This window comes from Carcharodon carcharias, chromosome 9 (genome assembly GCF_017639515.1).
Source record: "Carcharodon carcharias isolate sCarCar2 chromosome 9, sCarCar2.pri, whole genome shotgun sequence".
Taxonomy (NCBI): Eukaryota; Metazoa; Chordata; class Chondrichthyes; order Lamniformes; family Lamnidae; genus Carcharodon; species Carcharodon carcharias.
The window spans coordinates 102,936,004-103,007,508 of NC_054475.1; the positions used below are offsets into that span (position 1 = coordinate 102,936,004).

The window sequence follows — 71,505 nt, forward strand, 5'->3', positions numbered from 1 at the left end:
CTCATTGCACCCTTACACTATCACTGCTCCAACTGTTAACATGCGCTCACACTACCTAAGCACCCTCTGCTAGTGTCATTGCACTGAGACCCTTTCACTACACCCTTACATATAGTCATTATATTACTACAGCCTCATAGACATTCATACAATTGCAGCCTGAAACATAAACCTTTTTGCTGTACCCGCATCATTTTTTTTCCACTACTACAAATGTGTGCTATGTCACTGCACGATTACATTATTGCACTCTTTTACATTGTTGCTATATAATTACATTACTATATGCGCCTATACCATATGACTGCACTATTAGATTAGTATTGCGATATTATAGCCTATTACATTATCATACCATAATTGTACTGTGCTACTATTACAATGGACACACCAGTACTGCATTATGGAACAGTCCCTGCTACAGCTTATTCTCATTTTATTCTGTCCAGCTAGGAAAGTGTTAAAGCTAATAAGCTCTAAATATTCCCTTGAGTTTTTATTACATCAATGTGGAAGTCAGTAATAATGCACCAAGGGTTTAATAATCTGTAGCAATAGATGTAGTACTATGCAATGAGAAAGGGTTAATTAATGATGTTTTGGTAAAGAAGTCCCGAGGGAAGAGTGATTACATGATAGAATTTTACACTGAGTTTGAGTGATTTAGTTATGTTTGAAACTAGTCTTAAATCTGAATAAGGCAAGCTACATAGTTATGATGGATGAGTTGGCTAAGGTAAGCTGAAAAACTAGGTTAAAAGCTATGAGAATAGGTAAGCAACAGCAAACATTTAAAGAATTTATTCATAATTTGTTACAAATATATGTTCCATTGGGGAATAAATATCCCAACATGAAAAGCAGACCAATTGTGGCTAACAAGCAGTTAAGTGTAGTATTAGATTAAAGGGAAAGGCTTATAATGTTGCCAACAAAAGCAGGAAGCCTGAGGATTGGGATGATTTCAGAATTCAGCAAAAGATGTCCAAGAAATGGATAAAGAATGAGAAAAGAGAATATGAGAGTAAACTAGCTTCTCCAAAACCCATGTCGGGATATGTTCAATGGGTACTTCTAGATTTCCATAGGGCTTTCAGTCCTCTATTAGGGACTTCCAGTGAAAGCAGAGTTTTGACCTCCAGCAAAAAGGGAAAATAATTAAAAAATAATTTAAGATTGAAGCTGTCACTTATTAATGAACTGCAAAGCCATTTGTCTGCAAGATGCATGCAGGTTTTATGATCTATAGCAGAATTGGCTTGTCACAACTGTACAGGATGTTGGTGAGACCACACCTGGAATATTGCTTACAGTTTTGGTCTCCCTATTTAAGGAAGGATATACTTGCATTAGAGGCAATTCAGGGAAGGCTCACTAGATTGATTCCTGGAATTAAGGGGTTTGTACTGAGGAAAAGTTGAGCAGTTTGGGCCTGTACTCATTGTAGTTTAGAATAGAGATGATCGTATTGAAACATTTAAGATTATGAGGGGGTTTGACAGGGTAGATGTTGAGAGGATATTGTCCCCTCATTGGGGAATCAAGAGGTAGAGGGCACAATTTCAGAATAAGGGGTCTTCCATTTAAGACAGGAATGAGGAGGAATGTCTTTTCTCAGAGAGTTGTTAATCTTTGGTATTCTCAACTCCAGAGAGCAGTGGATACTGGGTCATTGAATATATTCAAGGCGGAGTTAGATAGATTTTTAATAGCCAAGGGAGTCAAGGGTTGGTGGGGGGGGTGGTTGCGGGCTGGCAGGAAAGTGGAGTTGAAGTCACGATCAGATCTTATTGAATGGAACAGCAGGTTTGAAGGGTTGAATGGCCTACTCCTGCTCCTATTTCGCATATTCTTTTATTTGTTAGGAGCTAGAGATAGTTTAAGTATGTTGTATATGTATTTGTGTGTTAGGAATTAGCTTTAGCTTTAAGTTTAAGTTTAATATATATAGTTTTTCTATTTGTGGGTTAAAAAGGTGAAACCTGGAATCTGGTTTTGTGTTAGAGTGGGGACAGCAAGTCTAAGCTCTGTTTTTATTCCTGCATTTTTAATAAGTTTTATGACCCTCGAAGTGGAGAGCTGTGTTACCAAGGTGGGTAGTGAGTTAGTGAAATTAAAACAAAGTAGAAGAAAACTGCTGTTGCCTAGCAACAGCGGTCCAGAGAGATAGAGGTCCCACCCACACAGACAGAGAAACCAAAAGCAGTTTGAGTTTAGTTCAGTTGGTCAGTGTGCTCTAAAGTTGAAGGGAGTTGCCAGTAAAAGCAGCATAGGAGGACAGGTAGCAAGTCCCAAACTAAAGTTGAAGCCAGCTGCCAGGAGAAGCAGGACACAGGACAGGAGGGAACGGCAAGGGAGCACGTTCCAAATACTAAAGAAGAATGTCCCCAAACCCAGGGGAGTGAAACAAGAAATGCCACAAGAGGACAGTTAAGTAAAAGACAAGGACAGGAACCTGGAAAAGGTCCTGTTAAGTGAAGAATGAGGAGCAGAGAAAGGCTCCAAGCTTAAAGGGAGAAGCTGCGGGATGCAAATTTAAAGCAATATAGGCTTACGAGAAGATCTGTAACTTTATTAGGGGCATCTGAAGCATTGATGTTCTGTTGGCAAGGCTGAGCATTTGAGAGAGAGTGCATAGAAGGAAGCTTGAATGCATATGACTAGCCAGGGGAGGGACATCGAAAGGAGAGTTCGAAATCCTGCAGGTGGACCCTTGTGGAAGGCGTCTGAGAGAAAGCATAATTTGGGAGAAGATTCCAAAGAAAGTTCTTCGAGAATGGAGATTGGAAACCCTCCTGTGAAAGACAGAGTTCAGTGAGACCTGTTGGCTCACAGTGTGACAAGCATCTGGGAGGAGTTTTATTTTATATTCATTGACGGGGCGTGGGCTTCACTGGCTAGACCAGCATTTATTACCCATCCCTATTTGCCCTTGAGCAGGTGGTGATGAGCTGCCTTCTTGAACCGCTGCAGTCCATGTGGTGTAGGTACACCCACAGTGCTGTTAGGGAGTTCCAGGATTTTAACTCAGTGATGAGGGATCCATAGCATCTGTTTGGGGTGGCATTTGTCACTTGGTTTCAGAGTATGGTGTGTCTGACCACAGGTTGCCTATTGGTTTACGTGGGCTGTGTACTTACTGTGAACATGAGAGTATAAGATAGCTTTTGTAACTTATATTATCCTTACAAATCTGTATATATCTATAAAGGTATGAGTGAAGGAATATTGTAATGTACTTCATCTTTTCTTGTTTAATAAATGTTTTATTCTTTTAGTTAAAAGTTCATCAGCTGTCTCCTGTGACTCTGTCACTGCCACTCTCCACATTTCTAAACAAAAATAAAAGTTAGGATCTATCAAGCCTAGTTCCACCCTAGGATCTGACTGGTCCAGTAGTAACGTCAGCTGGGAGGGAACGTAGCATATTAGTCAGCTTTATCAAGTAAGCCATGTAGAAGCTTGATGTTAGGGGCTATTCAAGTTACAAATGATTTGATTGGTACTGGCATTGACATATAAATACCGAAGCAAAGAATCAGTTTCAACTGCTAGAAAAGGTCAAAGAATGCATGTTTACAGGCATATTCATTATCGCAAAAACCTGATCCAATTGAGGGAAAAGGGGAAGGAAACATACACTTGACATAGTTCATGTCTTACCTTTAAAACCTGTTGTTTATATGGGATATTGGCATATATCCATATTTACCTTCATTGAAGGTATTTATACATTATTGTCATATATTGTTACCTCAAAGACTAAGAAACATTCAAAACATCTGGTTAAAACATTTTACTAAATAAAGTCAATGAAATAACAAAATACAGCCCCATTCATTCAATAAGTTCTGCTTAACTCATGAGATGTCACTGTGACTGCTACAACAATTAAAAATTCTATGCAAACTCAGTTAAAGCCAATGTCATTAGACAGCTGATTCACCTAGTCTAATATAAGCAGTAATTAAGTAGTGACTGCATACTCACACTTAGGGCACTTAGTTGGGCTAGTATGTTGTCCCCCAAGGTGACAAATGGTAAGAGATTTGCCTCCCATTTTAATAATCTTTTCATTGCCCATATACGATCACACCTGTGACTTTACTTAACTTTCAAGTAGTAGCTTATGGCCTTTAGAACACTGAGTTCAACTTCTTTGGACATGTCAGTGCAGCAGAGCTGCCAGAACTATTGATGCATATGGTTACTGATTTGCATGTCTTCATGGACAAGGACTTCAGGCTTCACTGGTCATGCAGCACATCCTACCAGTGACCATAACAGTAGCAGGGATCTGAACTTCTTCGTCCCTAGGTTATTTCTAAGGGATGGCAGCTGACCTTTTCAAGTGGTTGCCCATCATTGCATCAAGCAGGTGAGGGTTGACCTATTCGAGCGGGCACTGAAATACATTGATCCAGACTGAAGGGGTCAGTCAGGCCCAGAGGGCTGTGGGCCTTGTCTCATTGGCAGGATTCCCTCAGGTGCAGGGTCTGATCCATCTGGTGATCAAAGCCCAGGTGGATCAGTTAGGAACATTTATCCATAGGGGTTCTGCTCCCTCAATAATGCACAGCTGATGCGTGACCACCAAAAGTGTTTTCTGCCAGTGCTTTCAAGGTTTCCTGGCAGTTGCCATGATGCCTTCATCTTGAGGTATTGGCAGTTCATGCAGCAGTTCATGACACTAGTGAGACTCAAGCATTGTTTCCAGGGGACAAGGGCTATCCATTGAAGTAAAGGCTACTGGCACCGGTGTCCAATCCTACATCAAAGACACAGAGGGGCTACAACTGCTGCCATCTCAGCACATAGGCTACCATACTCCTGAAGATGCTGTTATGGTGCCTTGACCAGCTGAGGGATACCCTCAAGTACACCCCCTCAAGTGTGTCACGCATGGTGGTGGTATCGGTGCTCTGCACAACATGGCCCTCTAAAGAGGTGTGCACCTTGGGGAAGAAGATGCAGAGAACTCACCTCAGTTTTTGGAGGATGACATGGTAGAGCACAGCGATCCTGCATTGTAAGGCCTTCCTGACATCCGGCTGAGGCATCAAGCCATTGACCAGGATGACGGGGAAGCTCAGGCCGCATTGATACAGTCCCACTTCTCCAACGACAGCACATCCTGGACTGCATTTCGCCCATTACCACACCTCTCCTAGAAGAAAACACCTGGCAAGCAGATACTTCTGGTGTTTCCCCCCCAGTGCAAGATACACCACCTATGGCCACACATTGACCCCGTGCAACCAGCTTTTATGACACACACACAATTTCATGCTGGTGCTTTAAAGCCCTCAAAACAATGGGGTCACACAAATCAGGGTGCAATCATGAATCATCTCATTAAATTGAATATTTATCGCTCAAGAAAAGCATTACGAAGTCACTGGAGTGAACTGCAAAGTGAATATATCGATCCTGCACCTGCATGAGGCTACTTTTACAGGGTGCTCCCTCTATGCTGAGGCCGAAGTGAAGACAGGCTGCTCACTTGTGTCTATTCGCAGCCAAGATGCCAGTGGGGGCTCCAGCACAGGCTGCCCGACCCATGCAAATGCAGGGGCAGCCTCAGGCATGGAAGCTTGCTGTGTAGAAGGTGCCTCAGTCAGAGGGGCTGGGGGCAGCCGATGACAATGGTGCTCTGGGAAGGGGCAGCCCCTTGACTTCATCCTTACCGGCCCTGATCTTTCTTGTTGACACACATGCATGTCAGATGGAACCAGCAGTTAGGGACATCCAATTACCTTTCTATGCATCTTTGTGCCAATATAACTGATCTGTCAATGCTAGAACATGACATGCATTGCATGGCAGTGTAATGTTTCTGCCTCCATTCAGAGTGATGCCACATATTACTCTGAAAGCGGTTGGGAACTCTTTCAATGAAGCAGCTCATAGACCTGAGACATTATGCAACACAAAACTGGATTCCTCCGTGCTGCTCCAGAAAGTCCCCTAAAGTCTTGTATATGATCACCATTTCTGTCCTGTTGGGCATTGCTGGATCTGTACCCCATCCTCCAAGGGGAAGAAACTTACTACAAATGTGGCTGTCTGAGATTGCAATGTCCTCCACAAAACGTCCACCAGTTGCAGTTCCATCCTATAAAACTATTTTATTTGATTAATTTGTCCATGTATTTAATCAATTTAGCTTATAGGTTTGTCTTTTAACCACTTAACCTAGTTTAACTTTAGGTAGATTTAGTACAATACGTGTGGTTTTTGTAACAGAAGGCAAAAAGTAGCACCTCCTTCCTTGTATCAACAAATTCCCAACACTGCGCATCAGATACCTTTAACTTTTATATACCTTTCGAGCCACAATCAAGTCAAGTGCTCACAATAATTTGCACCTTACTGACATATAACTGCCATTGATAAGCAGTTTATATTAACATAACTTTTCAAAAGGAACCAAGTTAAATTCCAAAAATTAAATTTCACTTTAACACTTCTACTTTTGGAGTTCCACTTGCACCAAATTTCAGGTCTTTCTGGAATTTAAATTCAATTTAAAATCTGGAATTGAAAGCTGGTCTCAGTAATGATGACCATGAAACTATCACCGATTATTGGAGAATATCATTCATTGACTTTTTGATCCAATCTTCCTAAGTGGGTATGGGGCTATCCCATTTCCTATCCAGTGTAGGAGTCAACCACATTGCTGTGGAGCTGGAGTCACATGTAGAGCAGACCAGGTAAGGACAGAAGATTTCCTTACCTAAAGGACATTAGAGAACCAGGTGGGTTTTTACAACAATCGATGATAGTTTCATGGTCATCATTACTGAGACCAGCTTTCAATTCGAGATTTTAAATTGAGTTTAAATTTCACCAGCTGCCATGATGGGATATCAACCAACATCCCAGGGCAATAGCCTAGGTCTCTAATTACTAGTCCAGGAGCATCACCATTATGCCACCCCCTCTTCCATTTTCAGTAAGTCAGGTAGCATTTACCAAGAGAAACAGTTAACATTTCAGGTCTGTGACCTTTCACCAGGACTTTGAAAAGTTAGAAGTGTAATATGTTTTGAGCAAGGGAGAACGGTAAAAAGAACAAAAGGTTAGGTCTGTAATAGGGTAAAGCAGAGAAGATATTAAGTGACAAAAGTTTTCATGGTGCAAGGCGAAAGGGTGTGGTAGTGGGACAAGTAACAAAACAAGTGTCCAGGGGAGGCACAAATGACAGAATCCCAAATAGCTGCCATCCAAAAGCAATAGAAATTGGAGAGAAACAAGAAAGGAAAAACCCAACAAAGCAAAAGTAAACCAAAATGGTGGTAAAAGTTATAATCTAAAATTGTTGAACTCAATGTTGAATCTGAAAGGTCATGGAATTCCCAATTCAAAAATAAGGTGCTGTTTCAAGCTTGCATTGAACTTCATTGGATCACTGCAGGACGACAGAAAGGTTAGGGTAGGAGCAAGGTGGATAATTAAAATCACAGACTATGGGGAGCTCAGGGTCATGCTTCCAAACTGAATGAAGGTGTCCTGCAAAGCAGTCACCAATCTGTACGAGAAATTGAAAACACAAGTAAATCACGGTATCACCTGGAAGAATTGTTTGGGGTCTTGAACAGTGGAAGTGAGATGGTAAAAAGGGCAGGTTTTGTATCTCTTACACTTGCATGGAAAAATAGCATTGGAAAGGGAGTGGGGTGTTGGGGATGACCGAGGGATGCACCAATGGGCGTGGAGGGGAAGAAATGTTTGGTGGTGACATCAAGCTGGAGATAGTACAAATGGCAGATGATCCAGTGAATACAGAAGCTGGCAGTGTGGAAGGTGTGGACAAGAGGAGCCCTATATCATGATTCTGGGAAAGGGAGTGGCAGCATTAATGGTGAATTGGCTTCAGAAACTGATATTTGATTGTCCTCAATTTTAAAGGTAATTACCATTAACCACATTGCATCATTCTAGCATGTCATGCAATTCCAGGCTCCCAAGTATGTTTGAATGATCCGAGCTATTCTGTCCAAGCACAGTAAGCCAATATAATGCTCTATGTGGAATAGAGGACAAATGCAATCTACAAATGCAAACACCTACAATCTTGGGAACTTAGATGTCAAGCTAGTCAAAGTAACACATCGAGGGAATGCCACACACTACTTCTATATTATTTTATTGAGATATAAAGAAATGCGGATGTTTAACAAACAATGGCAGAAATTTACCATGTATGCTTTAAACAAAAGAACAGCCTGTAACCATATTGGAGAAATTAACTACTCACATTTGCAGTACTGAAATGTGAACATACCGTTACCCCGTTCTCACCCAAATCTCTGCCCCCAACTAAAATCAATGTGTGCATCAGAAAATAACTATAATTAGCCAATATTTACGTTAAGCTACATGGTATGTGTAATACTGTCAAGTGGGATTTGAAGGGGAATGTGCAAGGATGCTGCAATTAGATCATCTCTGACCCCTTTTAGAGTATTGCCAAATGTCACTGAGTTCAAAGTCTCTTGCAGCTTTTGAAACATTGTACCATTTTCCAGATGTTTCTACAATGACAATCTGTAATAGGAACATTCTGCACCAGTAATCCACAAACAATTCTCATTGCATGTACAGTAAGCATTTGTGCTTAGAAGTGAACTCTTAAGAAGTTCAATATGTTTTAATTCAATCAATTTAGGGTTTAAAAAGTTATTTTAAAGTGACAAATGTACTTGGTGGTTTTGAAATAAAGGTCATCACAAACTCTTGGCCCTCTGACATGGTTTCAGCACAAGAACATTATAAAATTACAAACTGCCACCAAAATAACATCCTCTTCACCAGTTTACACCAAGAAAAACACAGTATTTGAAAAATTAAATCTAGAGTGAACAGAGACATAATGGTAAAAAAAAACACTTATTCACTCTTACTGATTATATAGGTTAAAGGTTTTTTTTTGTTTTTATTTAGATCATTTTTTGCTTTAAGTTATATGCTGGGGCAGACAAGAGAAAATGCAACAGACCACAACTGATACTATCACTATCATGTGCAGCTGGGGGAAACAGAGAACCAATCCTACGAGATTTGCAAACAAAATACCTATATCACACGTGTTAAACAATCTATTAATATTTTGGCTTAGTAAGTCAGAAACAAATACTTTAATCATTTGAAAAAAATTGCACATAACCTTTTCATCAACTCAAAATGTGTAGTTTTGGAAAGAACAACCAATAAATTAACTGCAGAGTAACTCAAATAGTTCAACAAAACATGATTCAATATTGAAATAGATTTTATTAAATTCTTTGCATTATTTTAACAGGGAACAGGCAGAGAATCCACTCCCTTACATTAACCCACCAAATGTTGGGAACTGTGCAAGAGCAGCCCAGGAAGACTGGCCACGGCTTCTCCTATCTCGGAGGATGAGGGAAGGGAGAGGAAAAAAAGGTAACGTCTCACTAGCTCATACCGACACAGCAAAAACAAATTCATTTATGGGAAGAGGAGAATATGCAATGATGCAAAATTCTGACAATGGACCATCTATAATTCAACTTCTTAAAAAAGTGCCATGATCTTAGAAGGTTCAAGAAAAACAGCATAATAGGTAAAATGTATACATTTCTACATTGTATTACTGAAACACAAACTCAATTTTTGGGGGGGGGGGGTGTGGGAGTAGCCATGTCATTCATTCCAGCACTAACACTGGATTATTACAGGAAGTGAATATATTCACATCCTCTTTATAAGCAGAGATATTACTTCTTCTTGGACAGGATTTTCACAGGTACATATGATCATAATGCCATTTTTTTGTAGGTTGCAAAAAAGGTTAGATTGTCAAGTCAGAAAGATAGTATATTTTACATGCAGAATGTAAAGTCAAAAGCCTTGTTATTACAGACCCCCACAGAATGCTTCTCTAAAGGTTTCAGCTCTTGCATTGATTACCATAAAAATGGGACATCTACTGGGATCAGATAAAATGTTTCATGGCAAGAGTTTTGGAGCAGAGTCTGGAATAAAGAGGTCCTGCTGCTTTCAGGAGATGACACGAATTACGTGACTAGATGCTCATGGTCACAAAAAATGTGACAACTGCAGCAAATTACTCAAAAAACAGACACGATATAAAGAATTATATCAAGAAATATCAATTCATCATACACCCATCTGATATCCAGTCTATAATAAAGTTGCCCTTCAGCGCACCAAAAGACTGTGTTTGGGACCATCTACCCTCTCCAGCTTCTCAAAGTGTTTCCTGGCATTACGAATATTGATAAGTGTAGCTGCTGAAGCTGAAAAGAGTTTAGAAGAAAAAAGTGTTATAATTCAATACTTGAAAAACTGAAAGTTAAATCACACATGGAATCATTAAAATCAGGGGATACAGTATTAGTTGCAGCGATAATGTGATGGTGGGAAAGGTCACATCCTCAACGGAAGCTCGGAAGGCATAAATTTTCTCAGTACTGTAATCTTATTTCTCTGATAGCTATCCTATTTGATCCTAAGCTGAGCTTCTAGCCCCATAACGTCACAAATACACCTATTTCCATCACTAATATCATCCATGCCCTAGTCAAAGATTTCTTCTAACACCTCATGTCGATTTCTTGAACCCCAGCATTTATTTTCAAATCTTAGTATAGGCAAATAAACTGCAAGAAAACCAGGATATTTATATAAATGTACATCTGTTCAAGGCCTTTTATTTTTGCATGAAGTTGCAGCTCATACGTCATTGTTGATTACATTAGTCATACAAACAAATCTGGTTTTGTGTCACTTATAGCAAATAAAGGAAGATCAAGATGATTTAATAACTTTACGAAGTAAGTAGAACAAACCGGAAGGAATTTTGGCTACTTACGTATAGAGGGATCGGACATGATTACCATCACATATGTGTTTGATGTGAAGACATCAATGAACGCTGCAAAATTGGAGTTCCTAACTTCCATACTTTGGAAAGATGCAGCCAATTTACTACAGAAAGAGAAGCATTCAAAACATATTAGTTAAATGCTCCAATACCAAGGACAATGAACACAATAACTCAGCAAGCATCACCCAATTTCACATGACCAGAATGTGTCTATCAAACAAAGTCCTGCCAAAACATTGGCTTTGGACAGTGAGTCCCGGGACCCAATAACTAATCAAGGCCAGGTTCAAGATACCATTGTGAATTCTTGTTAAGTCAGAATATGGTTTACAAGCACCTTAATTTTAGCTGTAGTGTTTTAAAAGTTCCTAAACAGAAAACAAAATCCACATTCAGTCTTAATTGCAGCATTTTTATAGTTCCTAGACAAGAAAAAAAAAAAATCCATATTCAATCTTAATTTGATAGAAACACACACAGAATAAAGATAGATGGTGCAGAAAATAGAAAGGTTACATTGATATGGCAGGGCAGGTTTTTGAGAGGTTAAAAGTAAGGCACATTGTGAAGGGTTATCCTGCATCTGATCCATGCCCTACCCCATTTAGGAATGCTCTATACTGACAAACAGGCTGTGCTTAAGGCTGTTAATATCTCTCATTTTGATGAGCACAAACATTTCAGCACCTCAAGCAAAAAAGAGAGATTTACCTGCAGCTTAGCTTAAATTGTTTAATAATATTGCTGATTTTTTCAAATCTGTGCGCATCTCTCTGTTCTTTACACTGATAGTGAGAAATTACCTAAAAAGAAAAATAAAATGCTTAATTGTCAGAGTCACTCACTACTGCCCAAGGACAAACATAAGAATCTAGATTAAAACAATTAAGTTAAAAGGTAACATTGTCAAATACACCATAACCAGTTAATGTACTGAAGTAAATAACAAACAGCAGAATGAAAAAATGGAACTATGTCAGCAATAACAAATATTGTTACTTATAAATATAAAAATGAATTCACACATTTCATGTTTTCACCATACAGTAATATTTGTAAAAAAGTGACATCCACTGAGTATGATGCATTTAGCTCCATTTGCATGGGGGGGGGGGGGGGGGGGAAGAAAACATTTGAAAAGCAAATGAAACTAAGGAATTGTTCAACAAGCAACAAGGAATTATAGCACAGAGATAAAAACAAAAAAACTGCAGATGCTGGAAATCCAAAACAAAAAATAAAAAAACCTGGAAAAACTCAGTAGGTCTGGCAGCATGGGCGGAGAAGAGTACAGTTGACGTTTTGAGTCCTCATGACCCTTCAACAGAACTAAGTAAAAATAGGAGAGGGGAGAGAGAGAGAAGGGGAGGGGGTGGTTGTTGGGACAAGCAAGCAGTGATAGAAGGAGATAACCAAAAGATGTCACAGACAAAAGAACAAAGAGGTGTTGAAGGTGGTGATATTATCTAAAAGAATGTGCTAATTAAGAATGGGTGGCAGGACAAGCATAGTAGCTCTAGTGAGGGTGGGGTGAAATAAGACTAAAAGGGCATAAAAGGTATAGATAAATGATCGGTGGAATACATTAAAAATAATGGAAATAGGTGGGAAAAGAAAAATCCATATAAATTATTGGAAAAAACAAGGGGGTGGGGATGGAGGAGGGAGTTTAAGATCTAAAATTGTTGAACTCCATATTCAGTCCAGAAGTTCCGGACTGAACATTGAGTTCAACAATTTTAGATCTTAAACTCCCTCCTCCATCCCCACCCCCTTTCCGTTTCTTCCCCCTCCTCCTTGTTTTTTCCAATAATTTATATGGATTTTTCTTTTCCCACCTATTTCCATTATTTTTAATGTATTCCACCGATCATTTATCTATATTTTTTATGCCCTTTTAGTCTTATTTCACCCCACCCCCACTAGAGCTACCTTGCTTGTCCTGCCCTCCAGTCTTAATTAGCACATTCTTTTAGATAATATCAACGCCTTCAACACCTCTTTGTTCTTTTGTCTGTGACATCTTTTGGTTATCTCCTATCACTGCTTGCTTGTCCCAACAACCATACTCCCACCTTCTCTCTCCCCCCACCCCTTAAACCAGCTTATATTTCACCCCTCTCCTATTTTTACTTAGTTCTTTTGAAGGGTCATGAGGACTCGAAACGTCAACTGTACTCTTCTCCGCCGATGCTGCCAGACCTGCTGAGTTTTTCCAGGTATTTTTTATTTTTTGTTAAGGAATTATAGCATATGGCACTGGGAACGATATGATTCACTACCAAATAAACTATGCATTTCCCACATGTTGAGATTTGAAGCCGATTTAGAATCTTTGCAGCACAACGGGTCTTTGTAAGCCTCAGGATTTGTACATGCGGATAATCGGCTCTGTTAGAAACAACAGAAATTAGGCAGACGCCCCGCAGATGAAAACTTTTACATTCCATTCAAGCTTTTTTATTCCTCAAGATTTAGCTGCAAGGATTAGGCATCTGTAATTCTAACTGAATTCTGACATCAGCTATTTCTTCACCCAAAGCAAAAGAAAAGTTTCCTGGCCCAACAACATACTGTCAGGCTGGCATCTAAAAAGCTATTACTAAAATTCCAACAAATACACACAGGCACACAAAAAAATGTTCACCCCAGTGAGCAATGCTATCCAAACGTTATTAGGATGATAAATTACCAGCAAGCACTATCCAATCTTTAATATAACAATGTTAATGTACTTGCATCCAAGAAAATTTGCAAATATTGTAAAAACATCAAACCCACTGTGTTAAAGGATCAAGACCAAAATCAGGGCCTATTTCGTGACTAGTTTGAACTTTTCATGGAATTATAGGATGGTTACAGCACAGGAGGTCACCGCCAATCATATTGTGCCAGTACTCTGCAAGAGCACTCACCTAGTCCCACTCCCATGCCCTTTTCCTGGAGCCTTGTAGATATTCTCTTCAGGCAAGTGTCCAATTCCTTTTTGAAAGCCACAACTGAATCTTCCTCTAACACCTGTCATACAGTGCATTCCAGATCCAGATCCGCTTGCTGCATAAAAAATTTTTCCTTATGTTGTCTTTGAAAATGATCAGCAAAAGAGCCAATCTGTGCTCTCAAATTCTCAACCTTACAATCCATGGGAAGTTTCTTGCTATTAATTCTGGCCAGATCTCATGATCTTGAACACCTCCATTAAATGTCCTCTCAATCTTTCCTCCAAAGAGAGCAGTCGCAGTCCTTACAATCAATCCTCCTAACTAAAGTCCCTCCATCCTTGAAACAATGCTCATAAATCCTTGGTGCACCCTCTACAATTCCTTCACACCTCTGAAATGCAGTGTCCGGAATTGGGAACAATACCCAAGTTGAGACTGAACCAGTGTTTTATAAAGGTTCACCATAACTTCCTTGCTTTTGTATTCTATGCCGCTCTATAAAGACCAAGATTCTGTTCGCCTTATCAGTCAGTTTGTCAACTTGTCCCAACTACTTCAATGATTTGTGCACATATAACCCCACATCCCTCTGCTCCTGTGGCCCCTTTGGAATTGTACCCCTTATTTTATATTGCCTCTCCTTGCTCTTCCTACCCAAATCTATCACGTCACACTTTCCTGCAACAAATTTCATCTGCCAAATGTCCACCCATTCCACCAGCCAATGTCCTCTGGAAGCCCATCACTATCCTTCTCAATTCACTGTACTACCAAACCATGTCATCTCCAAATTTTGAAATTGTGCCCTGCCCATCCAAGCCAAGGTTATCAATATAAATCCAGAAAAGCAGTGGTTCTAGAACCGAACCCTGGATAACCGAACCCTGGATAACCGAACTATATATCATATATACTCGAGTCATTGACAATATTTTTTAAATTTGACTCCCAAGATCTGACTAAAAAACCCCAACTTTCCCACTTACCACCCACTTGCTGCCTTTCCCGCAGGTCAACACTCTCCCTCCATAGGCCGACTCTCTCTCTTCCAACCTCCCACTTGCCGCTTTCTCTCCCGTGTGCGAAGGTTAAGGATTGAGGTAGCGAGAGAGAGGAGCTGAGCGAAAGGAGCTGCGAGCGGGAGTGCGTCTTGGGCAGAACAGGCCACCTCAAATGGCACAGATTGGGTCATGCACCCTCCATTGGCCCTGACATGAAAAAGCAGTAAAGCGAAAGTCCCAAAGTACAGAGTCATACCCAAGAGCATGCATGGACTTCAAATTCCTTGAAAACATTACTTGTGTATAAGTCGAGCCCCTACTTTTTGCCTAAAAGTTTAGGCTCAAAGTTGACTTTTACATGAGTATATACTATACTTTCCTCCAGTTCAAAAAAAATCTGTTCACCACTACTGTGCTCCCTGTCACTCAGCCAACATCATAACCATGCTTCCACAGTCCCTTTTATTCCATGGGCTCTAGCTTTACTAACAAGACTGTTATATGGCACTTCATGAAATGCCTTTTGGAAGTCCTTATATACCAAAACAACCACATCATCCTCAACCACCCTCCATTACCTATCAAAAATACTCAAATCAAGTTGGTTAAACATGATTTGACTGTAACAAATCCGTGATGGATTTCCATTATCACTCGTCCAAGTGGCTGTTAATTTCGTCCCAGATTATTGTTTGAAAGCTTTCCCAACATGGAGGTTAAACTGACTGACCTGTAGTTGCTGGGTTTATGCTTACACAATTTTTTGAACAAGGGTGCAACTTCTGCAATTCTGTAGACCTCTGACACTATCCCTGCATCGAAAGAGGATTGGAAGATCAGTGCTTCTGCAATTTCCACCCTTACTTCTCAGTTATCTTCAGATGCAGTTGGTGACTTATGGCCAGCCAGCTTTCCTGATACCTTTCCATCAATTTTTAGCTCACCCAGCTTCTTAGCTACCTCCTCTTTCAAAAAGGCTTTGTATCTGCCTTTACCAAAAGCGAAATGCTACCAAAGGTCTCATTTAGTACCTCAGCCATACTTTCTGCCTCCATGTGTAAACCCACTTTTTAGTCCCTAATCGCCCCACTCCTCCTTTTACAACTGTTTTACTATTTATATGGCTATAGAAGACTTATGGATTTCTTTTCATGTTCTCTGTCAGTCTCTTCTCAAATACCTTGCTCCTGATTTTCTTCACTTCTCTAAACTTTATATTCAGTCTGGTTCTCACTTGCATTATCAACCTGACATCTATCATACACACTTGCCTGCTTCATCTTTCTCTTTCGCCATCCAGAGGAGCTCTGGCTTTGTTAGCCATTTGTGGGAATGTACATCAACTACGCCCAAGTGATCTTCTCTTTAACACTTTTTTATCCCTCCTGCTCAGTTTGACTCAGCCCAAAAAGAGATCAGTGCTGCTCCGCTCTTCCCCTATTATACTGCTCTGTTCCAAGGCCTCTCCTTTTACACTGCTGCACTCCTCTCCCAGGACTGTCCTTTTAAATCTTTTATTGTGGATCCAGCTCTCTCCAATCATCTGAAATGTGTCACCAGATTAAAATCCTTCGTCTAAAGTTAAGAGATTTCTATCAAATGACTAAAAGGTAACTTTAAGTTGAGCATCCCTCATGAAGTTATTACATCCAAAAGTCTGAACTAGCTAAATTGAAAACAGGTGTAAAGATAAATTCACTAAACTGGATATGGTGGAATAGTAGTTATGTTACTAGGCTAACAACTGAGACTGAGCCAGAGAACATGAGCTCAAAGCCTAACATGGTTGTTTGACTCCATAGTCAAATAGCTCACTAACAATCATTCTCCAGACTCATACATGAAGAGCAATCTCTTAAGCTATGAGGACACAACCAACACCTTAGGAGTGACATATCATAAATCAATACCATTAGATGAGAAGGAAGAAAATCCACAGCACTTACTAGGAACGTGGCTCTTTCAAACAGTAGCACCTCATCAGCTTCAATAATCTGAGCAAAGTTCCTCAGGTTGGTTTCCAGTTGTTGTACATTAGGGATCAGCTGGTACACAATGCTTGACCAAGCCTAAGAGAAGCAGATCTCATGAGCAATGGAAAACTCTAAAGGCTTAATGAAAATACTTCCATCATTTGGAATAAATAGTTATTTAGGAATAGATTTTTATTTTTAATAGATATTAACGCAACTATCTACCTGCTAGCAAATATACTGATCTTCATAAACATGACAACACATGTTTTTTGATGGTGTTGTAGAGTTTTGGGTGTCAACAATTTTTCCCCTTTTGTCCTCTCCAGAAGATGCTGAATGTAGGCCCGTGGCCAATTACACATCCAAAATCTGTTCAAATCAAGTCCTTTACAGGACATCCACACACGTTTTCCAGTAGGAATCTTTGGGTTGATGAGGAGCAAGAACCTTTGATAATTATTTCTCTTTCTAGAGAGGCTAACTGTAGCAATATTACCACCACCGCATCTAAAATCAGACATTTGCCCACTAAAAGGGAAATGTTTTAAATAAAATTCAAGGTTTCATCTGATGTGAAAGGTAGCACATGAACATTTTGACAGTTGCAGTCCAAATGCAGCTCATCCACAGAGCCTTAAGAACGTAACTCAACTCTGCTCTCCATCACCATTCCACAACTGCTTTACTGGCCAGACAAATTCTATACAGTAACCATGGACTTCTTCCAAGCATTTAGAGCTACTTCCAGTTTATTTCACAGCAGTCCAGTTACACATCACAAAAGTGCACTAATGTAGCAGTTAGGGTAGTGGTAGAGAAAGCAATGTTTCACTTAATTACAGGCAGAGGTGTGCTCACTTATGAGGCATAACTTAATGATTTCAGCAAGGTCATGTTTTACAACTCTTCCAAAGGCGCAAATTGGCAAGTTTTTCTTTTACATTCTATGCTGTCTCCTCTGATTAGTACATTAAGTCTACAGCACAGAAACAGGCCAGTCAGCCCACTTAGTCTACATCACTTTTATGTTCCACACAGTTTTCCTCCCACCCCGCTTCATTTAATCCATCAGCATATCTTTGTTCTCCCTCCCGTGCTTGTTTAACTTCCCCTTTAATGCACTCATTTTATTTGCCTCAATTATTGCTTGTGGTAATACATCCCACATTCTTACCACACTTTGGTTATAGATGGCTTTCCTGAACTCTCTAATGGATTTATTATTACCATTTTATATTTATGAGCCCCCCCCGCCCCGCACAAGTTTCTGAACCCTCTACAACCAAAAACATCTTCTCTATGTCTAGCCAATAGATTTTAAAGGCCTCTCTATCAGGTCACTTCTTAGCCTTCTCTTGTCAATAGAGTTTGTTGAAATATTTTATTACATAAAAATCAGTTTGTATTTGTCTAAATTCAAGAACTACAAATGGGGTAACACCACAGACTGATGGAAGATGGGATTCTTTAAAAATGAACAGAAAAAAAAAAACAGAATTTACAACCCAAACCACGTGGACGACTTTTATTAGTTTAACTCAATCTTACTTTGTACAAGGTCTCATCCCAGATGGAGGTTCGAAAGCAGGTACATTCTAAAGGACGGGACAAGCGCCTCAAGTCATCTTCACGCTCCTTAAAAATCTATAACCAAGAAATTAAAATAAGTTCGGAGAGACTTCGAGGAATTCAATCATAGCATTAGCTCATCAACTGAAGCTGTCAATTTTAATCATTTCTCTGTCCTAGCTGAGGAATTAGTGTAAAATGTACACGGAGCAACTATAATGCCGAGCTATGTTATAAAACTATAGGATTACCAACTTTGAGTCTTTATACAAATCTACTAATCTCAGAAAATAAAAACTAAAGTTTTAAAACCTGAGGGACATCAGTACAAGAATCAAACACTTTCCCCATTTCCAACATTTGAGCTCCAGCTTTAAAGTACTTCTCAGGTCAGGCATAACATGAGATTGATTCAGAGAGGTTCTCACTATTCTAACAATGAGCTTAATACCCAATTATAAGTGCTCCTCTGTATTTTTCATTTCAAAACACCAGCTATCTTTCTAACTAAACGAGACCACCAGTTTACATTCTATTTGGGTTGAATTACATTTGAACATTCTGTTCTCGACACCCACCAAGAATTAAGTTGCTGCACATAGGACATTGAAATGTCAGAAAAAAGCTTTCATCTCATTAATACATGGTAAATTGAAACCTAAGCCCCAAAACTCTTGCACTACTCATTGTTGTGAATCTTTTCATTTGTAGAAGGTACAAAATTTAACCTGCTTTAGTAGAACATTACCAGATGGACAGCTAGCCTCATCTCACCAGGTCACGCTGATCCTCCTGCACAAGATCCATCTTGTGAACAAGGCAAAAGATTTTGGCATCAGGAGAGTTTTGAAGAATTGCCTCCAGACATGACTGGTAGTAGTGCATATCTTTCTCCAATTCACGACTTTCAACATCAAAAACATATATAAGAACTTCTACATTGCGGAATATGTTGTCTCGTTGACTGGTAAAGTAGTTTTCCATGAAAGTGTCCTGGCTGAGATTCAAAAACAAAGACACGTCCATCGATCATTTCATTAGTCTAAAGGAAAGCAAGCTATAACAGATCAAGGATAAAGCAAACAATGATTTTCTCATCCACCCCTCCCACCTGTGATTGTTTAGTAATAGGAAATTGGTCAGTATGCAATTAGGTTTCTTGCAGGTGGTGGTATGCCCATGCATCTGCTGCCCTTGTCCTTCTAGATAGCAGAGGTAATGAGTTTGAATGGTTCTGATGAAAGAGACTGGTGAGTTGCTGAAGTGCATCGTGTATAGATTAGACACTCCTAACACTGTGCTGGTGAAAGGATGGAATGTTTAAGATCATGGGTGATATGCCAGTCAAGCAGGTTGCTTTGTCCTGAATGGCATCGAGCTTTACTGCACTCATCCAGGCAAGTGGAGAGCATTCCACCACACTCCTGACATGTGCCTTGTAGGTGGTGAACGAGCTCTGCAGAATCAGGTGAGTTGTTCACTGCAGAATTTCCTGCCTCAGACCTACTCTTGTAGCCACAAATTGTCCAATTCAGTTTCTGATCAGTGGTAATTGCCAGGATGTTGATATTGGGGGCTTCAGTGATGGTAATGCCATTGAATGTCAAAGGTTAGCATCTCCAATGAAAGAATTTAATTGTCTGGCATGAATATTAATTGCTACTTATCAGCTCAAGTCTGAATGCAGTCCAGGTCTTGCTGCATGTGGACATGGACTGCTTCAGCATGAGGATCATGAATGGTACGGAACACTGCAATCATCAACGAACATCCCCACTTCTGACCTTTCAATGGGAGGAAGATCACTGAAGTAGTAGCTTAAGATGGTTGGGCCTCAGACACAGCACCGAGGATCTCCTGCAGTAATGTCTCGGATCTGAGATGATTGGCCTCCAACAACCACAACCATCTTCCTTTCTGCTAGGTATGACTCCAACCAGTTTAGAGTTTTAGTAAATGAATTGAAGTCATAAATCACCACTGCAGAACCGGAATGATTTATAAATTTTAATTTTGTGATGCTAAAGTTCTATTAATTATGTATTTTAAAAAACATATTGGCTGTTGATTGGATTATTATAGTTGAGCACTTAATAAACTGAGAAATTAGCACGTTAACTTTTCCTTCATTGATGACCTAATGGCATAAATGTCAAGCAGCTACCAATGTCTGTCACAAATGCCATCACAAAAATACTGAACAGAACGATGACATTCTCAGGCTCCACTTCACTATAAATCAACTATCCTAATCCCATTGATTAAATAACAGCTTCTGTCTCCTTTCCAGGTACCCATTACATACATACCACATTATGGAGAAAATGGTTCTAGTGTTTAGAATGTTGCAATGTATGCACTGCCATTTGTTTTTGCAAGGAGGTAGGTATTCTGTCCATAAGTGATAATTTATCAAATTCATTGTGCAGCAGCTCAACATTCTCCAGTACGTGAACTCTCCCATATTTGTTCATTTTAATCTAAAATGTCCAGATAAGTTCCAGAACTTCTGTTAAAACTGTAGTGAAACGTAATTAGGTATCGGTAAGGGAAAGAAAAGACAGATGGAGCAGAGATGCTCCCTTAATTTCCTATCAATGATTGTATAATAAAACACCTACCCACCACAGTCCCATAGATTCAGGACCAGGTTTCCCAGAAAGCGGACATGTGAATGTTCCACATCAACTATAAAAGAGAAATTATATTTCAGATTCCGCAACATGATAATCATGCTACATTATCTACAAAGTACTCTTATCATGGCTTAATATTAGCTATTACTAAAGCCATTCTATACTGACAAATCCTAGATATGTCACATGTGGCTGATCTTAAATTTTAAAATGTTGCAACAGTGTAGAATGCAGATCAGAATGAATAGTAAATAACAATCTCAAAGAAAATATCCACATAAAATTTAATCATTTTCTTCAACTGAATTACTTTTCATAGCCACCGTGTGCTTAAAAACACTGCAAAAAATAAATGCAGTTTTCATCTTAAAGGTGCCCTCTCAATCCAAACTTCTATTGTGCACAGTACTTACTTGTAGCTGCAAGGCGCCGTGTGTCCCTGGCTATATAGTTTGCAAAGATTATGGATCTCATGCTGGTCTTACCAGACCCACTCTTTCCCATCAACAGCACCTAGTGAGAGAACAGCAACATCATGGCACATGACACTCAACAGCATAAGCATGAGAATGTGGCCCTCCACCTTTCAACATAGGCAGGAAAGATCTGTTTTTTTCACATCCTTGGAAGAACAGGTGGATATTCAGGCAAGGTTGAATCATTTCAGGGTCCATTAACATGGTTAAGAGGAAATTTCCCATTTGAGTACAACATCAACCAAGTATGCATCTTCATGTACATGCTGGCCATTGGCAAAATCCACAGACATGGTAGTAGCTTCCATAAGCACTGTCTCTATCAACTGACACCACAATACCACCTTCGCTCCCCACAACCAGCCCACTGCCACTGGCATCCCATAGTCCAACTCCATAACCCTTTCTGGACACTGTCTCAGACTGCTTGCAACCTTGGTATCCTATTTAACCCTGAACTGAGCTTCCTACCCCATATCCTCTACATCACAAAGTCTGCCTACTTCTACCTCCATAATTTTTCCCAACCTCAACCCATAAACTGCTGAAACAACCATCCATGCATTCGTGACCTCTGGATTTGACTATCCCAATGCTCTCCTGGTCAGCTTACAACTAACATAAGAAATGGGAGGAGGATTAGGCCATTTGGCCCCTCGAGCCTGCCATTCAATAAGATCATGGCTGATCTGTTTGTGGCTTTAAAGGCCTTAACTCCACTTTCCTGCCTGTTCCTCCATAAACTTCTACTTCCTTGTTAATCAAAAAAAATGTCTAACTCAGGCTTGAATAGATTCAATGGCCGCCACTGCTTGTTGGACCCTCGGAAGATATTCCTTCCTCATCTCCATCTTAAATGGGAAACACCTTATTTTGAAATTGAGCCTCCTGGTTCTAGATTCCCCCAAAAGGGGGGACATCCTACATATAAATATGAGTTAGGAGCAGCTTAAGGCCACTCGGACCTTTGAGCCTGCTCCGCCATTCAACAAGATCATGGCTGATCTGACTGTGACTCCTCGCCAAACTCTGATAACCTTTCACTCCTTTGTTCATCAAGAATCTATCTACCACTGCCTTGAAAATATCCAAAGACTCTGCTTCCTCTGCTTACTGAGGAAGGGAGTTCCAAGGGCTCACGACCCTCAGAAAAAAAATTCTTCCCAACTCTGTCTTAAATAGGCGACCCCTTACTTTTAAAAAATGACCCCGGTTCTGGATTATCCCACAACAGGTCACTTCAGAGAAAACAAGGTGGAAGCTGTTCTGCATGCCAGGGAGTTCCTTTTGTTTGGGTCATAGTCAGTCATGGCTTCAGTCATTTTAAAGCCTTTGTCCAGTTTTTAAAAATGTATAAATTAGCCTTGATGATATATATGTGTTTATAAAAATATAGAGTGAGGTCTTAGTTCCAGGACAAGTAAATAGTTATTTATAGGCATTTATTGCCCATCCCCAATGGTAGGCTCGAGAGGCCAAATGGCCTAATCCTCCTCCCATTTCTTATGTTCTTATGTTAGTTGTAAGCTGACCAGGAGAGCATTGGGATAGTCAAGTCCAGAGGTCACAAATGCATGGATGGTTGTTCAGAGGGCATTTAAGAGTCAAATACATTGCTGTGGGCCAGGAGTCACATGGGCCAGACCAGATAAGGATGATAGATTTCCTTCCCTAAAAGACATAAGTGAACCAGGTGGGTTTTTATAACAATCGACAATCGCTTCATGGTCATTATTAGTCTTAATTACAGATTTTTAATGAATTCAAATTTCACCATCTGTCATGGCTGGATTCAAACCCAGGTCCCAAGAACTCTGGGTCTCTGGATTACTAGTCCAGTGACAATATCACTATGCCATTGCCTCCCCCTGTAAAATATAAATAGTAAAAGTCAGCATCTAACCTGTCAAGTCCCCTCAGAATCTTATATGTTTCAATAAGATCACCTCTCGTTCTTCTAAACTCCAAACAGTATAGACCCAACTTTTCCTCAAAAGACAAACCCCTCATCCCAGGAATTAGCCTAGTTAAACCTCTCTGAACTGCTTTCATATGTTCTTCCAAGACACAAGTCAGGAGTGTGATGGAATACTCTCCACTTGGCTGGATGAGTGCAGCGCCCACACACACCATCCAGGACAAGGCAGCCCACTTGATTTGCACCCAACCGCCACCTTAAACAGTTGCTCCTTCTAAAGTACCTTCTTCTAAACTCTCAGCCTCTACCATCTGGAAGAACAATGTCAGTAGATACATGGGAACATCACCACCTATAAACTCTCCTCCAAGTCACACACCATCCTGACTTGAAAATGTATCAATGCTCCTTCACTGTCGCTAGGTCAAAATCCTGGAACTGTCTTTCACATAGTACTGTGGTGTACCTACCCCAGATTGTCTCCAGCTGTTCAACACGACACCAATATTCTCAAGGGTAATTGGGAGCGAGAAATAAATGCTGGCCAATGATGCCCACATCCCATGAGCAAAAACAAATTGTGGAGGATCTAAGAAGCCAATTATTCATGAATTATAGCAGTTAGGTCTTATATTTCTTCTTAATTGAATTTCTTCTCTAAACCTCTCCTTCCTTTAAGACCATCCTTAAAGGCTACCGCTTTGATGACACTTTTGGGGAAGCCTTCACATCGCCTTATGAGACTCAGTGTCAAATCTTATATTAATATTCCTGTGAAAATCCTTGGGATGAAGATGTTGCTGCTGCTATTACAATACCTGCAACAGGCTAATTCACAGCACTTTCCCAATGGACACCAGCAAGCATAGAATCAGGAAGGTGGAAGACACCTGATGGTAGCTCACCATTACACAAGAAGCTTTGAATCCCATGGGCCTGCACAGTATTGCTACAATAATTTCTAATGACCAGGAGATTAAGTGGAGCAACATGCAGCTATTAATAGGACAGATGATCTTTAAAGTTAATTATAGGGAAGGGGGCATTACATCAACAACAATGGATATAAAGAAGTGCTTTGGGCACAACCACAAAATATCTATACTTCTTTCACAAAACAAAATCCACACGGGTCAGGTAAATAAACATTAAAGCACCCAGCATATTTCAATTGCAGTTAAGATTGGCCTTTTATCCTTTTCATATGAAAAGGAAAAGCGTATGGAAGGGGAGGTGAGGACATAAACGGGAAATTCAACTTCTTGTTTTCAGTTGGGTCAGTTGCTTTTAAAATCATTTGCAGAAAGTATTTCTCTCCTGCTTAATTCCTCCTTCTACTTTCTAAGCGTACAAAGCTGGCTTCCTCATTTTATGCTCACATCTCATTGTTTCCTTAACATTTGACAGGGAGAGGGGAACTTGGTGAAATCACAGTCACTAGGGAAGCAACACTGAGCAAACTGATGGAGCTGCGGGCTGATAAGTCTCCAGGTCCAGACGAACCTGATCCTAGGGTAGCAAAAGAGGTGGCTAATGAGGTAGTAGATGCGTTGGTGTTAATTTTCCAAAATTCCCTAGGCTCTGGAAAGGTTCCATCAGGCTGAAAAGCAGCAAAAATAACCCCCTCCATTCAAGGAAGGGAGGCAGAAAACAGGAAACTATAGGTCGTGGGTAAAGTATTAGAGTCGATCATTAAAGAGGTTATAGCTGGGCACTCAAAAAAGCTCAAGGTGATCAGGAAGGGTCAGCATGGTTTTATGAAAGGGAAATCATATTTAACCAATTTATTAGAGTTCTTTGAAGGAGTAACAGGTGCAGCAAATAGAGGGGAGCCTATAGATGTACTGTACTTGGATTTCCAGAAAGCATTTGATAAGGTGCCACATCAAAGGTTATTGCAGAAAATAAACCCTCATGGTGTAGGAGCAACATATTAGCCTGGATAGAAAATTGGCTGGTTCTCAGAAAACATTATGCATAAATGGGTCTTTTTCTGATTGTCAAGATATGATGAGGGGAGTACTATAGGGGTCTGTGCTGGGGCCTCAACTTTTTACAATTCACATCAACGACTTAGATAAGGGGAACAAAGGCACAGTAGCTAAATTTGCAGATGATGCAAAGGTAGGTAGGAAAGTATGTTGTGAAGGAGGCGTAAGGAGTTTGAAATGGATACAGATAAGTTGAGTAAGTGGGCAAAAATCTGGCAGATGGAGTATAATGTGGTAAAATGGCAGGGAGAATAAAAAAGCAGAGTATTATTTAAATGGAGAACGACTGCAGAACTCCAAGGTGCAGAGGGACCTAAGCGTTCTCATGCTTGAGTCACAAAAAGTTAGTACGCATATACAGCATGTTATCAAGGCGGCTAATAGAATGCTATCCTTTACTGAGAGAAATTGAACATAAATTTAAGAATATTATGCTTCAGTTATACAGGGCATTGGTGAGACCGTATCCAGTTGTGGTCTCCTTATTTAATGAAGGATGTAAATGCGTTGCAGGCAGTTCAAAGGAGGTTTACTAGATTGATACCTGGAATGAACGAGTTGTCTTATGAGGATAGGTTGGACAGACTGGGCTTGTTTCCACTGGAGCTTAGAAGAGTGAGGGTAGCTTGGTTGAAAAATAAAAGATCCTGAATGGTCTTGACAAGGTGGATGTGGGGAGGATGTTTCTGTTTGTGGGCAAGTCCAGAATTAGGATACACAGTTTTAAAATAAGGGGTCACCCTCATAGGGCAGAGATGAGAATTTTTTTTCTCTCAGATGGATGTGCAACTTTGGAACTCTGCCTCAGAAAGCAGAGAAGGCAGGGTCACTGAATATTTTTAAGGCAGAGGTAGGTTGATTACCTGGCCTAACAAGAATCTAAGGTTATCAGGGGTAGTGGGAAGGTAGAACTCAAAACACAAACAGATCAGCCATGATCATTTTGAATGGCAGAGTAGGCTTGAGGGGCCAAATAGCCTACCTCCGCTCCTAGTTTGTATGTTCGTACAACCAGCAAGTGCTGTTTTTCCTATTTTATTGCAACTCCCAACTGTGCTTATTGGAACAATAGATTTGATAGATACATTTAAGGGGAAGCTAGACAAACATATGGAGGGAGAAAGAGATAGAGGGAGATAGCTTTAGAGGAGGAAAGATGGGAGAAGGCTCAAATGAAGCACAGATGCTGGCATTTACTGGCTGGGCTGAAAGGTCTGTTTCTGTGCCCTATGTAGTAAGATAGTGGGCCACATCTTGCATTGCCATTGATGGGAGCATCGGAACTTAAGAAAAGTCAAGTATAGGGCATTCCCGGATATATGCAGATCAGCTACATAACTTGATGTTCAAGTCCCACTCCAGGACTTCAGCACAAAATCAGACCAGGAAAACATCTCATCCAGTACAGTCAGAGGTGCCATCTTTCAGATGAGATGTTAAACCAAGGCCTCATCTTCCCTCTCGGATGGAGGTAAAAGTTTATTTCAAAGAAGAACAAGGTTGTTACCCATGGTTTCCTCGTCAATGTTTATTCTGCAACCAACATCACACAAAAAAATCTGGTCATTATCACGTTGCTGTTTCTGGGAGTTTACTGTGTGCAAACTGACTACTGCATTTCCTACATTACAAAGTGCCTACACTTCATTGACTGTAAAACGCTTTGAGTTGTTCCGTGGTTACGAAAAGCACTATATAATACAAGTTTTCTCTTTTCATTATTTCCCATTGTTGTTTTTCTGCATTTTTCCTTCATCTGATTTTTAAAAAAATATTTCTTTCTGTTCTCTCCTATGTGCCAGTTGTTTTCTTTTCACCAAAACTAAGGGTCAAGTCGCAGCAGAAATGTCTTATCATTGTGTCATCCCACCCCTCAATAATTGCAAAGATTTTAACCTATGCTCAACAGGAAATGACTGAAGCATACTGCTGCTGCAAAAAGGAGGGCTTCCATTTAGCTTCACCGCTATCAGCACATTTAGTTAAGGACACTCAAAAAATATTATTCTCAAAATTAACAGGGCGGGGGGGTGGGGGGTAGTTTCAGAGGACAGCAAAGTAAGTAAAGAAACAATCTTCACAGAACAATCAGCATTGGGGAGCACACAGTCATGGGGCTGCAGGTCAGTCAGCAAGGTAAAAATATGTAAACATTTGAAATTAGGATAAAGATCAAAAACACAAAAGAACCCACGAAGCTTGGCGAGAATAGCAGTGGCAGAGGTACCCATTACCAACCTGAGTGCAGGTGAGGTCATGATCAGTTTGTAGGTTCTGAATGGTAGCAGAAACGAAGCTGCAAAAGGGAGGGCATTGGAGAAGTACAACCACAACCTGATAAAAAGTATAGGGGACGATTTTGGTGGCAGGTTGTGTTGCGGCAGTGAAAGAAACGGCCCTGATGAAAAATCACAGCTGGGAGGAGGGAGTTGCCCTGTTTGGAAGGGCCCTGGGGAAGGGAATGTTACCTCCCAGGTAAGTGGCACAAGAGAAGGACTTTATTTCATACTCACCCTGCGGGGAAGAGGGGAATAGGGCTGTAAATCCATTCTGTTGCCCTGGTAACCCCGCAGTCCTAACATTTCTTAACCTCCCTCTATATCCCAGAGCAAGGTTGTTTTTACCTTTTTCTTCATAGCTGTACTCGGCATCCCCCGCCTGCAGAATGTCCAGATTTATTCCAGGTTTTTCCCTGTGCTGCCTCCACCTCCCAATCGCGGCTGTCAGGCTTCGATATCACTACAGGCCGCAGTCACGCGCTTCACTTACATCATTTCCATAGCGACCACTTTACGGCGCGTCCTCCCTGTTTACCACCATGTCGTTAATCGATTTTTTTTCACCAAGGTTGAGTCGATGAAATAAAAGCAGAAAATGCTGGGAAAAATCAGCTGGTTAGGCACCATCTTTGGAGAGAAAAACTGAGTTAACGTTTCGAGTCCGTATGACTTAGTGGCCAGTGTATCAGTTTACACATTAAAAACACCAGCAAACAATGTATTTGCAAAACTAATTTAACTGGAATACTGTTCTAATCTGAGGGTGAACAATGTGATCAACAAAGAGTAACTAATGTTTAGAAGAAAAGCTTCTTTCAAAATAACAATTAAATGGATGTACAAACACTTCAATTTTACATTGTTGATTGTAATTGTGAGTTACCGATAATTGCTGTTTGCCTATTGGGTCAGAAAGGAATAGATGCTTAATTAATTGGATTACGCATTTTTATTTAGAATTTTTTATTCTTTCCCTCATTTACAAATCACTCTAAATGCCTCATCTACCAAGCCTCTGCAAACTGCTCCGGCCTAATGCCGCAGCTTGTTAGCTCTCACTCTTGTCTACCACTGACATCTCTCATGGCCCTGAAACTCTAGATATTTTTGATTACATTCCTGATTACATATATCCATGCTTTTAAAACTTGTGCACAGACCTTTGGCCATGTTGGCCGAGAGGAGAGTCCGAGAGGAGGACCTTAGGACAGGTAGTCAGCAGCACCTAGAGGATCTATATGCTCAAGTAGGAGTAAGGGTAAGATAAAAGCAAGGGTCCATATTCTATTTAGTTAAGATATGTCTGGGGAGCTCAGTCCTTTGTTTGTACATCCTGCGCTATGTGGGAAATCCTAGAAGCTCCTAGTGGCCTGGATGACCATGTGTTCCTCTGGAGCTCTGGGTTTCAGAACTTGAGCGGCAGCTGGGGGCACTACGGTGCATTCAAGAGGCTGAGACGTTCGTGGATAGCATGTTTCAGGACATAGGCACCCCGCAGCTTAAGGAAGTGCAAGCAGAGAGGGAATGGGTGACCGCCAGACAGAAGAAGGGGACCAGGCAGGTAGTGAGGGAGGCCCCCCGAGTGCATCTCACTGGCAAACCATTTTTTGGCCCTGGAAAATGGTGAGAGTGATGGTTCCTCTGTGAAGGCTATCTGAAGGAGAGTCATACAGACTCGAAACATTAACTCTGTCTCTCTCTCTCCACAGATGCTGTCACACCTGCTGAGTTTTTCCAGCATTTTTTGTTTTCGTTTCAGATTTCCAGATCTGCAGTTTATTGCCTTTATTTCAGTATAGTCAGATCTTTGTTGACTGGCATGGAGACGAAGGGCCGAATGGCCTTCTGTGCTGTAGACGTCTGTGGGTGTTTCTCGGTCTTCTCGGTTATTTATACTGACATGCCTTGCTAACTTCAATAATTGTACATGATTGCAAGTTGCAGTTAATACGCAGAATACATGGGTGGGGGGAGAAGTTGGATTTCTAATAAATGAAGCATGAAAATAGCGACTATGTGCTCATGGCAGGCGAAAGTCTTTCCTGCCACATTGACAGTCTTGATTGACCGCTCCAGGGAGGCGTGTGTGGTTCAGGGTTTGATTGACAGTTCCAGGGATGTGGGTGCGGTTCGGGGTTTGAGTGACAGCTCCAGAGAGGTGGGTGCGGTTCGGGGTTTGAGTGACAGCTCCAGGGAGCAGGAGGCGGGCCCGGAAGAAAAAGCAAAATACTGAGGATGCCAGAAATCTGAAATCAAGCAGAAAATGCTGGAAAAACACAGCAGGTCTGACAGCATTGAAGAAGAGTCATACGAACTCGAAACGTTATCTCTGTTTCACTCCCCACAGATTCTGTCAGGCCTGCTGAGCTTCCCTGTTTTTATTTTTGATTGACAGCTCCAGGGAGCGGAGGCGGGGGCAGGGTTTATCGGTAGCTCCCATGAAGAGGGGGTGGGGCCGTGGTTTGATTGACCGCTGAAGGGGAAGGGGTGGGACTGGAGGAACAGCACCTCATCTTCCGACTAGGCACTTTACAGGATTCCGGACAGTCTTCTGAGTTCTCTTTTAATGTTAGCTGCTAACCCTATCTCAATATGCCATCCCTTTCTAGTGTTACAATTTGTTTGATCAAAGTGCTACCAATCTCCTTTTTCTCTCTTTCCTGAATGCTATTATATTATAGTCCCATGTGCTGACTTGTGCCTAGAGCTCACCAAACTTACCACATTCCAAACATTTGTGTACATACACCCAAAGCTGTCTCGGACCTCTTTGCACCAGTCTAATCTAACTTCTATTTCTGAACATTTCTTTTAATGTGCAGTTCTGTTTGCCTCTCGCAGTTGTCTCTGTACATGGCTTCTCCTCTCGTTTCATCATGATTGTCCCCCTGTCAAAATAGTTTAAACTCTCCTCAGTATCAATTAACCTTCTTGTGAGGGCAATGGCCCCAGCTCTGTTGAAGTGCAATACATCTAGTTTGAACAAGTTCCTCCTGCCCCAGACTGGTCCCAATGCCCCAGAAATCTGAAACCCTCCCAAGCGCACATTTCTCCAGTCACATGTTAACTTGCTTTATCCCTACAATTCATGTACTTGTTAGCATGTGACACTTGAATAATTTAGAAGTTTTTTTTTGAGGTTCTACTTTTAAACCTCTTCCCTCACTCCTGAAACAGACTACAGGACCTTGACCCTTTTCCTTTCTCAGTCATTGGTTCCCATATGGACTGTGACTTCTGGATGTGTTCTTCATAATGTTCTGCACCCTTTCAGTGATGTACCCCTACACCAGGAGGCAATATACAATACAAGACTCTCATCGGTAGTTTCAGGAACTCCTGTGTATCTCTCCCTCCACCCCCAACTGACTAAAGAATCCCCTGTGACCACTGCATTTCTACACTTTGCTGTACAGCCATTTGCCCCTCAGGGCCATTGATGTGCTCTAAACTGCACTACTTGGGTGTTGTTATCCACACTGATACTCAGCACTAAAATCTAGTTTAAGTGCCACACTCCTTGAGGATTCCTGCCCTGTCTGCCTCTTCCAGCTCTGTCGAATGGCCATTCACTTACTATTCTCCTCAACTCTGTAGCTGTGAACTGAGCACATCTACAGCATGTGCTCCAGGAAATTCTCAGCCTCCTGTATTCCTGGCAGTGACTCCAGCTGTAAGCTTGATTTTGAGATACTTCTTGCACATGTGGGCGGAATTTTATGGCCCTGTCGCAGGGGGATGGGGCTATAAAATGCAGCGAGCTGTTCAAAATTCCATTGATTTTGGCGGGACTGTAAAATCCAGCCGGCGTAAAATTCCACCCATGGTTAACCAGGACATTTGCAGCATCGTGGAGTTTGCAAAAAGCATCAGAATTTCAGGGATTGGGATTGGCTGACCTCTTTTTTTAAATCCCTTTTAGATTTAAATGAATTACTGATTTTTATATATTTACTGTTGCAAGTCTTGGGGAAATTTGAGATTTCTTTTAAAGGACAATAGCAAATCCTGACCAAAACTGGACGTCCCACCTTGAATGTACCAAAGCTTTTCTAGCCCTCTTAAGTATAGTGGTCTTTATTTTAATCTTAATGGTCCTGGCTATATAACTAAAACCCTATTTGCTTTCTTGATAACTATATTAAGCTATTAGTGTTTGATTTGGGAAGGCTATACCTCTCAATTTACCAAAGTAGGATTAATCACCATTCAGTGTAGAGTGAAACAAGCAGTCAGAATGTGAGGAAAAATCCGAGATGAGTAGCTGAAAAATTGCCATCAGCAACCGAATGTTGCTTGAAAGCTAAACATTGTCTTGATTTTTCGCTGTTGAAGTGGTTAGAGGTGAATAGTTTTTTTAAATCTTAACCTTCAAAATTCAAACTAGATTGTGCATAATCCAATAAGGAGATCAATGTGGTGTTTTCTGTATTGTTGGGCAGTTGTTCCAGAGAGCATTGCTATTCAGTTTACACATCTGCACCTGTAAAGAAGCCCATATTGAATAGGAATGCAAATGTACCAAGTCAACCTGTTTCTATGCTAACTAGAATATACAGTAAAGTATAAATATATTACCAGTGCAGTTATTTACGCTTCAACTGACAAGACAAGCTGTAGAAGATATTAAAAATATTTGATGCATTTAAATTGTGTGTAACAGGAATTCTAACTTGGCTCATTAATTTCCCCATACAAATTGAGTAGTATGTTGCTGCAACTAAGTGGCTAAACAAAAGAGTTCAAAACCAATGAGTATGTCATTATCTGTAATAAAAGCCTCTCCTCACCATCCAAGGGCCCAAACACTCATTTCAAGTGAAGCAGCATTTCACTTGCACTTCCCTCAACTTAGTCTACTGCATTCGTTGCTCCCAATGCGGTTTCCTCTACATTGGAGAGACCAAATGCAGACTGGGTGACTGCTTTGCAGAACACCTTCGGTCTGTCTGCATGCATTACCCAGATCTCCCTGTCGCTTGCCATTTCAACACACCACCCTGCTCTCATGCCCACATGTCCGTCCTTGGCGTGCTGTATTGTTCCAGTGAAGCTCCATGCAAACTGGAGGAACAGCACCTCATCTTCCGACTAGGCACTTTACAGCCTTCCGGACTGAATATTGAGTTCAACAATTTTAGATCATGAACTCTCTCCTCCATCCCCACCCCCTTTCTGATTTTCCCCCTCCTTTTTGTTTTTCCCAATAATTTATATAGATTTTTCTTTTCCCACCTATATTTCCATTATTTTTAAATGTATTTCCATCCATTGTTTTATCCCCACCTTTTAGCCTTTTTCGAATCCTTCAGCCCACCCCCACTAGGGCTATCAGTACCTTTCTCGTCCTGCTTTCCACCCTTAATTAGCACATTCCTTTAGATAATATCACCACCTTCAACACCTCTTTGACCTTTTGTCTGTGACATCTTTTGGTTATCTCCACCTATCACTGGCCCTCTATCCAGCTCTACTTGTCCCACCCCCCTTAAACCAGCTTATATTTCACCTCTTTTCTATTTTTACTTAGGTCTGTTGAAGGGTCATTAGGATTTGAAACGTTAACTGTGCTCTTCTCTGCAGATGCTGCCAGACCTGCTGAGTTTTTCCAGGTATTTTTGTTTTGGTTTTGGATTCCCGCATCCGCAGTTTTTTGTTTTAATCTGTGGTTTGATTGACCGCTCTAGCGGACGGGACAGGCCGTGCATGTGCAGTGAAGGAGGCCGGCGGTGTTTTTCAGGGAAGGGGTGGGCACTAGGCCGGCTTGTTTTTCCTCAACTGTCGTTGCCATTCCGGCAGTGGGGAGGAGCCGTTGACGGTAACGTGTTGGAAGCGGCTGCTTTTTCTTTCAGCTCTTTTCGGCTGGGAGTAGAGGGGCCGTTAGTAACGGTTTGAGGAGCTAAGGAAAAAGGTTTTCTCAGCCTCGACTTTCCGCACGGGATCTCGCCGGTTAGAGGAACTTTCCCCGGCCTTGGGGACCGCACAGGGCGCGACTGTGTTTTTTGGTTTTTGCAAGTAGTGTTGTCTGTGATTCTGCTTTTACAGTGTTCGCCAGGGGAATTAACACCCACGAGATCAACTTTCCAGTCACTCCAATTTCTATGTCGATGGACATTGGAGTTGGCACTGGAGAGATGCCTCGATGATCTTTTATGAATATTTAAGCTTGAAGTCGTCGAGCCATGGTTTATTCGCATAATGCAACGCACTTTGTAGCGGTTTTTCTCTTAGGACAATCTCTTAGAAGGAGCAATTAAACACCAGCAATAATGATTTTGGCTGTTGATGTGTTTAAATGTGTCTGTTCAGAACTTGTGTAGCTAATTGCAGGGAACGATATTCTTATTTTCTTGTATGGGAAAGCTTAATCTGGGCCACTTTCTCAAGAGGAAAACTTCTTAATGGTTCGTGGCTTCGATAGGTACAGCCTGTAGCTAACTCAAAAATGATTCGTCAACAGTGAAAGTTTTTTTTTGTTCAATTTTTAAACCAACTTTATAATGGATCATCTGAACTAGTGACTGCCGGTGAATTAGTCAGCTGGTTGATCAAGATCCTCCGAAGAGCTGCTTTGATTATAAATATGCCGTAAAATGGGCTTAATTATAGCACTTTTATTTGTACCTAGTCGTACCTACCTGGTTGTGTATATATATATATATATATATATATTGTGCTGAGTAAAATATTTCATGATCAATCTCCAATGATTAACTTCAAATAAGTAATGGAGAGGCTGAACCCGAGTCCTCTCTGGACCTGCCATAAAGAATACTTTGTAAGAATCAAAGTAAAATACTGCGGATGTTGGAAATCTGAAACAAAAACAGAAAACGCTGAAAATACTCAGGTATAGCAGCATCTATGGAGAGAGAAACAGAGTTAACATTTCGAGTCCATATGACCTTTCTTCAGAGCCAGAATTAGGATTTGAAACGTTAACTCTGTTTCTCTTTCCACTTTGTAAGAATAATTTCATTGAATGTAGCAATTGCCCCTTCCTCATACAGTGATGGTTGTAAGTCATACAGAAAATTCCCAGTTTTGATCTTGGCTTTTGCTGAATTAGCTGATTGCAGTTTGAGAACCTACACTTGTCCTCAGGGAAGGGCAAACCAATCATGTTTCCTTGTTCAGATCCCTGCTGAAAATGACAGTGCAGACTCACATGATTTTAGCTTTTCTTATGTCCACAACACTGAAGGTCAGTAGATTGTTCAACTATCAATGTTGGCACAAAAGTGATGGGGAGGAATTTCTAACAGTCTGGTATTAATTAATCCTGCTAATAATTTTGAGCAGGTCAGTGTAGGTACCTGTCAGGTTATTGAGAAACTGTCCCAGTTCACCTTAATTTTAAAGGTTTCATAGTATAATGCAATTCTTTAAAAATATACCTAAAGAACTCTAGTTACTCTTTTTTTTGGAGCCTATCTTGTTTGTTAGGATCCAATTTCAGTATTTCAACATAGCTGCAATTGCACAGTTACCAGTTAAACATTTGCTTCTAGTGTGAGACCTGGGGCAGAATTTTACGGTCAGCGAGCGGGGAGCGGGGCCTGCCCGCCAATGTGTAAAATGACGCGGGATGATGTCGGGCGGAACCCCCAATGTCACCCCGCCCCATTTAAATTTTCAGGAAGGCAGGGCCGCAGAAAAATCAGCTGAGGGATTGCCGATCTGTCAATGGCCACTTGAGGCCATTGACAGGATCAATTAATCAATTAAAGGACCTGCCCGTCCAACCTTAAGGTTGGCGGATTGGCCGGGAGCCCCGGCGGCAAATAGAGAAAACATGAAACCTCGTCCACTGGCGGGATGAGGTTTCATGTAGGGTTTTAAAATTGTAATAAAGTTGTTCTGTAAGTTATGAACATGTCCCAACTCATGTGACATTGTCCCTGTAGTATGAGGGTGTCTAGCATAGCAAGGGTTAATGTAGGACTGAAAAACAGTACCACCCACAGTGTGATAGAAGGAGACATATGACCTGAGGCTAGTCAGTTGGGGACTGGACCTGTATAGAAGCAACCATATAGTTTGCTCATAACTATGAACATGTATACAGGTTATAGCCTAAACTATATGTTATCAATAAACACTTGATGTTCAACCATAGAAGACTCAGTGAATCTTCATGAAACCTACTTAACATAGAACAAGATCCATACATCAGACATTGTCTGAGAATGAAAATTATAGTTCAGGTGGAGGAGGGTGATATATTGGATGAGGCAAACATAGTGATGGAGGAAATATTAAGATGTTTAGCATCTTTGAAAATAGGATAAATCATCAGGCCTGGAAGAAATGTTGGGGCTGAAAACATCTTTTCTCCAGCTGCTTTGCACTAGAGAGAGTGCAGAGGAGATTTACCAGGATGTTGCCTGAGCTGGAGATTTTTAATTATGAGGAGAGATTGGATAGACGGATTTTTTTCCTTGGCGCAGAGGAGATTGAGGGGGGACATGATTGAGGTGTATAAGATTATGAGGGACATAGATAGGATGAACAGGAAGGAACATTTTCCCTTGTCAGAGGGATCAATAACCAGGGGGCATAGATTTAAGGGAAGGCGCAGGAGGTTTAGAGGGGATGTGAGGAAGAATTTTTTCACCCAGAGGGTGGTGGGAATCTGGAATGCACTGCCTAAAAGGGTGGTAGAGGCAGAAACCCTCAATATATAAGAAGTATTTGGATGTGCACTTGTGATGCCATGGCATTCAAGGCTATGAGCCTAGTGCTGGAAAATTGGATTAGAATAGTTAGGCACTTGTTTGACCGGAACAAAAACAGAATTACCTGGAAAAACTCAGCAGGTCTGGCAGCGTCAACGGAGAAGAAAAGAGTTGACGTTTCGTGTCCTCATGACCCTTCAACAGAACTAGAGTATTTTAAGATCATTTTCAAAGATGCTAAACATCTTAATATTTCCTCCATCACTGTTTGTCCCATCCAATATTTCACCCTCCTCCACCTGAACTATAATTTTCACTCTCAGACAATGTCTGATGTATGGGTCTTGTTCTATGTTCAGTAGGTTTCATGACGATTCTCTGAGTCATCAATGGTTGAACATCAAATGTTCTAGTTCTGTTGAAGTGTCATGAGGACGTGAAACGTCAACTCTTCTCCACCGATGCTGCCAGACCTGCTGAGTTTTTCCAGGTAATTCTGTTTTTGTTTTGGATTTCCAGCATCCGCAGTTTTTTGTTTTTATCACTTGTTTAACCGGTGCAGACTCAATGGGGCAAAAGGCCTTTTACTGTGCTGTAGACTTCTATGACTCCTAAGTGAAGCACTAAGTGAGGCACAAGAAGAAATAATAGGTGCTGACCATCATTTTCCAATCCTGGCTGGCCACAGGCACAGTACCAGCGGACTGTTAACACTACCATTCAAAAAGGGAGGAATGGATAGCCTGAGTAATTACAGGCCAGTTAGCCTAAACTCAAGTGGTGAGCAAATTATCAGAAAAAAAATTCTGAAATGCAGCCTAAAGCGTCATTTAGAAAGACATGGATTAATCGAGGACAGTTAGCATGGATTTGTTAAGGGAAGGTTGTGTCTGTCTAATTGAACCTTTTTGAGGAGGTATAAGGCATGTCAATGAGGGCAGTCTGTTTAATGTAGACTACATGGACTTTCGCAAGGCTCTTGATAAGGTCTGACATGACAAACTGGTCAGAAGATTAAAAAGTCATGGGATCCAAGGAAAAATGGTAGGAAGCCAAGGATAATGGTGAGATATTTTTGTGACTGGAAGGTTATTTCCACAAGATTCAATATTGGGTCCTCTGCTGCTCTTGGTATATTATCAATGATTTGGACTTAATCATGACCTCCACATTTGAGAAGTTTGAAGGTGGTGCAATAATTGGCTGTGTGGTTGATGGTGAGGAAGAAAGCTTGACTACAAGAAGCTTTCAATGGGCTGGGCAGAGAAGTGGCAATCTAGAGAAGTGTGAATGCATTGGGGAGAGCAAACAAGGCAAGGGATTACACAATAAATGGTAGGATACTGAAGTGTAGAGGAACAGAGGGACCTTGAAGTGCATGTCCACAGATCCTTGAAGGTAGGGTAGACAAGATAGCTCAGTAGGCATGTGGGATACTCTAGAGCACAGATATTATGCTAAATTATATAAAACACCAGTTAGGCTGCAGCTAGTGCAGAATGTATAGTTTTGGTCACTGCATTACAGGAGGAATGTGACATACAGAGGAGGTTTACAAGGATGTTGCCGGGAATGGAGAATTTTAGTCAAAGAAAGATTGGATAGGCTAGTGTTGTTCTCTTTGAAACGAAGGTAGCTGAGGAGAGATTTGAGGTTTATAAAATTGAGGAGCCTGGATAGGAAGGATCTATTTCCCTTCAGCAAATAAGTCAATAACCAGGTGGTATAGGATTAAAGTAATTGGCAGAAGAATTAAAGGGGGCACTGAGGATAAATTGTTTCACCCAGAGGGTGGTGGGGAGTCTGGAACTCACTGCATGAAAAGGTGATAGAGGCAACAACACTCAGAGCATTTAAGAATTCTTGAAATGCTATAACCTACAGACCTATTGACAAAGAACTGGAAAGTGAGATTAGACTGCATAGCTCTTTTGGACAGCACAAACCTGATGGACTGATTGGCCTCATAAATTTTCTATGTTTCTAATTGGAGGTGCTGGTCTTGTATTTGATTAGTCTTAATGTGAAATTAATTAACTATTGCAGCTAGTGAGAAACAAATAACATGTTAAAGGACATGCCAATACCGTCAGTTGATCTAATGGAGATTTCGCCAGCAGTCCGAGACCATTTGACAGATCTCTCCACATGCATATACTTCCATTACTTAAATAAGAAGGAGGAAACTTCAGAATGCAATGTTGGGGAGATGGTGGTAGTGTCACTGGATTAGTAATCTAGAGACCCAGGCAAATGTTCTGGGATCATGGATTCAAATCCCAACATGGCAGCTGGTGGAATTTGAAATCCATTAATAAAAAAAAATCTGGAATGTAAAGCTAGTCTCAGAAGCCATCGTCGATTGTTGTAAAAACCCATCTTGTTTACTAATGTCCTTTTTAGATAAGGAAATCTGCCATCCTTACCTGGTCTGGCCGACATGTCACTCCACAGCAATGTGGTTGACTCTTAAATGCCCTCAAATGGCCTAGCAAGCCATTTAGTTCAAGGGCATTTAGGGGTAGGCAAGAAATGCTGGCCTTGCCAGCAACATCCACATTCTATGAATGAAAGAAAACATACTTGTGTACAAGTACCTTGAATAATTATGGAAGCATGAATTTCATATTCTGAAGTGAAAAGTCCTGTTTTGCTTTCTCAGATGTCTTGGAACCGCTTACTGAGTCTTGGCATCAGTGTACAGCATCTGCTGAGGGCTGGCATTCAAGGACAGCGACCATGGCGATGTCACTCAAGGAAGCTTCTACCTGCGGTAACTGGAAGACGGTGTAAACATGGTGTTCCAGACTCCTTGAACTGTTCATGGTTGATGCATGATAAACACTTGGGTAAGACGAGATATTCCAGATTGAATTTGGATACAAGAATTAGTGTGGGATTGTTTATCTTAATCTCCACCATCTATAGCCTGACACCCGCAATTATTCTTTTGATTTTGTTGTTTCTCCTTTCGGGCTGCTGTGCATCATTCTCCAGCTATATGGGTAAGCTGGTTTCAGACTGGTGGGCTCAAAATACCTTCCTTTTTGGCCTTGGCTAAAATTTTAGAACTTGAGTTGTTGGGAATTGCAGTTATTGACATATCTGTTGCAAGTTTGGTGACATTTGGAGCTGCAGCAACAATAAGATTGAAGATTTGTTTTGGTATCATAACCATTTGATTTAAACACTTGAAAGTCCTTTGTGGAAAAACAACTGTGCGGTATACCAGGAAACTCTAGATACTGGATGCCCCAAACATCTTTAATCTTACTGTATGATGTTGTCAGAAGCTCAGTCATGTTGCCATATTTAGTTTAAACTTAAATGTCTACATCTGAGACATTTTCAATTTATAACTGGCTCCTTAAGCTGCTTTAAGACAATAGCTTCAATAAGTGTCTGACCTAACGTTCAAGTCGGATTTGAAGTCTGCAGGCCAAAGGTATGGGAGTTACTCTGGTTTAGTGGGAATGGTAGTAATGCTTTAATCTTTTGTCAGTGATCACCCAAGAAAGCACACATACAGCTTTCCTCTGCATTTTACCGCAGTGAAGTAATAACTTTGCCTGTTATAATTAACTTTCATGAATAAAACTGTTGTTGCTTATCACATATGTAGGGTGGCACGTTATATCTGATAGAAGAAAGTCAGTTTTCTGATTGACTCAATTGAGCAACTTGACCACCAGGCTTAACCGAAATGTAGCTAAACAAAGTTTCCACTGAAATGAGCATTGCAAAACTGGAATTTACATTGCTGACTTTTTTAATTGCCAAAGTAGCCATCTTGATTTCTGACCCACCTGAATCTGGAGCTATATAAATAACATGTTATAAGCATATATTTCTATGAAAACATTTATTTACCCATTTGTTTAATTGTACAATATTCTACATTCCTAAATTCCCATTTTCATCTTAAAATGAGAGAAATATTAGTAGTTTTGTGAAACTTTATGCATGATCTCACTTTTGAGCATAGACTCAACTCAGCTCCAAATTTTTTTTGTTATGCTCTGTTTTGCTATGAATACATGGACGAGAAAGTAAGAGTTGTGTGGGCGGTGCCAATTATTGGTTTACATACCAATGCTCCTGAGCAATTTTATTTCTGTCTTTTGCTCCATTCTCTTCCTTATAACCTTTGCATTTATTAAAACAATATCTGATTGAAGATAGCTAAAATGCATGTCTTGTCAAACTACTTAAAATTAAAGAACTAAATCCTATTACTGTTACAGAATTGAAGTATTCTGACAAGGTGATGCGTTTAGATTATGTTTGGCTACGGGATCATTGCCGTTCTGCATCATGTTACAATTCAAAGACTAATCAGCGAAGCTTGGATACAGCTCAGGTGGATTTGGCCATCAAACCAGCAAAAATACGTACAGATAATGATACAATCTACATAACCTGTAAGTTACTTACTCTATGTACAGTCTTACTATGGTATAGATCAAACTTCAGGAAATAAAGAGACCTTAAGCTGTCTGAGAATAAAGTTAATTTGTGACATGTCACTTGATACTTTTAGTGCTAGTTTGTAATATGAGTTCTTTGAGTATGCTTAACATGATTCCTTTTCCTTTACTTGTAACCATTCGTCTCTTTCTTGTTTCGTTTAAAGGGCCAGATAATCATATGACCAAGTATCCCTTGTCATGGTTGGTAAAATATTCTTTTGAAGGTCAGAAGCAGATAGTTCAACCTCGTATCTTTTGGGATGCTGCTGTTTATAAAGAAGCCCAAATGCCTTATGTCACTTACAATTCTGTGATGGAATCTGACAAGGAACTAAAAAAATTTTTGGAAGCTTTCCTGCTTTATGGCATTGCTTTTATTGATGAAGTCCCTGTGAGTGTTGAGGCAACAGAAGCTGTAGCTTTACGTGTTGGTTTGATCAGGTGAGATTTTCTTTTAGACAGCGAGGATTCCTTGGCAGATGTTCTGAAAGCTTAAAATTCTGAACTGACCAGGATGTTTTTTTTATATGATCCCTTTTTGGCATAGTGTAAGTCTGTTTTAATATGCACCATCTTGGGAGAGGAAAATATGTTGTCTACCAATTTAAATTGAGCTATAATATCTGTTAAGATCTCGGTGGAGAATAGTAACTTTTGAAAAGAAGTTCAACCCCCCTCTATTGTTAAAGAATTATGCCACAAGATTACATGTTTCAAACAAAAATGTCATCGTACAAGAATTAAACAAAGCAAGTACAACTAATTTAACACTATATTTCATAAATACTTGTACTCTAAACCCAAAAATCTCCAGATTTATTTCATCCGAGTTCCTCAATACTCTAAAGGATCTTGATGGTTCTTTCATTTCTCCTGCGACTAAACATAGTTGTGCCACACCTCTTAGAAATTCACTTTGATTCTCCTCAGTGTTCCTGCTATTCTCTGAGGTATGAGATTTCTTGGAGTCCTTCCATTTGCATCCAGCTAGGTGAACCCTTCAACTCTCCTTCAAAGCCTCAAGGTTGTGGAGTCTCCAACCCCAGCTTAGGCCTTATGCACTCTTGCTTAGTGACTCCAAATAAGAAACAATGCTGGTTCCTGATAGCCTTTTGCTCTTGGTCCCCAGCTCCAGGCAGATTCTCTCTGCCTTCGCCAAACTGTTCTAGACCCAGATTTCAACCCTCCTTCTGAGATACCAACAGACAGCCTGTCTCCAAGAGATATTCAGAGAGGTCAGTTTAATCCTGGGTATGAATACCTCTCTCCACCATCTCAGCAACAGAATAGGACTTCCCCTTTCATTTGCAATTCTAGGCCTAACTGATAAACTATTCGGACCAAGCTTCCTTGTATTTATCCTACATTTAAAAATTACAATTTCCAAATGAAAAAACCCTATAATAAATGTATTTTAACACAGCATTGTGTATTGTGCCAGGCCATTCTGTCACCCCTACAATAATATGAAATATACTAAGCTTACAGATTAATGTATCAAGGTACTATTGTAATTTTATAGGTAACTGGAATAAAATTAGATTTTGGATTGTAATTTGTGAACGGTGCTTCAAATGTCTATTTTAATTTTGATATAGACTATAAACCCTATGCATTGAAGAAGTATGCTCTGAAGAAGAGTCATATGGACTCAAAACATTAACTCTGCTTCTCTCTCCACAGATGATGCCAAACCTGCTGAGTTTTTCCAGCATTTTCAGTTTATAATATAAAATAAAAACAACATGCATTTGGGTGGGGTGGGTGGTGATGGTGATGAGAGGGCAGGAGGAAAGAAGGCATCAGACCAACAATACTTGCACCATTGACCCACGCAGTCTCTTGGGAGAGTCAAAGTACAGCTAAATAAATCCCCTCAATCACAATTTGAAATTACTTCTTGGAATCATTGAATGATACAACACAGAAGGAGGCTATTCGACCCATTATTCCTGTGTCAGCTCTTTAGTAGAACTATTGTAATTTTATAGGTAACTGGAATAAAATTAGATTCTGGATTGTAATTTGTGAACGGTGCTTCAAATGTCTATTTTAATTTTGATATAGACTATAAACCCTATGCATTGAAGAAGTATGCTCTGAAGAAGAGTCATATGGACTCAAAATATCCTATGCCTCTGCTCTTCTCATAATCCTGTAAATTGCATACCTTCAATAGTTATCCAACTCTCTTTTTGTACAATTCACTTTTTTACATATGAAAAAAATCCCCCAGTTCTTTTGCCAATTACTGTAAATCTGTGTCCTTTGGTTACTGACTTTTCTGCCATTGGAAATAGTTCTTATTTCTTCTCTCTCAACCCTTCATGATTTTGAACACTTATTAAATCTCTCCTTAACTATCTTTGTTCCGAGAAGAACAACCCCTTCTCCCATCCCCACATAACTGAAGTCCCTGATCCCTAGTACCATTCTAATAAATCTCTTCTGCACCCTAGATGTCCTCCTTAAAGTATGATGCTCAGAATTGACAACATTACTTCAGCTAAGGCTTAAGTTGCCAATTATTGTAAATCTATGTCCTTTGGTTCCTATCCCTTATGTTCAAGTTTTGACAAAACTTCCATTTGTATTGCATGCCTCTATTAAAGTCAATCACCTTTGCTTTAACAGCCTTTTCAACTTGTCCTGTCACCTGCAAAGGTTTGTGTACATGCACTTCCAGGTCTCTCTCCATGTACCCCTTTAAAATTGTATAATTTAGTTTATATTGCTTCTCCCCATTTGTCGGACCACACTTCTGTTAAATTTCATCTTCTCACTTTACCAGATTTTGAGATCCTGAAGTTGCTTATCATCCTCCATATATTTTATCATGTTTTGTAACATTTGCAAACTTCAAAATTGTACACTTAAGTCCAGGTCATTAATGCATATCAACAAAAGCAATGGTCCTAGAACTGACCCTCTAGGGAAGGTCGCTATATACCTCAGTCTGAAAAACAACCAACCATTCACCCGATCTATCATTTTTCTCCTCTTTGCCAATTTTATATCCATAGTGTCACTGTTTGTGTCTCTCTTAATCCCATAAGCTTCAATTTTGCGAACGACTCGATTATGTAGTACTTTGTCAAATGCCCTTTTGAATTTTAATATAAACATCAATTGCACTACCTTTGTCAACCCTTCATTTATTTAATCAAAGAAATCAGTTAAGTTCCTTAACAAATAGAATCTAACATTCGTTTATTAACCAATTAATTTTCTGTTTTCCCCAGATTTTGCTAACTTGCTTGTAGATGTCAGGTTTCTTCCTTTTCTAAATAAGGTCTAACAGCATTTGCAATCCTCTAGTCCTCTGACATCACCTCCATTTCCAAGGAGGTTTGGAAAATTGTGGGCAGAGCCTCTACAGTTCCACCCTTCCCTCAGTAAACCTAGGATGCATCTCGTCTGGATCAAGTGACTTTTTGACTTTTGAGGACTGGCAACTTTTTAAGTACATTCTCTTTCTTTATTTTTATCTTATTCCAATATCACAACTACCTGCTTCTTACTGCCATATTAGCAGTATCTTCTTTAGCGGAGACAGATGCAAAGTACTCATTTAGTATCTATCATGCCCTCCAGCTCTTTTTTTTCATCTCTAATTAACCCTAGTCTCCTTTTGTCAAATAATTAGTAAAATAGTAGTCTTCTGAGTTCTCTTTTAATATTAGCTACTAACCCTATCTCAATACACCATCCCTTTCTAGTGTTACAATTTATTTGATCAAAGTGCTACCAATCCCCTCCTTTTTCTCTCCTGAATACTATTATATTATAGTCCCATGTGCTGACTTGTGCCTACAGCTCACCAAACATACCACATTCCAAACATTTGTGTACAAACACCCAAAGCTGTCTTGGACCTCTTTGCACCTATCTGATCTAACTTCTATTGCTGAACATTTCTTTTAATGTGCAGTTCTGTTTGCCTCTCGCAGTTGTCTCTGTACATGGCTTCTCCTCTCGTTTCATCATGATTGTCCCCCTGTCAAAATAGTTTAAACTCTCCTCAGTATCAATTAACCTTCTTGTGAGGGCAATGGCCCCAACTCTGTTGAGGTGCAATACATCTAATTTGAACAAGTTCCTCCTGCCCCAGATTGGTCCCAATGCCCCAGAAATCTGAAACCCTCCCAAGCGCACATTTCTCCAGTCACATGTTAACTTGCTTTATCCCTACAATTCATGTACTTGCTAGCATGTGACACTCGAATAACTTAGAAGTTTTTTTTTGAGGTTCTACTTTTAAACCTCTTCCCTCACTCCAGACTACAGGACCTTGACCCTTTTCCTTTCTCAGTCATTGGTTCCCACATGGACTGTGACTTTTAGATGTATTCTTCATAATGTTCTGCACCCTTTCAGTGATGTCCCCCTACACCAGAAGGCAATATACAATACAAGACTCTCATCGGTAGTTTCAGGAACTCCTGTGTATCTCTCCCTCCACCCCCAGCTGACTAAAGAATCCCCTATGACCACTGCATTTCTACACTTTGCTGTACAGCCATTTTCCCCTCAGGGCCATTGATGTGCTCTAAACTGCACTACTTGGGTGTTGTTATCCTCACTGATACTCAGCACTAAAATCTAGGTTTAAGTGCCACACTCCTCGAGGATGCCTGCCCTGTCTGCCTCTTCCAGCTCTGTCGAATGGCCATTCACTTACTATCCTCCTCAACTCTGTAGCTGTGAACTGAGCACATCTACAGCATGTGCTCCAGGAAATTCTCAGCCTCCTGTATTCCTGGCAGTGACTCCAGCTGTAAACTTGATTTTGAGACACTTCCTGCACATGTGGGCGGAATTTTATGGCCCTGTCGCAGGGGGGTACGGCAATCCGTTCAAAATTCCATTGATTTTGGTGGGACTATAAAATCCTGCTGGCGTAAAATTCCACCCATGGTTAACCAGGACATTTGCAGCATCGTGGAGTTTGCAAAAAGCATCAGAATTGCAGGGATTGGGATTGGCTGACTTTTTTTTAATCCCTTTTAGATTTAAATGAATTACTGATTTTTATATATTTACTGTTGCAAGTCTTGGGGAAACTTGAGATTTCTTTTAAAGGACAATAGCAAATCCTGACCAAAACTGGACGTCCCACCTTGAATGTACCAAAGCTTTTCTAGCCCTCTTAAGTATAGTGGTCTTTATTTTAATCTTAATGGTCCTGGCTATATAACTAAAACCCTATTTGCTTTCTCGATAACTATATTAAGCTATTAGTGTTTGATTTGGGAAGGCTATACCTCTCAATTTACCAAAGTAGGATTAATCACCATTCAGTGTAGAGTGAAACAAGCAGTCAGAATGTGAGGAAAAATCCGAGATGAGTAGCTGAAAAATTGCCATCAGCAACCGAATGTTGCTTGAAAGCTAAACATTGTCTTGATTTTTCGCTGTTGAAGTGGTTAGAGGTGAATAGTTTTTTTAAATCTTAACCTTCAAAATTCAAACTAGATTGTGCATAATCCAATAAGGAGATCATTGTGGTGTTTTCTGTATTGTTGGGCAGTTGTTCCAGAGAGCATTGCTATTCAGTTTACACATCTGCACCTGTAAAGAAGCCCATATTGAATAGGAATGCAAATGTACCAAGTCAACCTGTTTCTATGCTAACTAGAATATACAGTAAAGTATAAATATATTACCAGTGCAGTTATTTACGCTTCAACTGACAAGACAAGCTGTAGAAGATATTAAAAATATTTGATGCATTTAAATTGTGTGTAACAGGAATTCTAACTTGGCTCATTAATTTCCCCATACAAATTGAGTGGCATGTTGCTGTAACTAAGTGGCTAAACAAAAGAGTTCAAAACCAATGAGTATGTCATTATCTGTAATGTTGTCTTTAATGTCTATGTAATTTACTATTTGCTGTTCTCTGGTGTTTTCTGATTGTTATTTCCTCCATTTCAGGAGCATATTTCTTTCACTAGTTTCTGTATTTTAAATGGCAGGATTGGGGAGGGTTGTAGGGTGATATAAATTGGTTCACTGAAGGGTGCCACTCAAATGTTGATGGTTTTCCACTCCTTATATCAGCAACCCTTCACTTATTATGCATTTTTTTTAATGATTGGTCTCTAAACCCTGGTTCTGCTTCATCCTAAGCAATGAGAAGTTGTGGTATATTATCTTATTTTTAGCATTAACAGTTTTAAAATTAACGTGTTTGAAACAGTTCCATTTTAAAATGAATGTGCATTTCAAGACTGTAACTTCAGAATTATCAAAATTAAATGAGGCTATTATTAGAAATAGGGACATATCTCAGTGGCATCAGTTCAGCAACAACCATTACCCTTAAATTCTTGCATATACCACCAACTGTTTTCTTTAAAGAAAGCTAGATAGTCAATATCTCTATGGAAAACTGGTTTTTGAGTAAAGAATGTGCTCAGTTATGCTGTTAAAGTTCTTATTTTCAAAAAGCAAGCAACTTGTGTTCACTTTAGTTACCAAATCCTGGGAATTGACAAGCTTCAAAAGCCAAGTGTGCTTTGACATGGTGTTAATTGGCTTATTTGTTGCTGTAGAGAGTCTATTTTTGGCCGAATGTGGGATTTTACTTCGGACTTCTCTCGTGGTGACACTGCATACACAAAAGTGGCACTGGATCGGCATATAGACACAACTTATTTTCAGGAACCTTGTGGGTATGTATATTTCTTGTCAATGTAGAATATTAGGTATTTTTGACCTTTTCAATTTCATTTCTCATTTCTTGACCACCAGGTAACATTTAAGGCAGATGATTTGTATTTCTGTTGACTCCAAGTCCACTTGTATGTGCCTCTTTCCTTCAAGGGAGAGAACAATCAAAACACACTTTCTCGAATATACTGTCACACCTAACTCTCTTCTTTTCTTAAAGGGGTAGGATAGCCATTGTTAAATTGATGTGAAATTTAAAGCTCCAATTTTAAAATGCTATATTCAAATCCAGTAGAGTATTGTAATCTCTGCTCATCTCCCTGAGACAGACCAGGAATGTTCCAGATTTGATAGCTTATCTGGGGTACTGATCTCAGGTGAGAAGGTAGAAGTGAAAAATTGACCAGAAATCATACTGTAGATCACTATCCAGTAAACTCCATCTATGGATTTTCGACAGGGATGATGTTGAATGCCGACCTGAAACTTGATATCAAGGGTCATAATTGAATAATGGCCTTTGCACAAGGTGCCCTTGAAACTGGAGCCCACCATGGAAATGCCACATTCCAGGTAGAATTGGAGAATATTGTGGGATGGGTAAATCTGCGTTCTCAAGATAAGCAAGAAACCAAACATTTTTGGGTATTAGGTCTAACTTTTAATGGGGTCCAATGAGCCCCTAAGTTAAACTGTAGTTTTGTTATCAGTCTTTTATCATGCTGACTTTTTGTTTTTTTAAAGAGTTCAGTTGTTCCATTGTCTGAGGCATGATGGAACTGGTGGAAAAACTCTGTTGCAAGATGGGTTTAATGCTGCAGAAAATGTACGAAGAGAAAATCCACATAACTTTGAAGTTCTTACTAAAGTACCAATAAAACACGAATATATTGAGAATGTAGGAGGAAGCCACAATCACATGATTGGAATTGGACCAGTTCTGAATGTTTATCCATGGAATAATGAATTGTATCTAATAAGGTGAGAGCAAGCAGCAGATGTTTTAACTTTTCTACCCTCTAACAGAGCATCATGTTCCCAGAGACCCTTCAGCAGGTGACAGTGACTGTCTGATAAGGGGAAGTGTCTAACTTTTCTCGGCATCTTTTAGTCCTCTCTAGATGAACTTTGGACTGATTCAGTGGATAAATACAATAATCTTTTTAAGGATTGCTGTAACTTAATCTAAAGTATGGTTTGAGTTTCATATTAACTGTCTTCAAAATGTCTTTTTTAAGAATCTCTTTCTCTCCCATGAAACTTTTGGATGGTGTGGTTTAGTACTACACAATGGGTATTTCTTCTCACAAGATGATTTGAAAGAATCTGCCTCCAGTTTCAGAAAAATTGCAATATGGGATTCGGCCAGCATTCCCAAAACAGTGTTGCTGGTTATCCTCAATGAGCAGAAATCCTAATTCTATATATCTGCTGCTCCTGTATCACTTTAACTTTTTCTCCAATTGGCTGTCTAGCATTCTTAAATGTTAACATGGTCTATGGATCATTAGCCCCCAGTAATGTATCCTCACAACCTTCAATGTTTTAATTACCAAAAGCTTTGCCCGCTCGCCTCTAGATCTCTTGCATTTAATCCTGTGTCTCATTTTATTACAGCATTTTAACCAGATTGATTTTGATTCCTTAATCACTGGAGAGTCTGATTTCTATCTATTCTGTACTACCTCTTTTTGTAACTTGACATTTTATCAAATCACCCCATGATTTTTCTTGAACAAGAACCACAACTTTTCAAATCTTCCTGTGTTTAGTGACATCTTTCTGAATATTTTGTCCACAGGTATAATAATTATGACAGAACCGTTATAAGCACAGTACCTCATGATGTTGTCCACCAATGGTATGTTGCACACCGAGCCCTTACAACAGAACTCAGGAAGCCAGAGAATGAAATCTGGGTGAAACTTAAACCTGGAAAGGTAAGGGAACAGATGCTGATATGGTATAGGAGTATGGTTGGTTCTAAATATTGTTACAAATCTCTCTTCTCATAACCTTTGTCTACACAGTTATACATGTGGGAAACAAATGGCATACTGGTGCTGCATGGCAGTCAAGCTAGTATATTCACTTACTTGAATTAGCAGAACTGTTTCCTAATGTAAGACAAGTTTGTTTATAACTGCCCAACTTTAAAATATGATAGTTCCCAAGAGGTCTGGGTGAGTTAGTTTGTATGTACAAGGTCCATTTACCACCTGGAATTAAAGTAATGGCCCAGTTTGCCTGCTATCTGTTGATCACCCAAATGGATCTAGGATACATGATGCCTTAGGTTATTACTACATTAGTAGTAGATTAATACATTTGGATAATGTATTAATTTCCCTCCCTCCCCCACTTGCACATCTGAACAATGGTTTACAAGCATTATGTAAATGTCTTCAATCCACTTATTTAAAATGGCATCACTATCCATTAATTCTAAACTTTAAATGACTAACTCTGCAGGATTCAGATCAGGGTTACTAGTTTTGGAGATGCAAAACTTGTGTAATTTGGATCATTTCTGAAGATTCTCCTGGACATCACCTAAGTGAGTATCCATGTATTCACCTCTAGAAGAGATAAAAAGGGGTATGTCCCAACAAAGGGTCCACTGACCCTAGATATAGCATAAAAACAAAAAATTGCGGATGCTGGAAATTGAGCGTAAAATTTTATGCATAATCTATAGTGAATGTTGACGTGGAATGCTGATTGCAGCTTGTTTAATTGCAAATTTTTAAGTTTGAGATTCACTGTTTCCGTAAATTAGTTAAATTGAATGCTCTAGCTCAGCACCAGTATTGTAGGCTACTTTGTGGCAAACTGTTTTATGTCTTCTGTCCCTGTAGTTTGTCACGAAGTATTTCTTACCCAGTTCCCTTTTATGTTCAAGGGTTGTACTTTTATACCATTCATTAATAACCTTTTCAGAAAAAAAACATGTCAAACTTTCATCATCTAAATGTAAAGATTCATTTATTCCATTTCAATGGTTGACTTTTTAAACTCCAACCCCTTTGCTGTTATAATTATTTAAAAATCGATGTAGAGCTACTTGAGGTGCTGCTGTGTTGCAGTTGAATAGCTATTTGTTATTTCTGTCATTGTCTGCCGTATATGATGTCTGGAATTGTCCTACTTGGTAAATAAGTCATGGAAGTTGTTTTATCTGCTGTCCATTTTCATTGCAATCAGCATGAAGCAAAGAGAGACAAAGGACAGTCAGCTTGGATATGTACAACTGATTAAATGTAGGATACCTATGAACCATATACTAAAGTTGTTTTTGGATTTTGACACTTTTCTGCATCTCTCCTTGGAAACAAATATTTGGGATAAGAAGAACAATGCTGTTAAAATACTTTCGCAGTAGGTGCTCCATACTGAGGAAGTTGAAACTTGTTCACATGCTGAAATTTACATTTTAATTATTATTTGTTTCTACTACAGGTTTTATTTGTTGATAATTGGAGAGTCCTGCATGGCCGTGATGCATTTACTGGGTACCGTCGGCTGTGTGGCTGTTACCTGATGAGAGATGATGTACTGAACACTGCAAGATTCCTTGGGATCGAGATTTGAAAACAAGTCAACAAATTGTTTATGGCAGACTTCTGGCATTTCTTGGAATTTGAGATTCAGTTTTTGAACTTGTAACTGTTGGTGGAGCATCTTAAAGTTTGATGATGGATCATGTATTCACTGAAACAATATTTTTCAAAATAAATTATATTTTGCATTCCCTGTTGAACTAAAACCTTTTGCATGGAGTGAGCTTTAATTGTCGTCACCTTTCAAACACTCTCCTTCACTTCCTCCTTTTACCCTTCCAAAAATGCTTGTTGCTCCTAAAACCTTGATGAGGTTCATTATTCCAGTTATATGAAATGGAATTCACTGTACACAGAAGTAAAGAAATTGTGTTTTGGAACCATTCTGGGAGGAGCTTGTATGGTGAACTTGTACAACTGGACCTAGGATGTATCTGTACACCAAACATTGAATTGTTTAGTTTAACAGCATTCATAGTTGCATAGTGCTTTCATTTAAACTCAGCTACAGTTCCAATATGTAGTCTGCCTTGACTTGAAATCCTATAGTGCTCATTGAACATGCTAAACTCAGCAATTGCCATGTCCATGTCACAAAAGAAACACTATGCAGAAATCTCTAGATCAGTTATGAGTACTCAAAGTAATTCAGCTTTTCCTCCCAATAATCATTTTCTTTAACTATAAAAACTGCTTTGTTATGGATAAGATGTTATGCAAAGCCTTGCAAAAGCACAATAACATTCATGTTGTGTGCTTTAAAACACCATAAACTATAGGTGGCCAGGCTGTTTGCTTTACGAAGATCAGTTTTGGACATTCAAATGTTTTGATAAACTAACGTGGGTTTCTGGCAACACAAACGTTTGAGATAAAGGCTAATGGGGAAATAAGGAAATGGCAGAAACATTAAACCTGGGTAGCCAATATAAACCCTGTTATTCAAAAAAGACAGGGAACAGAAAAGGCCATTTAGCTTGGCATCAGCAGAGAGGAAAATACCAGAATCCATTATTAGGGATGTGGTAACAACAGTTAAATTGATATGATTAGGTAGAGTGCACATGGAATTATGAAGGTGAAACAGTGTTCAATAAATCTATCGGAGTTCTTGAGGTTGTAACTGGGTAGATATGGGGAATTAGTGGATGGTTCTTTTGGATTTTCAAAAAGCTTTCTGTAAGCTGTCATGAAATTATTAAACCCAATCCTGTGAGACCCACTTGTAATATATTGGCAAAGATTGAAGATTGTTTAACAGACAGAAAAGAATAGGAATAAATGGGTCATTTTGTATTAGTAGGCTATAAAAAAAAACATAGGGAGCTGCAAGGATCAGTGCTTGGGCTTCAACTATTTACAATCTAAGTTATGGAGGGTCAGTGCAATGCACCCAGGTTTGCTGACTGTACAAAGTTAGGTGGGGAAGTAAGCTATGAGGCGATGCAAAGGCATTATAGACAAGTCAAGTGATTGGGCCAGAAAGTGGCAGATGGAATATGTGAAAAAGTGTGAAACTATCCATTTTGGAAACTTAAGTGAAATACTTAAATGGCAAGAGACTGGGAAATATTGGTATTCCGAGGGAAGCTGTTTGTTCTTGTATATGAATCACAAAGTTAACTTGTAGGCACAGCAAATAATTAGAAAAGCGATGTTATGTTGGCCTTCCTTCTAAAAGGATTGTTGTATAACAATAAGGAAGTCTACTGCAATTCTACAAGGTGTTGGTGAGGCCAAACCAGGAGTTTTGTGTACAGTTTGGCCTCTTTACCTAAGGGAGGACATACTTGCCATGGGGTGGATTGGGGTGGTGCAGCAAAAGTGCACTAGAGAGTTCCAGGTATGAAGAGAGGTTGAGTAGCCGAAGCCTATATTCCCTGCAGTTTAGGAGAATGAGCGGTGATCTTAATGAATGTAAAAAAATTCTTAAGGGACTTGGACAGGCTTGGTGTTCAGTTGGGGGGTGGGGGGGGTGTTCTCCCCTGGCCAGAATCTAGAACAAGGGATCATAGCCTTAGTGTAAAGGGTTACCAGTTAAGATTGAGAGGAGAAATTTCTTCATTCGAGTTGTGGACCCCAGCAAGCTGTGAATGGTCAGTTTAAGTATATTCAAGATGGAGATAGTGCAGGAAGATGGAGTTGAAGGTGGTCTTCCTGAGAAAGCAAAAGGGCTAGGTGGCTTCCTACTGCTCCTGTTTATGTTGTCAAACAGATGTTACAGAAGCACAAAAACTCAGATGGAATAAGAGTGGGTTGAGAGGAAAAGTACTCAAGGTAGCTGTGTGGCAGTGGGACCATAATGGATATTGGTCAGTAGCTCATCTAGAAAAATGGAGGTGCAGTAGTTGAGGAAAGGAAGAGGCTGAGATGAATCTGGTGAAGGAAGGGTGGAAATTGAAAGCAAAGTTGATAAAGTTTTCCATTCAGGCAAGAGCAGGAAACTGCACCAGTACAGCCATGTATCCCCATGGGTAGGGTTCCCCTTGCCCTCACAATCCACCTCATCAGCCTTCACAAAAACAGAATTACCTGGAAATACTGAGCAGGTCTGGCAGCATGGGCGGAGAAGAAAAGAGTTGACGTTTCGAGTCCTCATGACCCTTCAACAGAACTGGGTGAATCCAAGGAGAGGGATGAAATATAAGCTGGTTTAGGGGGATGGGGGGGAGAGAAGTGGAGGGGGGTGGTGTGGTTGTAGGGACAAGCAAGCAGTGATAGGAGCAGATAATCAAAAGATGTCACAGACAAAAGAACAAAACACAGAGGTGTTAAAGTTGGTGATATTATCTAAACGAATGTGCTAATTAAGAATGGATGGTACGGCACTCAAGGTACAGCTCTAGTGGGGGTGGGGGGGCATAAAAGATTTAAAAATAATGGAAATAGGTGGGAAAAGAAAAATCTATATAAATTATTGGAAAAAACAAAAGGAAGGGGGAAGAAACAGAAAGGGGTTGGGGATGGAGGAGGGAGTTCAAGATCTAAAGTTGTTGAATTCCGGAAGGCTGTAAAGTGCCTAGTTGGAAGATGAGGTGCTGTTCCTCCAGTTTGTGTTGGGCTTCACTGGAACAATGCAGCAAGCCAAGGACAGACATGTGGGCAAGAGAGCAGGGTGAAGTGTTAAAATGGCAAGTGACAGGGAGGTTTGGGTCATTCTTGTGGACAGACCGCAGGTGTTCTGCAAAGCAGTCGCCCAGTTTACGTTTGGTCTCTCCAATGTAGAGGAGACCACATTGGGAGCAACGAATGCAGTAGACTAAGTTGGGGGAAATGCAAGTGAAATGCTGCTTCACTTGAAAGGAGTTTTTGGGCACTTGGACGGTGAGGAGAGAGGAAGTGAAGGGGCAGGTGTTGCATCTTTTGCGTGGGCATGGGGAGGTGCCATAGGTGGGGGTTGAGGAGTAGGAGGTGATGGAGGAGTGGACCTGGGTGTCCCAGAGGGAATGATCCCTACGGAATGCGGCCGGGGGGGTGAAGGGAAGATGTATTTGGTGGTGGCATCATGCTGGAGTTGGCAGAAATGGTGGAGGATGATCCTTTGAATGCGGAGGCTGGTGGGGTGATAAGTGAGGACAAGGGGGACCCTATCATGTTTCTGGGAGGGAGGAGAAGGCGTGAGGGTGGATGCGCGGGAGATGGGCTGGACACGGTTGAGGGCCCTGTGAACGACCGTGGGTGGAAAACCTTGGTTAAGGAAGAAGGAGGACATGTCAGAGGAACTGTTTTTGAAGGTCATTAGAACAGATGTGACGGAGGCGAAGGAACTTAGAGAATGGGATGGAGTCCTTACAGGAAGCGGGGTGTGAGGAGCTGTAGTCGAGGTAGCTGTGGAAGTCGGTAGGTTTGTAATGGATATTGGTGGACAGTCTATCACCAGAGATTGAGACAGAGAGATCAAGGAAGGGAAGAGAAGTGTCAGAGATGGACCACGTGAAAATGATGGAGGGGTGGAGATTGGAAGCAAAATTAATAAATTTTTCCAAGTCCCGACGAGAGCAGGAAGCAGCACCGAAGTAATCATCGATGTACCGGAGTAAGAGTTGTGGAAGGGGGCTGGAGTAGGACTGGAACAAGGAATGTTCCACATACACCATAAAGAGACAGGCATAGCTGGGGCCCACGCGGGTACCCATAGTCACACATTTTATTTGGAGGAAGTGAGAGGAGTTAAAGGAGAAATTGTTCAATGTGAGAACAAGTTCAACCAGACGGAGGAGACTAGTGGTGGATGGGGATTGTTCGGGCCTCTGTTCGAGGAAGAAGCTAAGGGCCCTCGGACCATCCTGGTAGGGGATGGAGATGTAGACGGATTGGACGTCCATGGTGAAGAGGAAGTGGCTGAGGCCAGAGAACTGGAAATTGTTGATGTGACGTAAGGTGTCAGAGGAATCATGGATGTAGGTGGGAAGGGACTGGACAAGGGGAGAGAGAAGGGAGTCAAGATAACGAGAAATGAGTTCCATGGGGCAGGAGCAAGCTGACACGATCGGTCTACCGGGATAGTTCTGTTTGTGGATTTTGGGTAGGAGGTAGAAGCGGGCCGTCCGAGGTTGGGCGACTATCAGGTTGCAAGCTATGGGAGGAAGATCTCCAGAGGAGATGAGGTCAGTGACAGTCCTGGAAACAATGGCTTGATGTTCAGTGGTGGGGTCATGGTCCAGGGAGAGGTAGGAGGAAGTGTCTGCGAGTTGACGCTCAGCCTCCGCGTGGTAGAGGTCAGTGCGCCAGACAACAACAGCACCACCCTTGTCAGCTGGTTTGATGACAATGTTGGGATTGGACCTGAAAGAACGGAGTGCAGTAAGTTCAGAGAGAGACAGGTTAGAAAGGGTGAGAGGAGCAGAGAAATTGAGACGACTAATGTCGCACCGACAGTTCTCAATGAAAAGATCAAGAGAAAGTAAGAATCCAGACGGAGGGGTCCAGGTGGAGGGAGAATATTGGAGGTGGGTAAAAGGATCCGTTGAATGGGGAGAGGATCCGTTGAATGGGGAGAGGACTCCTGCCCAAAGAAGTGAGCCCGGAGACGAAGACGGTGGAAGAAGAGTTCAGCATCATGCCGAGCCTGAAATTCATTGAGGTGAGGGTGTAAGGGTATGAAACTAAGTCCTTTGCTGAGCACTGAACATTCAGCGTCAGGGAGAGGAAAAGGTCAGGGGGTATAGTGAATACACGGCTGGGGCTGGGATTGGAAGATGGGGTGGGGATGGAGGGACAGGCAGGGGTGGAGGGTCCTAGATGGGTGTTGGTGTCGATGAGTTGTTGGAGCTTGCGTTCCTTAGCACTTGAGAGAAAGAGAAAAAGTTTCTTGTTGATGCGTCGGATGAGACGAAGAATAAAATGAAACTGGAGGCACGCGCAGCTTTGATAAAGGGTACGGCGGTGCTGCTGGAGGGAGAGGTCGAGTGTGTTCACATTCTGATCCACACTCAGTGCCATGCGCCGCCATATGAACACACTCGACCTTTCCCTCCAGTAGTTCAAAAACAGTTCTTCTGACATGTCCTCCTTCTTCCTTAACCAAGGTTTTCCACCCACGGTCATTGACAGGGCCCTCAACCGTGTCCAGCCCATCTCCCGTGCATCCACCCTCACGCTTTCTCCTCCCTCCCAGAAACATGATAGGGTCCCACTTGTCGTCACTTATCACCCCACCAGCCTCCGCATTCAAAGGATCATCCTCCGCCATTTCCGCCAACTCCAGCATGATGCCACCACCAAACACATCTTCCCTTCACCCCCCCAGCGGCATTCCGTAGGGATCATTCCCTCTGGGACACCCTGGTCCACTCCTCCATCACCTCCTACTCCTCAACCCCCACCTATGGCACCTCCCCATGCCCACGCAAAAGATTCAACACAAGCCCCTTCACTTCCTCTCTCCTCACCGTCCAAGTGCCCAAAAACTCCTTTCAAGTGAAGCAGCATTTCACTTGCATTTCCCCCAACTTAGTCTACTGCATTCGTTGCTCCCAATGCAGTCTCCTCTACATTGGAGAGACCAAATGTAAACTGGGCTACTGCTTTGCAGAACACCTGCGGTCTGTCCACAAGAATGACCCAAACCTCCCTATTGCTTGCCATTTTAACACTCCACCCTGCTCTCTTGCCCACATGTCTGTCCTTGGCTTGCTGCATTGTTCCAGTGAAGCCTAACACAAACTGGAGGAACAGCACCTCATCTTCCGCCTAGGCACTTTACAGCCTTCCGGACTGAATATTGAATTCAACAACTTTAGATCTTGAACACCCTCCTCCATCCCCACCCCCTTTCTGTTTCTTCCCTCTTCCTTTTGTTTTTTTCTAATAATTTATGTAGATTTTTCTTTTCCCACCTATTTCCATTATTTTTAAATCTTTTATGCCCCCCACCCCCACTAGGGTTGTACCTTGAGTGCCGTACCATCCATTCTTAATTAGCACATTCGTTTAGATAATATCACCAACTTCAACACATCTGTGTTCTTTTGTTTTGTCCGTGACATCTTTTGATTATCTGCTCCTATCACTGCTTGCTAGTCCCTTCAACCACACCACCCCCCTCCACTTCTCTCCCCCCACCCAACCACCCCCCCATCTTAAACCAGCTTATATTTCACCCCTCTCCTTGGATTCACCAAGTTCTGTTGAAGGGTCATGAGGACTCGAAACGTCAACTCTTTTCTTCTCCGCCCATGCTGCCAGACCTGCTGAGTTTTTCCAGGAAATTCTGCTTTTGTTTTGGATTTCCAGCATCCGTAGTTTTTTTGTTTTTATCACCAGCCTTCACGTTCAGTGAATCATTTTCCATCACCTCTGCTACCTGAGCATGATGCCTGCATCAAACACAAAATCTCCCCTTCCAGCATTTCCATGGGATTACTTCCTCCCTGATACCCTGGCCCATTTTTCAATCACACCCAACACCACTTCCCCTTCCAAGTGCCAGAGGTATTCTTCCTGCTAATTCGCCAAGGCCCCAATCCTCCTCCCAGATGAAAGTGATTTCCTTTCAATTTGATATAGTGGGATTTTCAACCTTTTTGTTTCTGAGTCTCCTCTGTAACCCAGCACAAGTTTTTAACCATATATAAAAAATGACACAATTGAATTGTGTTTTTGTTTTGTGAAGCTTGTTGCTGGTACTGAGCAATGATTCTGCCAAGATGTGGAGGTATCTTTGAACATGGCATGTGCTTGTCAGTATTCATTTTATGTCAGTTTTGCTGACATTAGACTGTTGCTGAGGCTGGTATTTATACTGAAGTTGGTTGACTGTCACTAAGGTTAGTAAAGTGTCACTGGAGCTGATAAGAATGCTAAAGAGACCGTGACAGTGGTAGTATCTGTGCTCGCTTCTCTTGTCTGTTACCAATAAGCAAAGTGCAGTGAGCTCGCTGCGGTTGGATGCTATTTTTTGACAACGTGGTGGACCAATACCTGTGTCTGAGTCCAAATGGCAATTTCTGATTCTGTATGTCCTGTGTGAGGTCCAGGACTAAAAAGTATGGTGTACTGGTGTCAACCAGTGACTCTGAATTGGAAGGTTAAACTCTTGTGTCCTAGATATGGTAACTTTCAGGAATGAACAATAGACTCGACTTTAAATAATCTGTTGTGGAGATGAAGAGTCACAAGTGCACTTTCTTCCGGGCACCTAGAGTGCCACAGACCAAGATTGTCATTTTAATTGTTACCTACTTCACTGTGATATCCCTGTCCTTGGCCTCCTACCCTGTTAAGAATGAAGCACAATGTGAGCTTGAGAAATAGCACCTAATCTTTTGAGGCATTTTACAGCCTTCCAGATTCAGTTCAACAGTTGAAGATCATAACCGTTGTTCCTATTTTATTGAACAGCAGCTACTGGTGGTAATTTTGCTAATCCTAGTTATACCTCCATCTCCGTTTCTTTGCACGTCCCATTACCATCTCTTATTTACTTTGCACCATCATCCTTGTCATCGTATTCGACCTTTTTTATTCTTCCTTCTACCTGTCTATATTTTGTTACATCGCTAACTTTTTCCAGTTCTGGCAAAAGGCCATTCTATCTCACTCTGCACAGATGCTACCAGAGCTGCGGAAAAGGAGAATTTATCGTCTTTAGGAAAAGGTTCACACACTTTACTGGGTGCACCCCTACTTTTGGGACATTTCAATATAATAAATATGCTATACCAAATGCATGCAGCCGTTACTGAACTATATGTAATTTTTAGTTAATACCGAGCAATACATTGAACTCCACCTGGCCTTTAGAAGCACATTAAATTCAAATCCCTGTATTCCTGAAATCTAATATTAATTTCATCCGCTACAAAGCACAATGAAAAAAGGCCTGATGTGCATACTTAACTTTCCGAGACAATCTAACCCCAAAGAGGAAAGTTACCAATCAAAGCTGCAGATTATTTTATTATTGCGTTAGCATCCCAGCAGCTGGGCATGCGCAGAACGCCGTGGTACCTTCGTTTTGTAATTGACATGCGCGGAGGGAGGCATTGTGGGGCGGGACAGTAGTTGGCATGCGCGGAGCTGAGCCGCGCTCGTTCATTTGGCGATAGGAGCGAGAAGATGGCGGATGGAGATGGTAAAGGGCGAGGGGAGGATGGGAGAGCCGAGAGCAATCGGGGTTTGCAATATTTGCAAGCATGGGAACTGGTAGTTTGGCAGCGGGAGTGTAGCACTTGAAGCCTGGAACCTGTAAAGAGTAGTGAGGGTGGGAGACGGGTGACTAAGAGCTTCAGGCCTGAGGGGGCTTCCGCGCGGTTTGTGTTTCTGACCTGACCCCCAACCCCCGCCCGCCTGCCTGCCTGTCTCCAAAACCGGTTTTTGTTCCGGATGTCGGCGGTCTGGTGGTGGATGGAGGGGGTGATCAGCGTCTCCGTGCTCTAAATGGCGCTCAGGGCCGAGGCTGAGCCCGAATGGAGATCTGTGCACGTGGCTGTACCGCATGGCGGCAGCGCCCGGAGCTTCGGGCCTGGCTGTTCGCATTGCTGCCTCCCACCCGTCTCTTATCATTACACCACGTGTACTGCAAACTTATTTTACAACAAGGTTGCCATTATGCATCGAAATCAAGTCTTTGCAGTAGCGTAGGAGTCAGTGGTATGCGATTTCAGGCAATGCTTTATTATATCATTAGGAAAGGCAAGTTTCATGTAGCATTTCCCGTGTCACATTTATATTAAGAGTTTTGGGACGTTAGCCTTCTACATGTGCATAACTTTCATAACTAGAAGTTGAGAATTGATTTCACTTTAAACTCAGGCCAGTGATCAGATGTATTCTGTTGACCATCCTTGATTTGGCTGGCTTTAGTTAAGTGGCAACCTGCGACAATAACAAAATCTGCAGTCATGATTGGTAACTTTCTTCTTTGGGTTATGATTGTCTTGGAAAGTTAAGTGTGCACATCAGGCCTTTTTTCATTGTGCTTTGTAGCAGATCAGATTAGATTTCAAGAATACAGGGATTTGAATTTAACGTGCTTCTAAAGGCTTGGAGGAGTTTGATATATTGCTTGGTATTAACTAAGAATTACAGTTCAGTAACAGCTGCATGCATTTGGTATAGCATATTTACTATATCGAAATGTCCTAACAGTAGGGGTGCATCCAGTAAGGCGTGTGAACCTTCTCTTAAAGAAGATAAATTCTCCTAATAAAATTTGTTTGCCTTTTGCAGCGTCTGCTAAGAAACAAAAGAAGCAAAGGAAGAAAAGTGGGGAAAGTATTGGAGTAGGTGTTCAACTTTTTTGATATCTTATAAGAACTATGTATGCACTTTAATAGCCTTGAAATGTCCAGTCTTGTAGCCTTAGCACAGCAAAGCATCTACATAACAAGGGAAAGAACTATGTATATGAATTCATACTGCTGACCAAAATTGCTTGAAAAGGAATGGATTTTCACCTAAGAAATAGGTCAGTTGGCTCCTTGAGCCATCTCTGCCATGGCTGATCTGATTGTGGCCTTTTAACTCCACTCCTGAATATTCCCCATAACCCTTGACTTCCCTGTAGATCAAAAGTCAATGCCCCATCATCCTAAATAGGAGACCCCTAATTTTGAATCTGTATCGCCTAGTTCTCGATTCTGTCGTGAGGGAAGCATTCTCTCAGTAACTACCCTGTCAAGCCCCCTCAGAACCTTACATGTCTCAATGAGATCACCGCTTATTCTTTTAAACTCCAATGAGTGTAGGCCCAACCTGCTCAACCTTTCCTCATAAGGCAAGCTCTTCATCCTAGGAATCAAAAGAGATCAAAACTATGCCGCCATCGAGCTGTGGCCTTGCTGACGCTTCCCAAGACTTCTCTATTTTTGTAATCTAACCTCCTTGGCAATAAAGGCTAATATTCAATTTGCTTCTAATCATTTGCTATACCCGCATGTTAACTTAATGATCCATGTATGAGGATACCCAGATCCCTCTGTCCCACAATTTTCTGCAGTTTCTCTCCATTTAAGTAATCTGCTTTCTATTCTTCCCACCAAAGTGGACAGCCACATGTTTTCCCATATTATGTTCCATCTGTCAAGTTTTACCCACTCAATTAATCTATATCCCTTTGCAGACTCGTATCCTCTTTACAACTTGCTTTCCTATCTATATTTGTATTGTCAGCAAATTTGGCTGTAATGCACTCAGTCTGTTCATCCAAGTCATTAATATAGATGGTAATTAGTTGAGGTCTCAGCATTGATACCTCTGACACCCAACTAGTTAGTTAGCCAACCTGGAAATGACCCATTTATCAGTGCTATCGTTTCCTGTCAGTTAGGCAGTCCTCTGTGCATGCTAACAATGTATAAACCCCCAGCACTATGAGCTCATGTGCAGCAACCTTTTATGTGGCATCTTATGCCTTTTGGAAATCTAAATACACTACACTACTGGTTCCCTTTATCTACCCTGCTTGTTACATCTTCACAGAACTCTTAATTTGTCAAAAATTATTTCCCTCTCATAAAACCAAGTTAATTGTCTGATTGCAAAATGATTTTCTAAATGCCCTGCTAACATTTTCTTAATGATGGACTCCAACATTTTCCCAATGATAGATGTTAAGACAAGCTGGCCTTTAATTCCCTGCATTCTGCAGGGATGAGAAATTTCAGCCAAATGGCAGATTTCCAACATTTCAATGGGATTCCACCATTTGAAATGTTTTTTCAACCTTTGCTACATCCTCTCCACAGCTCATTGCATCACTTGTCATGTGTATCATCACACATGGGTTTTGTTTGCTATGCCTGATTCCACCCACTGCCTCCCCTGGGTAGCTGCTTTGGATACTGCCTGAACAACAGAAATTATTGGCTGAGTAGGATGTGCCAGATTCCTCTGTCCCTCCTGGCTTTGTTTGTTGGGTGTTAGTACGAGTTCTGTTGTTGTAGAGGTGGAGAATGTGCCAGGCCACCTTCTTCAGACATGGATTGCAAGGTAAATGACATAAAGTGCTGCCTCTGCGTTAAGCTACTGGCCAGAGAAGTTGACTGCTTTAAATGATACGTGGTTCAGAAAATAAGTGACCATGGCCTTTAAAAAGCTTTGGGGGTAAAATACTGCACTTGCCCTGAGGCAAGTATGACCATGGCGTGCAAATGACTGGTGGAGCTAGGCTGCGGGACATCACAGTCCACCAACGATCCTGCCTTCATAGGTTTGCATGTACTTCCCAGCATTAGGTAAACAAGGCACTGATCATGACTGACTGATACTTCCCACTGTCCTGAGGGCTAACATGTCAGCCTCAGCATGTCAACTTCTGGATCAACCTCTGCTGAGGACTAAAAATTAGGGTCCTATTAGGTCAAATGGCTGTTATGTGAGTTCTTTATCAGCTAAGTCATCTTCAATGTTTGAATTGTACTGTGCTAGTGTCAGAGTGTAGAATCATTGTCCTGCATCAGCCCCCTCTTCACCCTGTCAGACGTACAAGCACAAAATATTCCTCGCTGTTGATTTCAATTCAAAGGCTTCGAGCTGGAGATTTCAAATGTTGAGCTGTGAACAGCTAGTGGTTTGCACTGTTACCTGTTCAATGTTCTGCTCTTTTTAACATTGAAACAAGGTGCTGATTTTAATTACCAGATTGTGCAGTAACAGTAAAACGATTGTTAAAGTTCAGGCCTGTGAGGTCTGTGCGAGGAAAAGCCGGTGAAACTGTTGATTAACACCCATTCTGCCCTCCCTCACCTTTTATGCACTGTCCCAAATTTGAGTGACTGGATTTGAATGGTGGTTTTGGCCCACCCTGAATGCACAACTGCAAAACCCCAAGCAGTGACAACATTCCATGGTCCCGAGCCATGTGGGGGATCTAAAATGAACACGATTCTATTTATTTCATGGTACTTTTACAATTCCTGATGATGTTCAAAGGTTTGTCAGTCCAAAGATTCCAGTTCAGTTAATGGGTGAACAAATCCCAGGAATTAGATCACTAGCAGCTGCAGTAATCATTAAATGGTTGCTACTAGCAATTAGAGCAGAGCACCCAGTTACCCTTGCATAGATTGTAGTCAGATATGAATATTTCCCATGATTTTACCAATTTCTCTTTTGACCTGAATTTGTTCATAAAATGTTTTCTCCTATGCGCTGTGATGTGTACGTGTTTAAATGCTGAGGTCACTTGGTGATTTGATGATAATGCACAGCCTTAACAGTAATAGAAGGTAAATGAAAAACAAGTGTTTCTACAAACTTGAAGTCTAATAATTCCACACATTTGAAGTGGCTAAGAAGTATTTGCATTCATTACAGATCATAAATTACATGATTCTTCGTCATAAAAAAATTCAGACCTTTATGTTTGGCCACACTTTCTGCTTCTGTTTCTGCTTCCCCACTTTCTTGAATAGAGGGGCTGCATTTGAAGTTTTCCAATCACTGCAATCACTATTGCAGCTTATAGGAACTTTTTAAAGATAACGGTTTCATAACTTTTTTTAAAAAATGCGCTAATTGAAAACAAGTAACTGATGCTAATATTAGATTTTACTTGATAATTTGTTTTAACCTTGTATTGCTCGAAACACCATTCCAGAGCATAGTCCTCAACAGAAAACATATTGGCTCGAATTGCCTGACCTCCACAATGTTTTAGTTTCCGAGGCAAAGGCAGTAAGGCTACCTGAAGTGCTGTAGTTCATGTCATTGCCAGTGAATGGCTAGCCATCCAGTGTCGATGAGAAAACTTATCATCGATGCTTTTTGTTTCATTGCAGCTTGAAAGCTTCATCAGAACTGAGGAAAGATAGAACATGTAAATGCAGGTGAAAGGAGGAGGACCTTTGATAAACTAGAGGATAGGAGATTATAAATGACAAAGGTTTCATGGTATAAAACCCAAAGGGATAGATATAGTAACAAAAATGTGCCCAAATGAGATATGAATAACTACACAGCAACTGTCCGAATACAACATAGGAATAAAAAAATTGGACAGAACCGATCACAGCAAAAAAATGGAGGCAGAGGTTAGGATCTAAAATTGTTGAACTCATTGTTGAGTGCAGAAGGCTGTAGAGTGCTAAGTCAAAATTTGAGGTGCTGTTCCTCAACCTGAACTGAATATTTCCAGCATTTTATGTTTCTATATCAAAGAACCAGGGCCTGTCTAGGATAGTGGACTTGATAAAGACAGCTGTTGCTCTTTGAGACAGTCAGGGTTTTTGGTCCTCTTGGTGGCAAGAGTATATGGTATAATATAAACATATATATATGTGCTAATAGGACTTGAAAATCAATGTTCGTTCTTGTACTTTCAGAGCATCCAACAGGTGACAAACTTTCTGATTGAACCAGAAACAAAACCAGTGAAATTAGACACATCTCATTGGCCCCTTTTGCTGAAGGTAATCTCATTCAAATGTACAGTTATATAAATATCAAATATCGTGTTGCAGAATGTTTGTATCTGTTTGGTCTGTTGAGTAGAATAGAATTCCTTACCAGTACTGCTTTGAGAAAATACTGATCTTACCTTATCTCTGATGCAGAAGGTCATTGGGTTCAAGCTCACTTAAGATGAGGACATAATCTAGCCTTGTATTTGAGTGACATACTGAAGGAATGCTGCACCATCATTTAGCTAAATCAAGTCTGCTTGCTGAAATGTCACATGGTGTTCTTTGAAGAGCAGGGTAGTTCTAGAGTCATGATTGACAGTTCTTCAATAATACCACTGAGAGATCTGGTCACATATTGCTGCTTGTAGGATCTTGCTCTATGCGTATTCATTGTAGTGTTCATAGCAAAGTAAAGCCTGAGGGCATGACTGATGCTATATAAATGCCAGCCCTTTCTAGAACTCTATCTTTTGAATTGCAGAATTTTGACAAACTTAATGTACGGACAGCACATTACACGCCTATTCCGAGTGGCTGCTCACCCCTCAAGAGGGAAATTGCTGACTACGTAAGGTAAGTTTACAACCCAAGGTACAACATTGTCAAAATTTAGCTGCCCTTTCTGTTCATGAAACTCCCCTGTTGTTGGTGGGGAGGAAACAGGAAATTATTCCCAGGAATTGAGAGCACAGGAGCTTAAGATAGTTATTGATGTTTCATGGCTATTAAAAGGTATATTGATTCAGGACTATGTCTTGGCAGGTCAGGCTTCATTAACCTTGATAAGCCCGCAAACCCATCCTCACATGAAGTGGTGGCATGGATACGCAGGATTCTGCGGGTAGAAAAGACGGGTCACAGTGGAACACTAGATCCTAAAGTAACAGGGTGTCTAATTGTTTGCATTGAGCGAGCAACGCGTCTAGTCAAATCCCAGCAGAGTGCTGGTAAGTAGTTTCCTTCACCAATCTCAGTTTGTTAGCAGCATATTAGTTACATTCTTGTAAAATCCCATGAAGCGCTGCATTAATTTTGATCTGTGTGTAGGATTACTAATTTCTTCATTCGCATCTACGATGTGGAAAGCTTCAGCTCTGTTTTTCTTGCTTTTTGCTTTCCAGTTTGAAGTGCAGTAAAATTCTTGGGTTTGGCTTCAATGGGATTTCAATGACTGCATGCAATTTAGATATTTTTAACCAATTACCCTTAGTAACCCTTCAGTGTTCTTGATTGGTAAGGGGATCAAAGGTTACGGGGAGAATGGGGTTGAGAAACTCAGCAGCCATGATTGAATGGCGGAGCAGACTCGATGGGCCGATTGGCCTAATTTCTGCTCCTATGTCTTATGGTCTTATAGTGGTACTGGCATGTTCCGGCATATGGAAGTGATTTTTGTAAGGAATAGTTTCTATTTGAGATTTGTTAATATCACAATTTGTGATACAGTAACTGACGTAGCCTGCCCTGACGACTCTTATGCTGTTAATTGTAGGCAAAGAGTATGTGGGAATTGTTCGGCTGCACAATGCTATTGAAAGTGAGCATCAGCTTAGCCGGGTAAGTAAGCCTGTTTCTTTTTGTCTTGTTGGGTTCACTCCCAGTTAGAAATCTCAAGATGGTTTGTGAAAGATTGTGCAGTGCTCTAGAATCAAATGATGTATGGGAGTTAAACGCGCAGGTTCTGCAAATTGCTGAAACTGACTGACGAGTAACAGTTGAGGGCAGGAATACAGAATTATCTTCATAATTGGACTAAGATGTCAAAATTACTTAGTTCATGCTGTCTCTATGCTAACCTAGAAGTTGTGCATTTAAAGATCTTGTGCACTCTTCGTGCCTGTTGATTTGTTCTGTCTCAGCTATCTATCTCCTTGCTCTATCCATAAGTGTTTGATGATATGTACGTGAAATGATGAATAAGTTTATCCATTCGCCGAGTGCCGCTAGCCACTTCTTTCACAGCACGCTGAGTCTGTTTAGGCTCTGGGTGAATTGCATTCGTCTTGTACCATGTGACTTATTGGCGTTCTGCTGAGAAGTTATTGGTCCCTGATTGGGTGTATGTGAATGAGATGGTTTAGCAGAGTTGGGACCCTTTTGGGATCCAACTCTACAAAGATGAATGATGCAGTCTGATCACGTATGTAAATAGTTCTAATTAATCATAACCCAACTATGTAGAGCTTTTTGATTGAAATTTCTGGTGGTTGTGAGTATATTGTGATGTTAGGGTGTCATATGGAGTTGTGAGGGAAGTTCAAAACTAATTTCCACTTAGAAATAACTAGTTGTAAGTGAAGGTTTAGGTATTTTTGTATTCAACCAACCCAGTACTGCATTATGTAACCTTAAGTTGTATTTCTCACTCAGGGCTTGGAGATGCTGACTGGAGCCTTATTCCAACGCCCTCCTCTGATTGCTGCTGTCAAGAGACAGTTAAGAGTCCGGACCATATATGATAGTAAACTAATTGAGTATGATCCAGAGCGACGGTTAGGTGGGTATTTTCTGTAATCCCAACAGATTGTAATTATGTAGAGCCTTTAATATAGTAAAATGTCCCAGTGTGCTTCAGGAGAAAGTCGTCAAATAAAATTTTGACACCGAGAAACATGTAATATTAGGATAGGTGATAGGGTAGTTTTTTAAACTTTTAAGCATTTTAAAGGAGGAGAGAAAGATACAGAGAAGTAATTCCAGCACTTATGGCTGAAGGAGCTTAATTTCATTGAGGTTGCTTAAGAGGTCAGATTTGAAGGACCACAGAGATCTTTGCGGGAGATTGGGGGGAGGGGGGGTTGTTGTGGGGCTAGAAGTGGTAAAGGATAGCGAGCGGTGAGGCTAATGGAGAACCATGGATATGTAAATGAAGGTGAGAATGTTGCCAGACCAGGGGCTAATGTAGATCAGTGAGCATTGGTCATGGGCAATGTGGGGAATGACATAGCAGGGGTTTGGATGTGCTCAAGTTCATAGAATGGAAGATGAGGGATTATCCAGGAGAGCACTTGAATAGCTGAGTCTAGAGGGACCAAAGGCGTGGATGAGGGTTTCCGCAGTAAATGAGCAGCCAGATAATGTTACAGAAAATGTAGCAACTGAATAGTTTGGAGACGAGCAAAAGCTGATCAACTGACTCAGCAGAAAGATGATGTAAAGTTAAAAACATCTAGTCTAAAGGAATCTTACAATAAACTGTCCTTTCATAAAGCTCACACTTGCCAGCTGCTTTCTAGCCACATGATGTTTAATAGATTACATTAGCACATTGTGCCAAGATGACTTATATCTATCACCCTTGACTGATGGCTGTGCACCCTGGCTTGTTTAATAAGCATTGTATAAATCTCTTGTTTCATGTACTATGTGGTGAAAGTGAGGATTTTCTCATTTAAATTGCCAAAATTAAAACTGCCATCCCATATACTGCAGTGTTTATATATAATGTAACACTTGTGTCCACGTCCAGGAATATTTTGGGTGAGTTGTGAAGCAGGGACATATATCCGAACACTCTGTGTACATATTGGCCTGTTGCTTGGAGTTGGAGGTCAGATGCAGGAGCTAAGAAGGGTACGATCTGGTGTGAATGGTGAACAGGTAGGAAAACTCCTCTATTAAATCTTAATTTAGCATAAGGAAGTACTTTTCACTGAACCCATTTTCTGGTTACAGTTTGGTTAACACAGGAAAAGTAATTGTTAATGCTTCTATTGTCTTGTTCTATAAGCTTATTGATCCCAAAGTGTTGAGTTTAGTACAGGTTATGTTCCTCCTGTGCTGGTAATTAAACTTTGGAAAAATGAAAAGCAATGGGGTTATTACCCTTGGTGGCAATGTGTACCCCCACCAGGAAACTCCTGGCTGACAGTTATATTTTAAAATTTTTATATTTGTGTTGGTAATTTGAGCACTAAAAGCTTTTGCTTTGTAACTTAGGATAACATGGTTACCATGCATGATGTGTTGGATGCCCAATGGCAATATGACCACAACAAGGACGAGACCTATCTGCGCCGTGTCATCTACCCCCTTGAAAAACTGCTGGCAACCCATAAACGTCTTGTTATGAAGGACAGTGCAGTAAGTAAGAAAACGTTGGAAACATGAAACATAAAGGTTGAGATGCATAACTGCTTGGTCAGAACTTGAAAGCACACAATTGTGAAGAAAGCTTCATACTCAAAATGTTAAACAACTTTTCTCTTTACATCTACAATGCTCATGAACCTGATGTGTTTCCGGTGGTTCTTGTTTGAGTAAATGATGGCTCATGTTTATGCCCACAATAATGTAGCTTTATTACGTTCCTCAGGGGAGCATCCAAAGCCCAACCATCTTCAGCTGCTTCATCAGTGACCTTCCTTCCATCATAAGGACAGAAATAGGGGTGTTCACTGCGCAGTGTTCACCATTCGTGACTTCAGATACTGAAGCAACCTGTGTCCAAATGCAGCAATACCTGGGCTGACAAGTGGCAAGTAACATTCGTGCCACACAAGCGCCAGGCAATGACCATCTCCAACAAGAGAGAACCTAACCGTCACGTCATGACATTCAGTGATATTACCATTACCGAATCCTCCACTGTCAACATCCTGGGGTTTACCATTGACACAGAAACTGAACTGGACTAGCCATATAGCTACTGTGGCTACAAGAGCAGGTCAGAGGCTAGGAATCTTGCAATGAGTGACTCATCTCCTGACTCCCCAAAGCCTGTCCACCATCTACAAGGCACAAGTCAGAACTGTGATGGAATACCCTCCACTTGCTTGGATGAGTGCAGCTCCAACAACACTTGAAGCTCTGAACCATCCATTGCAAAGCAGCCCGCTTGATGGCACCCCATCCACAAACATTCACTCCATCCACCATTAACGAACAGTGACAGCAGTGTGTACCATCTCCAAGATGCACTGCAGGAACTCCTCCAAGCCCCCCTTAGCACCTTCCAAATCCACAACCACTACCATGTAGAAGGACAAGGGCAGCAGACATATGGGGACACCACCACCTGCAAGTTCCCCTCCAATCCACTCTCATTCCTGACTTGGAAATAAATTGCTGTTTCACTCGCTGGGTCAAAATCCTGGTACTCCCTAACAGCACTGTGGGTGTACCTGTACCACACGGACTGCAGCAGTTCAAAAAGGCAGTTCATCCCCACCACCTCAAGGGCAATTTGGGATGGACAATAAAAGCCGTCCTAGCTGGCAGTCCATATTCCGTGAATGGATTAAAAAAACTCAAACTACTGGAACAATGCTGGTTTATAATTGCAGCTCTTGCTTTGTTGTAGTGGGGGTTGTGATGGTGATAAACGGCATTGACAACCCTACAAAGTTCCCATGCTCTCTGCTAAGATGGGTCAGTAATTTCTATTGAGCTATTTCTAGTTGGCGTGAAATTAGGATGCTGAGCCTGTTTATTCTTAATGTGTAATTCATTTCTGCATGTAACTCAATGATGAAATTATGTTAACATGCAAACAAGCCATTGAGCTTCTATGATGCTGCCTGTCAAAAGTGCAGCATGCTGAGCTCCTTGCCTCTATTCTGAGCTGTCTCATTAAGTGATTTATTCTGTTGTTAGGTGAATGCTATTTGCTATGGTGCCAAGATCATGCTCCCAGGTCTGCTCCGTTATGAAGATGGAATTGAGGTGAACCAGGAGATCGTTGTCATTACAACAAAGGGAGAAGCAATTTGTATCGGTAATAGAACCTGGAATTAAATGTTATAATTTGTGGGATAATTTGGAAATGGCATTTTTGTGGTAGCCCAATGTAACATGTAATTTTGATCAGTGTTACAGTTATCTGTTGTGAATTATGTTCATTTTGCGCATGATCCTCTAGGGCTGGCTAAAGGCAAGGCAGTAGTACCATGTACATGTGAAACGTTTGTTGAAAGAGATGTTTGTAAATCTCATGATGTTGCATTTCTGTTTTTGTGTTCTATTTGGCAGCGATTGCATTAATGACAACGGCAGTGATATCGACTTGTGATCATGGTGTTGTAGCAAAGATTAAGCGGGTTATCATGGAGCGGGATACATACCCACGCAAGTGGGGTCTCGGACCAAAGGTAAGCTAAGGTTGTTTGTGTGGTGGACAGGATCAAGTTAGTCTGTAACTACAGGCTGGTGGATGGTGAACATTTAGAATTTTGTGCAAAGATGGCGTTTGCCTATCTTGACCCTGGTAGATAAAACAGCCGACTTGTTCAAATGTAACACGATCAGACTCGAGCTGTGATTTCTAAGGTGAGTGGCTAACTGATCATTCAATCATGATGATAGTAAAGCAGCTGCAAACAAAAGGACTGTGCTGCTTTGAAATATTATTTGAAGTGTAAACTATGGGTGAGCTGTCTGTATTTTAGCAGAACAACTAAACAGCATGGCATGTCGGTTTAATTATAGTAAAGGAAAGAAATAATGCACCTGTTCACAAAGTGAGAGGGTGAATGGACTCTCCTACCCTCTTTTCTTGAGGGTTTGGGTTAAATTGGGCAAATTCTAAAGATTTTGACCAGTGGCTTAAATCTCTGGTCAAATTCCATTGTAGCTAGTGTTGGAAATAAAATAATTGTAAATACTTAC

At 40.9% G+C, this 71,505-nt stretch overlaps 3 protein-coding genes and 3 non-coding genes across 10 annotated transcripts in view; 5 read left to right on the top strand and 1 right to left on the bottom strand.

The window, feature by feature from the left end:
• Positions 1-9,259: 9,259 nt before the first annotated feature.
• rraga (Ras-related GTP binding A) lies at positions 9,260-28,176 on the bottom strand. The gene is made up of 9 exons (XM_041196084.1): positions 28,016-28,176; positions 21,420-21,519; positions 20,992-21,058; positions 19,145-19,367; positions 18,350-18,445; positions 16,772-16,894; positions 11,594-11,685; positions 10,868-10,983; positions 9,260-10,292 (listed from the first exon to the last, which is right to left on the bottom strand). The coding sequence occupies exons 1-9, from the start codon at positions 28,040-28,042 to the stop codon at positions 10,195-10,197; spliced, it is 942 nt and encodes a 313-aa protein (XP_041052018.1). The 5' UTR covers positions 28,043-28,176; the 3' UTR covers positions 9,260-10,194.
• Positions 28,177-33,229: 5,053 nt separating this feature from the next.
• Positions 33,230-51,258, top strand: tmlhe (trimethyllysine hydroxylase, epsilon). 5 transcript variants are annotated; one of them, XM_041196013.1, is made up of 8 exons: positions 33,230-33,282; positions 39,011-39,197; positions 40,593-40,769; positions 40,982-41,258; positions 47,375-47,494; positions 48,237-48,473; positions 49,294-49,432; positions 50,952-51,258. In XM_041196013.1, the coding sequence occupies exons 2-8, from the start codon at positions 39,011-39,013 to the stop codon at positions 51,081-51,083; spliced, it is 1,269 nt and encodes a 422-aa protein (XP_041051947.1). In that variant the 5' UTR covers positions 33,230-33,282; the 3' UTR covers positions 51,084-51,258. The 5 variants fall into 5 exon arrangements, with proteins under 5 accessions (XP_041051947.1, XP_041051944.1, XP_041051943.1 ...); XM_041196010.1 differs by lacking the exon at positions 33,230-33,282 and adding an exon at positions 33,349-33,619; XM_041196009.1 differs by lacking the exon at positions 33,230-33,282 and adding an exon at positions 33,364-33,488.
• An 8,287-nt stretch (positions 51,259-59,545) lies between these two features.
• Positions 59,546-71,505, top strand: part of dkc1 (dyskeratosis congenita 1, dyskerin) — a 16,801-nt gene continuing 4,841 nt past the window's right edge. The window contains exons 1-11 of the mRNA XM_041195717.1: positions 59,546-59,627; positions 60,725-60,777; positions 64,819-64,905; positions 65,381-65,472; positions 65,662-65,846; positions 66,392-66,456; positions 67,270-67,396; positions 68,369-68,499; positions 68,839-68,982; positions 70,495-70,615; positions 70,870-70,988. Of these exons, the coding sequence (XP_041051651.1) occupies positions 59,612-59,627; positions 60,725-60,777; positions 64,819-64,905; positions 65,381-65,472; positions 65,662-65,846; positions 66,392-66,456; positions 67,270-67,396; positions 68,369-68,499; positions 68,839-68,982; positions 70,495-70,615; positions 70,870-70,988 (1,140 nt within the window). The 5' untranslated portion in view covers positions 59,546-59,611. The remainder of the gene's footprint in view (positions 59,628-60,724; positions 60,778-64,818; positions 64,906-65,380; positions 65,473-65,661; positions 65,847-66,391; positions 66,457-67,269; positions 67,397-68,368; positions 68,500-68,838; positions 68,983-70,494; positions 70,616-70,869; positions 70,989-71,505) is intronic.
• Positions 66,804-67,039, top strand: LOC121282667. Its single transcript, XR_005944104.1, has one exon. It is a non-coding gene; the product is annotated as a small nucleolar RNA SNORD17 (small nucleolar RNA).
• On the top strand, positions 68,135-68,210 carry LOC121282658. Its single transcript, XR_005944097.1, has one exon. It is a non-coding gene; the product is annotated as a small nucleolar RNA SNORD83 (small nucleolar RNA).
• LOC121282661 lies at positions 68,638-68,756 on the top strand. The gene has a single exon (XR_005944100.1). It is a non-coding gene; the product is annotated as a small nucleolar RNA SNORA36 family (small nucleolar RNA).

Coding starts and splice junctions, on each gene's coding strand:
- rraga (XM_041196084.1), bottom strand. CDS start 28,042: ATGCCGAGTACAGCTATGAAGAAAAAG. Junction 11,686..16,771: donor TTGAAAGAGCCACGTTCCTA/GTAAGTGCTGTG, acceptor TTTTCTTTTTAG/GTAATTTCTCACTATCAGTG. Junction 10,293..10,867: donor CATGTCCGATCCCTCTATAC/GTAAGTAGCCAA, acceptor AACTCTTTTCAG/CTTCAGCAGCTACACTTATC.
- tmlhe (XM_041196013.1), top strand. CDS start 39,011: ATGTCTTGGAACCGCTTACTGAGTCTTGGCATCAGTGTACAGCATCTG. Junction 40,770..40,981: donor TGATACAATCTACATAACCT/GTAAGTTACTTA, acceptor TTTCGTTTAAAG/GGCCAGATAATCATATGACC. Junction 49,433..50,951: donor TGAAACTTAAACCTGGAAAG/GTAAGGGAACAG, acceptor TTTCTACTACAG/GTTTTATTTGTTGATAATTG.